The 72089-nt window shown below is 43.0% G+C and overlaps 3 non-coding genes and 1 pseudogene across 3 annotated transcripts; 2 read left to right on the top strand and 2 right to left on the bottom strand.

Moving 5' to 3' along the window:
• The first annotated feature begins 32116 nt into the window (after nucleotides 1-32116).
• LOC126007450 (U6 spliceosomal RNA) lies at nucleotides 32117-32220 on the top strand. Its single transcript, XR_007495022.1, has one exon. It is a non-coding gene; the product is annotated as a U6 spliceosomal RNA (small nuclear RNA).
• Nucleotides 32221-44401: 12181 nt separating this feature from the next.
• Nucleotides 44402-44580, bottom strand: LOC126008156 (uncharacterized; annotated as a pseudogene).
• A 23150-nt stretch (nucleotides 44581-67730) lies between these two features.
• On the bottom strand, nucleotides 67731-67835 carry LOC126008426 (U6 spliceosomal RNA). The gene has a single exon (XR_007495758.1). It is a non-coding gene; the product is annotated as a U6 spliceosomal RNA (small nuclear RNA).
• A 1677-nt stretch (nucleotides 67836-69512) lies between these two features.
• LOC126007413 (U6 spliceosomal RNA) lies at nucleotides 69513-69620 on the top strand. The gene has a single exon (XR_007494988.1). It is a non-coding gene; the product is annotated as a U6 spliceosomal RNA (small nuclear RNA).
• Nucleotides 69621-72089: the final 2469 nt, after the last annotated feature.

Here is a 72089-nt window from a genome sequence, read left to right as displayed (position 1 = left end):
ACCCCTATTCTCATATTCCATATGAGAATAAAAATGAGTGGGTAGAGACCCATGAGATAGCATAGGGGTTAGGGTTCTTGCCTTGCATCCTGCTGACTCTGATTCTCTCCCCAACACCAAATATGGTCCTTTGAATAGAGAGCCAGGAATAAGCTCTACTGGCTATGGCCTCTCTACCCTCCCCCAGAAGAATAGGCGGGTAACAATGCTTGAAGATAGTGACTGGTTTTCCTTAGGATGAATAGGGCCTTTTACAAGCTTCTTTGTAATCTCTGGTGTTAGGCATGGATTTCACTATCTCTGAGTCAATGACTCTGTCAGGGGAGTTCTTTTTAAAGAACAGGCCATATCCCTAATCTCTACTCACCAATGCCAACAACATCCTTCTCTCAGCACATGTCACTATGGGGGCCACTAAAAGTATTTCCAGAGACAGCTATGGGAATAGTATAACCTCTAGTGAGATCCAGTCTAGAAATGGGCTGGGGAAGGATTGTGTCATAGACACTGGACTGGAGAGACAGGACAGAGGTGAAACTCTTGTTTTACATGTGACTGATTCTGGTTTGATCTCAAGCACCATGTGGTCCCCTGAACTTCACTTGGAGCAACCCTAAAAACTACCGGCTTTGACCCCAAACCCTTCTTCCCAATTTCTCCGCACACTCCCTATCCCCAAAGTCAAGAAAACTGGGACATGATCATAGAAAAAGATGGATCCTCACAACCCTACAGCCTGTCAGAAGAGGTCTTCTTGATCTTCAAAGCAAGCACCCACACACTTCACTCATCACATGCTTTATTAACAAGTAATCATATCAGTAGTTAACCCCTAACTCAGCCACAGTCACAGGGTGGGATCAGCAGAATGCCAAACTTGTCCCAATACCCAGGAGAGTGGGAAGGGAGAGACATGAAGCTTACAGAGCCAGAGCCAAGCTATAGGCCTGGTTCCTTTGTTTTAGGTTATGAGGTCATACCTGATGGTACTTGAGGCCTACTCTGTTCTGTGTTCAGGGGTACACTCACAGAGGATCCTGTAATTCTGGGAATAACCCAGACCCCCTGTAAGCAAAGATATTGCTTAGCCCTTTGAGTTTTCTCCACACCTAGTGGTTCCTGGACTCATCTGGTTTTTTGTTTTTTAAATTTAAATCCAATAATTACCATTTTATTTAATTATTTTTCTACCTTTATTTAAACACCATGTTTTTTTTAAAGAAAATGCATCATGGGGCCGGAGAGATAGCATGGAGGTAAGGCGTTTGCCTCTCATGCAAAAGGTTATCGGTTCGAATCCCGGCGTCCCATATGGTCCCCCGTGCTCGCCAGGAGTGACTTCTGAGCATGGAGCCAGGAGTAACTCCTGAGCACTGCCGGGTGAGACCCAAAAACCAAAAAAAAAAAAAAAAAGAAAATGCATCACGTAGTTGACATAATTGATCATAATACATAAATACATACATACATACATATATATATATATATATGGTCACACCTGGTGGCACTCAGGAATTACTCTGGCTCTGCACTTAGAAATCACTCTTGGCAGGCTCGGGGGACCATATGAGATCCTTGGAATTGAACTGAGGTCATGTTGGCTTCATGCAAGGCAAATACCCTACTGCTGTGCTATCACTCCAGCCCTAGATCATAATACATTTGTTTTAAGATAAGTGAAAGTGGAGCTGGAGAGATAGCATGGAGATAGGTCGTTTGCCTTGCATGCAGAAGGATGGTGGTTTGAATCCTGGCGTCCCATATGATCCCCCAAGCCTACCAAGAGCAATTTCTGAGCATAGGGCCAGGAGGAACCCTGAGCACTGCTAGGTGTGACCCCCCTCAAAAAAACAGATAAGTGAAAGCAAAGTTACAAAAAAAAAAGTAAAATGAAGAGAAGGAAAGGAAGGAAGAAAGATAGAATAAAGAAAAAAAGAATAAAGAAAAAGAGTACAGTAGCAAGCACAATTGTGAATGTTATTGCATCTCCAAAGAAGTCATTAACACAAAAGTAGAAGGTTTCATAAACTCTTATAAGCTGTCCATTGTGTTAAGTTGGAGGTATTCCTTTGGGTGTGACAGCATGAAACAAATGAAGTTTCCCAAAAATTCAAAGCACTATTACTGATACTACCGCTCAGCTGCTCAGCTGGCAGGCCTCCTCTCCTCCCGAGCTTTCTGCTGGGCAGATGTAGCCATTTATAATCTTTCACAGCTCAGGTTACATCTCATTCAAGAAAAGCTCGAGTCTATGAAGCTGGCTGAGTTTGTACATGATGACTGTGTTTGTGGTCATGGTTACAGATGCCAGGCTTCCTGGAAGAAGGAAGATACAGGGGAGATGGTACTGCACTTGCTCCCAAAAGGCCTAGTGATGTCAGCCCAAAAACCATCGTACCTGAAGTGTGGTCAGATCGGTGGAGGGAATCACAGTGCTTGGAATTCCTGGACAACTCCATTTTGCTTAATATTGTTATCCTCGGAGGAACACACTGATTTTGACACTAATGTGTATCTGAAGCCACCTAACGTTCAGAAACAAATGAAACAACAGACTAGTCAACTAGCAACAAACACTTACTATACCTCACCTTAATGACCTCATTGGAGATACATAATTTTCACAAATTTTCTTGTCTCTGAACTCTTATTTCTCTTCTTTCTTTTTTTCTTTCATTCTTTTATTTTTTTAAATAATTTTGCTCCCACTTACCTTGAAACAAATGTATTATGATCAATTATGTTAAATATGTGATACATGCTCTTTAAATAAAGTAAATTTAAAAAATTGAAGGGCCAGAGAGATAGTACACTGGGTAGGATGCTTGCCTTGCACATGCATAACTTAGGTTCAACCCCTGGAACCTGATATGGTCCCTTGAGGACATCAGGACTGATCCCTGAGCACAGAGCCAGGAGTAATCCCTAAGTATCATCAGGTATGGATCAAAATAAATTAAAAAAGAAAATTGAGGTAGACACACATCTTTCTGTACTCAGGGCTTACTCCTTACTCAGAGGTTACATGTGGTGTTATAGATCAAACTGGGTTGGCCACCAATCCCTGTAGTATCTGTTCAGCTTCACTCCCTTATCTAAAACATCTGACATGCTCACATGATCAGCTGTGCCCAGAAGACTTCAGAGACCTCACTCAGTGCCATTTCACTGTTCAATCGCTAGAACTGACCCCACCACCCTCTTATCAGGATAGCTCCAATTTATTTTATAGACAATTTACTCCTTTCTCTTTTTGGTCCAGAACATTAAAACCATTCTTTTCCATTTTATTTAAACACCATGATTACAAAGTTGTTCATAATTCAGTCTTCCAATATACAACACCTTTTACCCATCAGAACATTTTTTATACAGCTCATTCTCTTCCCAGAATTTGCTACAAGTTTTCTGATCAACCATTTCCCTTCATTGACACAAAATAGAATCTTTCCTCCTAAATAACTCAAACACACAATAAAAAATTCCCCAAGACTGTGCTAAGTGGCGCTCTCTCTGGAAGCCAATAAACAGATGGGAATATATTGAGCTGAGAAGCTTCTGCACCTCAAAGGAAATATTATGTTTGCCAGGGGTCTCTGAGGTGTTCACATCCCATAAGCAGTGCTCAGACTTCCTGTCCTGGTGTTCAAACATCTGTCTTATTTTATTTTGAGGACACACCTGGCTGTACTTAGGTTTACTCCTGGCTCTGCAGGAATCATTCCTGGTGAATTAAGGGAACTATATAGTGTGTCAGGGATAGAACCTAGGTGTTCTGCATTCAAGACAAATGCACAGCCCTCTGTATTATCTCTCAGACATCTCTTTTAGTTATAGTGCTTGCTGGCAGACATGGCCCTTTTATCACACACAGCTGGCTATGCTGCTGTGAAAAATCACAGCTAAATCCGAACTCCAGATAGTAGTCAGGCACAAACATCGAGCTGGGATTGACCTCAGCCCCAGTAGGAACATCAGGGATAGAACTGTGGCCCTATGCATCCTCATGATAGGCAGGGACTCTGAAGTCAGCTCCTAGCCTTCAGTTTGTTTTTTTTTGTGATCTGGTTTGGTTTGGGAACCACACTCATTGGGGTGCTCAGGGATCACTCAGTAGTTTTCAGGGCACCTCATATAGTGCTACGAATGTGGGATTGGTGTCTTCATTTTAGCATGCTCTCTCCAGCCCTGGGCCTCCATGGGAGTTTTTAGGGGCCATGCCCAACAGACCCCAACCAGGTGTGGATCAGCATGCTAGAGGCAGCTTCACAGGGGCCACCACCACTAACATTGATGGCACTTAGGGAGTGGCGGCGGCCAGGGAATAAATTTGGGGCCTTGCCATCTCCCTGCTCCTCGAACTTTTCTTTCTTTGGAGGGGGTGTGCTAAGAGCTTACTACTGGCTCTACATTTAGGAATCAATCACTCCTGGCAGGGCTGGGAGGAACATATGTCATGTCAGGGATCAAACCCTGGTCTGCGGCATGTAAGGCAAATGACTAAGCCTCTGTATACTCTCTCTAGCTCCTGCCCAAACTTTTCTTGAATATGAGAACCTGCACATTTTATTTTACTTTGTTTATATTTATTTATTTATTTTTGGTCACACCCGGCAGTGCTCAGGGGTTATTCCTGGCTCTATGCTCAGAAATTGCTACTGGCAGGCTCAGGGGACCATGTGGGATGCCAGGATTTGAACCACTGTCCTTCTGCATGCAAGACAAATGCCCTACCTCCATGCTATTTCTCTGGCCTCCCTATTTTACTTTATTTTTGATTGGGAGAAGCCATTCCAGTTATATTTAAGGGAGCTATCAGTGCCAGAAGTCAAATCTGCATGCAAAGCATATGTTCAAGTCTTTGGATCACCTTCAACCCCAAAGCTGACATTCTACGGAATACAATCAGCAGCTCAGGAAATCAGAATCCTCTCCCCTAGGGTTTGTATTCCTCTTCCTGTTTTGCTTCTTGCTTGACAATTGTGATAACCAAAGCCCTCTGGGCCTAGGACCAAGGTGGTCACAAGCCCCCAGAAAAGCCACTGACAAGTATTTTTCCAGTCTACAACTTCTCAATAGGCAGAGGGTGTTAGCCCAAAGATAAAACCTCAAAATATACCCTCTAAAGGGCAAGACTCTCCCTGTTCTGCTGAAATAGAGGAACTAGGTGGGTCCGGAATGTTCCACCAGATAAGGACCCCTTAACAAAAAGTTGTCAGCAATGAGTTGGGACATGAATCCTAAGGCATGATGTAATTTGTATGCAAATGAAAATGGGCCAATCATGTTTGAGGTGAAGGATGAATTGCTTGTATTAACCAATGAAATGCTTGGATTGTTTTTTTTTTTTTTTTTTTTTTTTTTTTGTGGTTTTTGGGTCACACCCGGCAGTGCTCAGGGGTTATTCCTGGCTCCAGGCTCAGAAATTGCTCCTGGCAGGCACGGGAGGACCATATATGGGACGCCGGGATTCGAACCGATGACCTCCTGCATGAGAGGCAAACGCCTTACCTCCATGCTATCTCTCCGGCCCCAAAATGCTTGGATTGTTGAAGCTTGAAAAGCTCTATATAAACTGCTTGAAGATTTAATTTGGGGTCTTTGTCAAGACTCCACTATGTTGGATGAGACTTGGACCTCGGCTAGTCGAATAAACTCCCTTTTGCACCTTGCATTATTGGAAGTGGTTTTTGACTCTCAGCACCGGTGTGGTTGTCAACTTGAACTCTACACTACCCGAACTAATTACGTTAATTCTGTAACTGACGAGTGCTGAGATCTTCGCTCACATAACTGGTGGCTGAACAGCTATTTCCAGTAGAAACCAGTATTTCCAGACTCTTTGCTGATCACACTCCCTTTCCAATCTTGATTCCTTCTTGTGAAACCCCTGTACTACTGAATTAGTTCCATTAACATGATTTTCAGCTGTGGGCTCCTTGGATTATCCTGGGACCCACATGACAACATATGCTTCACCCCCCTCCACCCCAGTAATGTTGGTGCCAACACTTTTACCTGCAGACTTCACTGAGTGTGCATGTTGGGAAGTGTCATCCATACATGAGCAATTCACAATTCTGCCTTAGCTTTAATTCCTGCTCTGAAGAACTGTGAGACCATGAGAGTGCAACATTCGAACTTTTCTGGGCAGGCAATGCACAGCTCTGTATCTGCTGTGGCTTTCCAAACTCTTTGGGCCCTGTGAGAGCTTTGTATGTCTCTCCTTGGCAGGCTCATTCCACGGCTTTTCTGTGTAAGGTTCTGACTGAGGTTTCTCCCCCTTTTCATATCTTCCTTGCTTGCTGTTATTGCTGCAACTACTTGTCACACATGTCTGGTTGTGGTGTTTGCTGAACTATGGATGTGTGTGTATGTGGGCTATCACATGGTCTGGTTATGTGCACATATGTCTGACCAGGGCGCTTGCTGGCTGTTACCTTCATGGCACTTCTGCTCACTCCAGGTTGCAAATCTTTTATTGTGGCGCTCACACATTGGTAGTAATGCATGCTGGGACTAGAACTTGGGTGCATGCAACTTCTGGAGACAGATGCAGTGCATACACTGTTCTCCAGGCTCCCACTTCTGCCACGATGCTGACACCTTTAGTTGTGGGAATCATTGGGGTCATACCCTGTGTTCACACACACACACACACACACACACACACACACACACACACACACACACCTCTACCAGGCTATATGCTGGAGAGAGCACACTATGTTCTGGGGGTCTCAGAGAGCAGAGTATGTAGGTAGAAGAATTAGAAACTCACAGTCTCTTGGGGGCCGGGCGGTGGCGCTAAAGGTAAGGTGCCTGCCTTGCCTGTGCTAGCCTTGGACGGACCCTGGTTCGATCCCCCGGTGTCCCATATGGTCCCCCAAGCCAGGAGCAACTTCTGAGCACATAGCCAGGAGTAACCCCTGAGCGTTACCGGGTGTGGCCCGAAAACCAAAAACCAAAAAAAAAAAAAAAAAAGAAACTCACAGTCTCAAGCCTATCCATGTTGCATGTTGCCAACCCAAATTCTAGCCTCAGCACCACCGATGGCTCTCCAAGCACCTCCAAGAATAATCCTGGAGCACAGAGTCAGGAGAAATCCCTAAGATGTGACCCTCATTTTTTTAAATAAAATAAAACTGTTGGGGCCAAAGTGTTGGCGCAAGCAGTAAGGTATTAGCCTTGCATGTGCTAACGTAGGACGGACCAGGGTTCAATCCCCCAGCATCCCATATGATCCCCCAAACTAGGAGCTATTTCTGATAACAGATCCAGGAGTAACCCTTGAGCATCACCGGGTGTGGCCCAAAAACCAAAACCAAAACCAAACCAAACAAATTCTTGACAGGGCCAGAGTGATAGTAAAGTGGGAAAGACACCTGCCTTGCATATGGCCAACTGGGGTATCCTTCATACCCTACCTGGTCCTCAGAGCCCCATGGGAGTGATCCCTAAATGAAGAACCAGGAGTAAACCCTGAGCACTACCCGGCATTCCCTCTACTCCCAAATCTCTTGGCCTCAAAACAGGTACTTCTAAACCTTTCCCAACCTCCTACCAAAGTTCTGATTTTTCCAACTATTATCAACTACTTAGCAACTGTGATACTAAACAATACTGCTGATTTATTTTTAACAAATGCCTGAGGGAAAAAAAATAGCTCATGGTGGAAGATCTCCACAGTGGGAAATGAGCACAGTCCTGCATGTGGTGCTTCCGGGGAACTTCCTGACAAATCATGTGAGAATAGTTCTCTCTGGAGAATCAGGTCAGATCTCCAAATCATGCTTCATGTGTTCAGCTGCAGGTTTTCTGACTACTATAGTACAAAGCTCCGGATTTTCAAGGCTGTTTAGAGTTAAAAAGAACTTTAGGTTGCTCTCTCAAGCCCACCTTCACTCTTGAAGATGTATCTTTGCTTGCTTGCTTTTTGCTTTTTTCACTCTGGAGAAGCCCACACAATGCCTGGTGCTAAGGGTTTTGTTTTGAACCACACATCCTGGTTCTTAGGAGGACTATTCCTGGTAGTATTGGGGGGGGGGCTGAGGGGACCCCTCCCCCCCTTTAGGCAAAGCATGAGCTACAGTCCTTTGAGTTATCTCCCCAGACCTAAAACTCCTTGTTCTTACCAAGATCCAGCTCTTTTTCTTGAATAAGTGCTTTTAGGATGTCTTTATTTAGATTTGGTGTGTGACTGTAGGTGGGGTGCTGGGCCGTACTTGAGAGAGCTCAGGAATATTACTAGATCTGTGCTCAGGAGTAAGCCCTAGTGGTGCTCAGGGTACCATTTGCCGTGCCAGAAATCAAATCAAGGTTGACAGAAGTAGCTTCCTCCAAGGTATCTATCTACCCTGTTAGATCATCTCTGCAGCTTGCTGCTTTGAGAATTTTTAAGGTTTTTATATGGGAAAATTTTTCTCTCTCTCTTTTTTTTTTTGGTTTTTTGGGTCACACCTAGCAGTGCTCAGGGGCTGCTCCTGGCTCTATGCTCAGAAACCTCTCCTGGCAGGCTCGGGGGACTATATGGGATGCCGGGATTTGAACCACTGTCCTTCTGCATGCAAGGCAAATACCCTACCTCCATGCTGTCTTTCCGGCCCCCCAAATTTCCCCATTTTTGATGGGGGTAGGGGCAGAGATACTTGATATGGGAGCCAGGACCCCATACCCATGACCCATGCTCTCTGTCACCAAGTCTCTCACATCCTCAACCCTTTCCCAGTGTTCTTGCTACTTTCATTGAAGAGTGGGCATTTCAAAGACTTTCTCCAGAGTCCTGGTTCTCAATAATTCTCCCAGCACCTATCTCTCTTCCTCTTCCGTGAGTAGCCTTAAGTGACCCTGAGATTGTGAGCTATTTGCTCTTGCAAGTCCAGAGACTCATTCCTTCATGTTCACTTCAAGAACACTCGGAAATAGCTCAAACCATGAAGGATATATAGATCTGAAAAACCACTAAGTATCTGAAGGCTGTCACTCTGCAGGAGCATTTTTTGCCCTCCTGCCTTACAATGGTGGCACTGGTAGGCCAAACGTGGGTCATTGACCCCTAAAAGAGTGCTGAATTTTTACTATGCATGTTTAAAAGTGCATAGAGTTGGGGCCAGAGAGATAGCACAGTGTTAGGGCATTTGCCTTGCATGCAGCCTACCCAGGTGGCCTGCCAGGTGTGATTTCTGAGTGCAGAGCCAGGAGTAACTTCTGAGTACAGCCGGGTGTGGTCTGAAAAAAAAATGCATAGAGTCATGCTGAACTTTAAGGGTTTAGTTATAGGTTCTCTGATCAATGAGAATACCCAGGTGAATAAAAAAACCCAAGCTGTGCCACTGAACTTATGGGGCTCATGGCAGATTAACCTCTTTATAAATTCATCATACCACATTGAGATGTTTCTTACTGAAAAAGAGCAGATTGTTCCTAAATCTGAAGAAGTTACACAGAATAAAAAGACATACCAGAAAAGACTGAAGAAGCAAAAACTTATAGCCCAGGAATAAACTAATTATATAATAAATAGAAATCTACACTAAAAAATAAAAAGATTCTCCATAATTCTGGAAGCTGAACTTCTTTCACATCAATTCACCTGATGTTCCTTGTATGTGTTGTTCATCTTGTTGCAGGAGTTAGAGATTCACTTTTAAAGGCAAGATCACAGATCCAGCCCTGAGAGGGGCGAATTATGTCTCTGGAGGAGCCTGCAGTATGTAGAATGCTGCTGGGACTTTCTCTATGAGGGAAGCTGTATTTACTAAAGTGGAAGATTCATCCACACAGCCCTGCGGGCAACATCCATGCTACGAGTTCCCAACTTAAATAGCCGATGTTGGTATGAATTACGTTTATGAAAATGACTTTTCTAAGTGTAAACCTGCATCTAGACTAGTTCTTCTAGATTTCTAGTGGTCCCGAACTATTCTATTAAGTTGATTTTAATATAAAGTTTATGCAATGTTCTTTTTATATTATAATTACGATATGATACTTCAATATTGCACTTTTGACATAAACATTTTGTTTTGTTATTTGAGCCACACCCTCTGGTGCTGAGGGCTTACTCCTGGCTCTGTGCCCAGGAGTCACTCGTGGGAGGTTCAGGGGACCTTATGGAGTGTCTGGGATGCAACCTATGTTGACTATATGCAAAACAAGCACGCTACCTGTTGTACTATCACTCTAACCTGATTATATTAGGGGCCAGGGAATGCTCAGAGGCTACCCCAGGCTTGTTGGGGATGGAGGCTGCATTACTCCTAGAAGTGCTCAGGGAAGCACTCGGCAGTGTGGGATGGATATCGAGTCCCCTGCATGCTGTGACTCATGTTCCCCTAAGTCACACCTGGTGATGCTCAGGCAGGTGTGTGCCAAGGGATCACTCCTGGAAGTGCTGTGGGGAGGTGGCATATGTGGTGCCAGGAATAGAACCGGGAGTTGTATGGCCTCAGGCAAGGTAAATGCCTTAGTCCCTGTACTTTCTGGTTCCTTCTTTGATTTTTCTTAAAGCAATACTTACTCATTATTTCTCACAATTTCAGTTGGTCAAGAGAGACCAGAGAGAACTCAACAGCCCGGAGGGATGTTTTGCATGCAGGAGGCCTGGGTTTGACTCTGGCATCATGTGGTCATCTGAGCAATGCCAGAAGTAATCCTGAACACTGAGCCCTGGGCACACCGGTGTGGCCCCAAACCAAAAATAAAGAAAAACTGGATAATACCCTCCACCCCCATGTCCTATGATTTTTCTTACTCCTGTAACCTTTTGTGCTAAGTGGGGAAGGATCAGGAGTAGGACTGTAGGTGGTCATAGGACATCCTCTTTGTTCACCAAATAGCAGGCAGCTGACCTCCACCAGTCACTTATCACTTAACTACGAGGGGTTGACATTCTCTGTTTAGAGAAGGGAAGGGAGCTGTGAGGGCACCAGTGTCACTCTGCTCACTCCTTGGGCCACTTTTCTCTTTGAACTCAGGTGCTACTACTCACTTCCTCTGGGGGAAATTAGTTGGCATTTATTCTTTTTTTTTTTGGGGGGGGTTGGGTCACACCAGGCAGCGCTCAGGGGTTCCTTCTGGCTCTATGCTCAGAAATCGCCTCCTGGCAGGCTCAGGGGACCATATGGGATGCCGGGATTCAAACCACCATCCTTCTGAATGCAAGGCAAACGCCTTACCTCATGCTATCTCTCCAGCCAGTTGGCATTTATTCTGATGTCAGGCCTTTGGGGCCTTGCTCTGCCTCTATCCATTAACAACGCAGTTGCAGAGCCACCCACCTCCATGAGATGGTCTCACCACATCTCATTCAGTTGCCTCCTGCCTCAAAGTGTGAGATGTTTTCACCCAACAAAATGTAGGTATGGGGCCAGAGAGATAGCACAGCAGTAGGGCATTTGCCTTGCATGCCACCAACCCAGGACTGATGGTGGTTCGATTCCCAGCATCCCATATGGTCCCCTGAGCCTACCAGGAGCAATTTCTGAGTGCAGAGGCAGGTCACACAGGTGTGACCCAAAAAACAAACCAAAAAAATGTAGGCATGTAAGGTTAATGATATCACTACCTAGTGACATTGTAGTGCTTGGACCACCAACCCATACTTAGTGGTGCTGGGAGGAATAGAACCCTGACCCTCCAATGTAAGTTCCACTGTTTCTCTCTCCTCTCTCTCTCTCTCTCTCTCTCTCTCTCTCTCTCTCTCTCTCTCTCTCTCTCCTCTCTCTCTCTCTCTCTCTCTCTCTCCTCTCTCTCTCTCTTCTCTCTCTCTCTCTCTCTCTCTCTCTCTCTCTCTCTCCTCCCACCCTTCCTTTCTCCCTCCCCCCCCCTCCTCTCACACACACACACACAATCATGTTGAAATCTCTCAAACACATCTGGCTAGAGCGCTCACAAGAGGCAGACTTAACTTCTGTTCTTAATCAGCGAGCAACATCCCTGGCTCTGGAGATGAAAGTCTCCACAGATTGAGGCAATATGGGGCCCAGCCCAGCCCTTCCCTCTCCCACGCCTTCCTCTTCCCCACCACCACCTCAGCCGTGAAAACCAATACTGTGGGCCACATGGTGGGAAAGGCTGGGAGCAGAGGGTGCTGTGATCATATTAGCCTTCAGGGGCTGAGCGTATCACCACCACATGGGGGGCCTGGGTGTCCCTGCCCGCATGGCTTCTCTCATGTAGCTCTTTTTAGGGCATACTGCTGGGAGAAAGCAATAGCTGCAGGAGAGATGTTTTCAGACTGGAAGGAGAGCAGAATGTTGAGACTTCAGGCCTCCTTTCCTCTGTGAATGTCTTAGACTCTTCTTCTTGTGTGCTAATCCTGCCTGTCAAAGACACCCCTTCAAACACACTCTTCTTCTAGGACCACACAGTTGAGTCCCAGAGACCCAGGCTCACTTATCCTGGGAGGATTTCAAGTCTTCAAAGCTTACTCAGCTGTCAGTTCACCCTGCAAGACTCTTCCTTCAATGCATGGAGCTTTCCCTCTATCACAGCACTTACTCAACTGTGAAGAGTGGAACTTCTCTCCTCTTAACCAGGGGCTCTGTTGGAACAGACCTTCAGGTCGCAGATAAAGAAGACACAGGAACTGCCTCCACTACTTCGTTTTTAGCCTACCCTGTTCCTTTCAACCATCAGTTGACACCTATCGCTGGTTTTTCTTCATCTCTGCTGACTCTTTCGCTGGACAAGCTCTCTGTGAACATTTGTTGATTAGGGAAAATCATCTTTCCAGTAATGCTAATGAGTTACAATCAAATAGGCAGCTATTGAAACTATGGAGGGCACAGGATGAGCCAAGGGCCATTATGATGTTACTGAAACATATGATATTATTATTAATATTATTATTAGATTTGGGTCATATTTGGAGGTGCTCAAGAGCTATTCCCAGCTCTGTGCTCAGAGAAATCTCTTAGGCTTGGAGAGATTGTACAGTGGGCAGGGAGCTTGCCTTGCACACAGCTGACTGGGTTCAATCCCGAGAATACTATGTGGTCCCTTGAACACCACCAAAAATAATTACTGAGAGCATCACTGGGTGTGGCCACAAGTAAAAAATTAAAAAAGGAAGTGATCCTAAGGGGCCAGAGCAATAGTACAGCTAGTAGGGCCTTTGTCTTGTGCATGGCCAATCTGGGTTCAATTCCTGGGTATCCTTGAGCCCGCCAAGTGTTGTTCCTGAGTGAAGAGCCAGGATTAACCTCTGAGCATTGCCAAGTGTGGCCCAAAGCAAAACAAAAGAGATATTATGGAGAAGAAGTAAAAAAGGAAGAGGTATTTTGGAGATAAACTCAATCATACTTAAAAACAGGGCAGATGAAGGGATGACAGACTCAGTAAGAATTGTATCTAGGTACTGGAGAGATAGAGCAAGACTTAACTTGCCTTGAATGCTGTCAATCCCTAATTACTCATGGGTTGGTCCCATGAGTAAGACCAAGAATTACGAGAGAGAGAATGAGAGAGAGAGAGAGAGAGAGAGAGAGAGAGAGAGAGAGAGAGGAGAGGGAGAGAGGGAGGGAGAGAAGAAGAGAGAAAGAGGGAGGGAGAGAGACAGAGAGAGAGAGGCAGACAGAGAAAGAGAGACAGAGACAGAGTCAGAGACAAAGAGGGGGAGAGGAGAGAGTGATATCTAGAGTGGAACTTGATGAATAATGGTAACCAGGGTTAAGAAATCAAGCCTAGATTCTGAGATTTCCAAAGGTTCTATCTGTGATGCCCTTGAGGGCAGCCAAGGAAGGCAAGCTTAGGATGACAGCTGCTGTGAGGTTTGGGCTGGCGAGTCAAGTGTATGAGTTGTCTTTCATTTGGGGGGCCAGAGACCTTGGCCATAAACTAGGTCATATGGGAGAGAGAAAAGGGCAAGACTGCATCTAGCATCTCAGTGCCCTTCATGTCAATCTTTTTCATGTGTTTGTTTGGGGATAACATCCACAATAGTGCTGAGGATTACTCCTGGCTCTGCTTGTACTCTGGTGTCTCTCAGTACTCAGGAGGCCAAGTGGTGCCAGGGATCAAACCTGGACCTCTTATTTACTAAGCCTTCATTCTAGCTCTTTGAACTCAGTTGTCAATCATTTATTTTAAGTTGAACAGAAATTTATTTTAAGGCTTTGAAGAAAGAGGGTGAGGAAACAGGATGACAGGAGAGATATGTGGCAACCAAGAGAGATGACATCTACAGGGTGAACAGTCAACATGATCTGCCACTACTAACATACAGAAAATAGGATGGAAACCATCTGTTGGCAATGAAGGCATTTTTGGTGATGTGGTGAAAGGACAGAAGGAAGAAGGAAAGGAGACCAGGGAGGCAGTGGCTGTCTGTTCACAATTGTCTGTACCACAATTCAGAGAGGTTTAGTTGCAAAGGGCAGATAAGGAGTTGTCATGCCCAGGGTTGGTATGTGTACTCTGATCTATGGCTGGAAAGGATGGGTATGTCATTCAGAAAGACCTAAATGGGTAACAGCCCTGATAATAACAAAAGGATGAGGAGAGGGGTGCCGAAGATGTGGTGCAAGCAGTAAAGCACTGCCTTGCCTGTGCTAGCCTAGGACAGACCATAGTTTGATTTCCCGGTGTCCCATATCCCATAATCCCCCAAGCTAGGAGCGATTTCTGAGCACATAGCCACGAGTGGCCCTTGAGCATCACTGGGTGTGGCCCAAAAACAAAAACAAAAAAAACAAAACAAAACAAAAAGAACAAGGAGAGGGAAAGGTATGAGAAAAAAAAGCAATTGCTATCTCAGCCTCTTCTATTCTCGGCTAGAGAAGCATGATTTCCTGATGAGGGAAATCAAGTTAGGTAAATGGAATTTTACTTTATTTTTATTTTTTGGGAGGCATACCCAGTGGTACTTGAGGACTACACCTGACAGTACACATGGGACCAGACAGTACTGGGAATCATTTTGGGCTGTCTGGTTTAAATTGTGCCTCTTATAGTACAGAGAGATAGGTATAAGACACTTGCCTTACATGTGGCTTTTCTGAGTTCTCTCCCTGGCACACTCTATGCTCCCCCATGTACTTGCTCAGGAGTGATCCCTGAGCAAAGAGCCAGGAATAAGCCCTGAACACTGAAAGGTGTGGCCTCCAAACCAAAATAGTAATAAAAATTCTAAGAAATAAATGGTGCCTGAGAGAGCAAAAGAATGAATTGGTAAAACCTCATAATATCACCGGGTAAGTTATTCATAAAATGAAATCAATCTAGTTAGGGACAAAGTGAAATCTGTCTCATGCCCACGAGCACACACTGAAGTAAGTGTGCTGTTAATAGAAAGATGAGCAGAAACTAGTCCTTGGTGTCTTGGGTTCCATCTATTAAAAAGTTTCCAGGATGAGTTATAAGATGAAGATTATGTTTGACTTGGAGTGCTGGAGAAGCCCCAGGAATGACTTAAACAACACAAAAGCTTTCATCTGTCATAAATAACATATGCAGTAGCCTGGAGATACTGCAGCTCCTTGTAGTGTTAGGGCAACCAAGACTTCTGTCCTGAGACTCTTATGTGTATGGACTTCATTGCCAAAAACTCATATGACTGTCAGGCACAAGCTCTAACTCTATTGTTCTTATCAGCAGGAACAGGAAATGAGAATGATGTGGCAAAGGATGCAGTCCTATGATCCTTCTGTATGGAAAAGAAGGGTACACTAAGCAGTGTTTAGCGGCTACTCTAGGCATTGCTCCCAGAACCATATATGGTGTTGGGGAACAAATCAAGGTCAATAATATGTAAGCCATACACCTAAACTTTTGTACTATCTCTCTAGCTTAATCTTTTATGGATGTTTCTTGGAAGCTGTGACATGTTTTTTTGGGGGTTTTTTTTTTTTTTTTTTTTTTTTTGGTTTTTGGGTCACACACAGGGGTTACTCCTGGCTCCATGTTCAGAAATCACTCCTGGGAAACTGTTCACCCAATATCCATCAGATAAGGGGCTAATATCCAAAATATACAGGGCACTGACAGAACTTTACAAGAAAAAAAATCTAATCCATCAAAAAATGGGGAGAAGAAATGGACAGATACTTTGATAAAAAAGAAATACAAATGGCCAAAAGGCACATGAAAATAATGCTCCTCATCACTAATCATCAGGGAGATGCAAATCAAAACAACTATGAGGTACCATCTCACACCACAGAGAATGGCACACATCAGAAAGAATGAGAACAAGCAGTGCTGGCGGGGATGTGAAGAGAAAGGAACTCTTATCCACTGCTGGTGGGAATGCCGTCTAGTCCAAACTTCAGGGAAAGCAATATGGAGATTCTTCCAAAAATTAGAAATTGAGCTCCCATTCGACCCAGCTATACCACTCCTAGGGATATACCCTAGGAACACAAGAATACAATACAAAAATGCCTTCCTCACACCTATATTTATTGCAGCACTATTCACAATAGCTAGGCTCTGGAAACAACCACGATGCCCTTCATCAGATGAATGACTAAAGAAACTGTGGTTACATATACACAATGAAATATTATGCAGCCATCAGGAGAGATAAAGTCATGAAGTTTTTCTATACATGAATGTACATGGAATCTATCATGCTGAGTGAAATAAGTCAGAGGGAGAGAGATAGATGCAGAATAGTCTCACTCATCTATGGGGTTTAAGAAAAATAAAAGTCATTTTTGCAACAAATCTCAGAGACAAAGAGAGGAGGCTGGAACTTCCAGCTCATTTCATGAAGCTCACCACAAAGATAGGTGAGTGAAGTTATAGAAATAACTACACTGAGAACTACCATAACCATGTGAATGAATGAGGGAACTGGAAAGCCTGTCTAGAGTACAGGTGGGGGTGGGTGGGATGGAGGGAGATTTGGGACATTGGTGGTGGGAATGTTGCACTGGTGAAGGGGGGTGTTCTTTACATGACTGAAACCTAATCACAATCATATTTGTAATCAAGATGTTTAAATAAATATATAAAAAAATCACTCCTGGCAGGTTCGAGGGGACCATATGGGATGCCGGGATTCGAACCAATGACCTTCTGCATGCAAGGCAAACACTTTACCTCCATGCTATCTCTCCAGCCCCGTGACATGTCATTTCAATGGTTAGAGCCAAGAAGTAGCTGCCTTTATCCTTTTAGACATTTATCAAACACACTGCTTGGAAGTGAGGACTGAATTACTGATGAAGATGGGATGAACAAAAAATGGAAAATTAATAGTTTCTTCCACCTGGGTACAAAAACAGGTGAATGGCATAGAGATGGCTTGGGAAGGGAGATGTGACTCTGTCTGCAGCAGGTAAGAAAGGCTCCATGAAGGGATCAAGCTAGTGAGTAGAGATCAGGTGATATTTTTTGGATGCAAAGTACAAATCACCTTGATTGTTGTTCTATATCCATTCTCTCTTGCCACAGACTGGGGTTTCTTCAGCACATTCAGTGGAGGGTATGAGTGGATAAATATGATGTTTCTGAGCCTTGTCCTAAAAACATCAGGTAGGGGCTGGAGAGCTCTTGCAGGGTTGAAGGCACTTGTCCTGCACATGGCTAACCCCCACAGATCAACTTCTCAGTGGCATGTATGGTCCCCCAGTGCTGCTGAAAGTCATTCCTGTGTAGAGTCAGAAAAAGACCTGAGCACTGTTGGGTGTGACTCCAAATCAAATTAATTAATTAAGGGGCCAGTGAGGTGGCGCTAGAGGTATGGTGTCTGCCTTGCAAGCGCTAGCGTAGGACAGACCGCAGTTCGATCCCCCGGCGTCCCATATGGTTCCCCCAAGCCAGGGGCAATTCCTGAGCGCTTAGCCAGGAGTAACCCCTGAGCATCAAATGGGTGTGGCCCCAAAAACCAAAACAAAACAAAAAAAATTAATTAATTAATTAAAACATCACACACAGGGCCCAGATAGATAGCACAGCAGCGTTTGCTTGCAAGCAGCCAATCCAGGACCAAAGATGCTTGGTTCGAATCCCGGTGTCCCATATGGTCCCCTGTGCCTGCCAGGAGCTATTTCTGAGCAGACATCCAGGAGTAACCCCTGAGCACTGCCGGGTGTGGCCCAAAACCCAAAACAAAACAAAACAAAACAAAACAAAACAAAAATCACACACATTTTCCTGATCTCTTCACTCCAGCAGCTGGAATTCAGGGACAGTGTTGGGAGCAATTCATCTCACAGAGGTGGGCACAGCTTGAGGTGAGGCCTGGGTCATGAGACTATTGTTTCTTTGCATGTCCCTGTAGTGTCCCTAGTATCCCTGCAGTGAGCACTAAGAAATTAAGTCTCTTTTTTGAGCTAGATTTATAGGTCCTTTAATCTAATTAATTTTTTAATTTTTGGGTCACACCCAGCAATACTCAGAGGTCACTTCTCCTGTCTCTGCACTCAGAAGTTATTCTTATCAGTACTTATCAGTATATCATATCAGGTACCAGGAATTAAACCTGAGTTGGATTACCCTACATGCTGTACTAACTCTCTGGTCCCTAGAGGCCTTTTTACATCTTTTCTTCAGTAGTAGCTTAATGTATGTCACGTAATTTATTACTCAGGCAATATTTTTTGGGGGGTGTTTGGACCACACCTGGTGGTGCTCAGGGATTACTCCTGGCTCTGTGCTCAGAAATCACTCCTGACAGGCTCAGGAGACCATATACGATGCTGGGGAACAAACCCAGGGTCGTCCTGGGTTGACTGCATGCAAGACCAAAGCCTTATAGCTGTGCTATGGCTCCAGCCCAACTCAGGCAATCTTAAAGGGGAAAAAAAAAGAGGGAGTTCATTGAAAGAAAAGTGGAAAATCCACTAAGAAGTGGAAAATCCAGCAAATATCAGGAAAGAACTAGAACAGAATTGGACACCAAGTAGAGCCAAAAATGCTTATATTGTCTCTCATCATGCTTTGCTTATACTTGTGCTGAGCCTTTTGATCTCTGCAGTTCAGTTCTCTGATTTAGACAACTCCAGGGCTGTTCCCTAACTTCCCATTATTCTACATTCAGTCACAGATAGAAACTAGCTGGCAATTGCAAACCTACTTTCAAATGCCTCTGAAAGGCAGTCTGATAGTGAGTTCTGATTCATCCTAAAAATAGTCAGAAAAATGAGCAAATTGAGGAACCACAGTCTCTGCTGGCTGCCTGGAGCCCACTCACAAAAGCAAATAACTAAATAAACACAAAGTTTGGGAATATAGCTCTAAGACAGGGAAGGCATCTCAGAAGTATCTGCTCTGCTAAGGAATTCAAGCGATTTTGTGTGGAGTATAAAGTTGAGTACAGAGTCCCTAGTTTCTTTCCTTTTTTTTTTGTTTGGTTTTGGTTTTTGGACCACATCCTGCTGTGCTCAGGGCTTACTCCTGGCTCTGGCACTCAGGGATCATTCTTGGTGGGCTTGGCTAAGACCTTATGGGTTACTGGGAATGGACATGAGTTGGTCATGTGCAAAGCAAAAGCTCTACTTGTTGTACTATCACTCCACCTGCCCCAGATATTTTCCTGCCTGCCTCTCCCAGTGACATGTCTATTCCCCATAGCAAGAATATATCCCTTCTACTTCATCTTGGTACATATTGTTCAGTCTGGAGTCTCTTTGTCCTGCCCCCAGACCTCCTGCCCCCTAACTCCTTCTGCTTCAAGAAGTCAACTCAGTTGACCTTTTGTCATACTAAGTAGAAAACATTTGATTCTAGGTTGCCTCTCATAGAAATCTGATCCATTCATGGTGATCAACTCAAAACTGTCATTGTGGGAACACTTGTCATTTCTACTGAGCAATAACACGTGTCTTGTGAATATAAAATGCACATAGTGACATTCTAGCCACCACAAATTTCTAGGAACTGACATTTTTAAACCACAAAATGCAATTATCATTGGTAGCAATGCTAGAAAGTACAAAATTGAGGGTCTGAAGAGATAGAACAGGAGTTAAGACATCAATCTTGCATGTGGTCACTTTGGTTGACCCTAGATTGATCCTGGACATCACAAATAGTTCCCTGAGCATTATCAAGGGTCACTTCTAAGTAGCCCAGAGGACTGCCAAGTGTGATGCATAACTACCTCAAAACATACAAAATTGATTCATGAATTAAAAATAAAGTGGGGTGGGGCCGGGCGGTGGCGCTAAAGGTAAGGTGCCTGCCTTGCCTGCGCTAACCTTGGACGGACCGCGGTTCGATCCCCCGGTGTCCCATATGGTCCCCCAAGCCAGGAGCAACTTCTGAGCACATAGCCAGGAGTAACCCCTGAGCATTATCGGGTGTGGCCCCCCAAAAAAAAATAAAGTGGGGTGGGTAAAAAAATGGAATGGTTTTTGGGGCCAAAGATGAAGACTCTTGTTTCGTATGTTGCTGACCCATTTTGGTTTTTTTTGAGGGAGAGGGATGTTGTTTGTTTGCTTTAGGGCCACATCCAGCAGTGTTCAGGACTCCTGGCTCTGAGCTCATGAATCACTCCTGGTAAGCTTGGGAAACCAAGCTTGAACCAAGCTTATGGTCCACCATTTTGATTCTCTGGACTGCATATGGCTTTCCTAGCATTGTATCAGTCATGATACAGTGTAGTCCAGCTCTTCATCTTCCCAACAAAGATTTTTTAATTGAAACCAATGTGAATTCACAGTTAAAGTACATAGTGACAATGAATTAGGGCAACTCCCACTACCAGTGTTGACCTCCCTCCACCCCTGTTCTGAGCATGCATCACACACCTCCCCCCCTTAGCCCCTGACTGCTAGTATAACAAGTCCCTTTTGTGTATAGGTTGTTGTAGTTTGGGACTCTTGATTCTATTGTTATTGACTTTGGGTATTTAGGTCTGATCATTTATTTCCATTCATGCTCATGAGACTGCTTTGCCCCTGGTACCATCCTCTTTTATTATTTTTCTCAGTTTGTAGGAAGACTTAGAAATATGAGGCAGAACAAGATAATTCATGTTCTATGGTTCTGTTAAAAAAAAAAAAAAGAAAGCAGGCAGGAGCCCCTGTCTAGAAGCTATAAATAGAAATTAAGAAAAAAGAAAAAAAAGTAAAAGGGTGGGGGCCGGAGAGATAGCATGGAGGTAAGGCGTTTGCCTTTTATGTAGAAGGTCATTGGTTAGAATCCCAGCATCCCATATGGTCCCCCGTGCCTGCCAGGAGCAATTTCTGAGCATGGAGCCAGGAGTTACCCCTGAGCGTTGCCGGGTGTGACCCAAAAATCACAGAAAAATAAAAGGGTGAGAGCTGGTGTTTCAAGTTTTTATTGTTTTGTTTTTGTTTTTTGCATAGTTACAGTAAGTATTGGGGAAATTAGAAAGGAAATTTGCTTGGCCTAAGAGATACAGAGTGCCTCCACCCTTTAAGCATTTGTCATGAAACTAATTATAGGGTTGGGACATATTCATTGTCAAACCCTAGGTCTTTCCTTTTTTCTTTCTTTTTTTTTTTTTGGTTTTTGGCTCACACCTGACAGTGCTCAGGGGTTACTCCTGGGTTTCGAACCATTGTCTCTCTTAGATCTGCTGCATGTAAAGCAAACGCCCTACCCCTGTTGTATCTCTCCGGCCCCTGGGGTCTTTCTTTATGGTGCCAAGAAATGTTCTGCATAGTTGTGGTTGTCAAAGTCAGTCCTCTGTAATTAGAGGTCTTAGTTTTTGCACAGATCCTAGGACGAAGTCTAGGATAGAGTCAAAGATGATTTCTTTATTTTTTTCAATTTTATTTTATTGAAACCATTGTGATTTAAGAAGTCCTTCATAGTTGGATTTCAGACATACAATAAATCAGGGCCAATCTCACCAAAGATGATTTCTGGGGCCAAATAGATAGCACAGCGGTAGAGTGTTTGCCTTGCATGCAGCTGATTCAGGAGGGACGGTGGTTCAAATCCCAGCATCCCTGTGCCTGCCAAAGACTATTTCCGAATGCAGAGCCAGGAGTAAGTGCCACAGGGTGTGACCCCAAAACCACACACACACACACACACACACACACACACACAAAGATGATTTTCTTTCTTTCTTCTCTTTCTTTCTTTCTTTCTCTTTCTTTCTTTCTTTCTTTCTTTCTTCTTTCTTTCTTTCTCTCTTTCTTTCTTTTTTGTTTCTTTCTTTCTTTTTCTTTCTTTCTTTCTTTCTTTCTTTCTTTCTCCTTCTTTCTTTCTTTGTCTGTTTCTTTCTTTCTTTTTCTTTCTTTCTCTCTTTCTTTCTTTTTGTTTCTTTCTTTCTTTTTCTTTCTTTCTTTCTTTCTTTCTTTCTTTCTCCTTGGGGGGGTCGTCACACCCGGCAGTGCTCAGGGGTTACTCCTGGCTGTCTGCTCAGAAATAGCTCCTGGCAGGCACGGGGGACCATATGGGACACCAGGATTCGAACCAACCACCTTTGATACTGGATCGGCTGCTTGCAAGGCAAATGCCGCTGTGCTATCTCTCCGGGCCCTCTTTCTTTTTTTTGGGGGGTGGGGGGGTCACACCTGGCAGCGCTCAGGGGTTATTCCTGGCTCTAGCTCAGAAATCTCTCCTGGCAGGCTCGGGGGACCATATGGATGCCGGGATTCGAACCACTGTCCTTCTGCATGCAAGGCAAGCACCCTACCTCCATGCTATCTTTCCGACCTCACAAAGATGATTTCTAATCGAACTCCTACTTCAGTATATCTGCCTTTCCCAGTCTTCCTTGAACTAGATAAAGCCAGATGAATAGACTGGAATTGGAGAGAAGTAGGGTTACTCTAATAGTTCTTGTTTGAAAGGCTTTTGACCACCACTTTTTGCCTTCCTTTTCCAGGACTGAAGCATGGCTGTTTGTAGCCAGGATCTAAGTAAGGCCTTGACCAGGCAACCAATGGCAATATCCTTTGTGTGTGTGTATTTGGGGGTGGTGGTGGAGGGCCCACACCCAGCAGTGCTCAGAAATCACTCTTGGCAGGTTCAGGGGACCATATGAGATGCCGAATCATCTGTCCTGGGTCAGCCGCATGCAAGGCAAATGCCCTACTACTACTATACTATTATTCTGACCTTGAGCAATATCTTTAGATGACGACAAAAGAAGTGGGAGAAGCAGCCAGAAGCCCAGCCTGCCTAAAGGACTTTGCTCTGGCCCCTTTCATGGGGTCTTGGAGGCTGGTAGATGGCTCTGAGGTCAAGCACTGCCACTGGGGCTAGAGTGATAGCATAGCAGGTAAGGTACTTGCCTTGCATGCAGCTGACCCAGGTTCTAACCCCAGCATCCCATTATGGTCCCCTGCATTCATCAGGAGTAATTATTGAGCCAGAGCCAGGAATAACCCCTGAGTAGTGCTGGGTATGGCCCAAAAACCAAAGTGTGGCCCTTCATTTCATAGCATGTGTGAGACCCCACGGTAGATTCTGGCAGCCGCTGCCTGTGCTAAATCTGATGTCGGCAGCTTTGCTGCCTCTGGTGTGGGTGCAGCAAGGATTTCCCACTCCTCAGTCACCAGGTATGTACAGAGCCACAACTTAAAGTACATGGAGCAATGCAGCCAGGAGCACAATTGCCAGCAAGCACTGTGCAAGTCATTGTGTGACTCTCACCTTATGACACAACAAGCATAAAGTGTGGAGCTTCCAGCGAGCCCCTGGTTGAGTGTGTGAGCACCTCAACCTGAAAGGTAATATCCAGAGAAGCTTCACAAGCAAGAATAACCCCATCATCAGAATATCAACAACGAAGGGAAAGCAGGTGGTGGCTGAGACAGGACAGCAGAGAGGGCACTTGCCTTGCCCATCCAAGTTTGACCCCTGGCACCCTATAATGATATCCTGAGCCACACCAGTAGTGATCCTTGAGCACTTTCAGGTGAATCGCCTCAAACCCTCAAACTCTCACTTTCCCCAACAAAGAAAAAAAAAAAACAAAACAAAACAAACAAATAGGAGGGAATAAGTAAGTAAATAAAAAGAAAGAACCAATGCTTTATAATCAATATATAAGGAGAGAGAGAGAGAGAGGGAGGGAGAGAGAGAGAGGGAGGGAGAGAGACAGAGAGAGAGAGAGAGAGAGAGAGAAAGAGAGAGAAGAGAGAGAGAGAGAGAGAGAGAGAGAGAGAGAGAGAGAGAGAAGAGAGAGAGAGAGAGAGAGAGAGAGAGAATGTTTGTGTCCAGGCAAATTATCCACTGCTTTACCTGAACTGACTCATTGGGTCCTAGGAAGGGGAGGTGGTGGTTTTCTGCAGTGCAGAGATGGAACCACTCTTCATGCTTTCTAGTATCTAGCATAGCACCTTATTTAAAAACAACAAAACCCCACAAAGTGTTTAATCAACTTTTGTTGATTGAATCGTGCCTGAATTGGCAGAAACTGGAGCCATCAAAAAAAAAAATTGAGTTGGATCAAATTGGAAGGACGTGGGATGTCCAAGTCAGGAATTTTGCTTGATGGTACCCATATGGGGGTGGGTGGGAAACCGAGTGGTCAGGCCTCTCGGATTCGTGTGAACGAGCGACACCTGCTGGCAAACTGAAACACCGCAGCTGAACTTGGAGGAGAATTTCAGCAAGAAAGCCGTTTCTTGATACAGTGGAGCAAGTCCGTGAGGAGCAAACCAGTGAAATGTCTCCTAAGTTAAAATGGTATCTAGGAAAGGGTTTAAGGCGGGAGTCTTGCATATGGTAAGCCAGGTTTGATTTCCCAGGATCACATATGGTCTTCCCAAGCTCCTCTGGAAAGGAGTGACCTCTGAATGCAAAACTAGGAATAACCCCATAGCTCCACTGGGTGTGGCCCCGAATCCCTCCCCCAAACACAACTAAAAACAAAAGCAACAAGTAAAAAAAGTATAAAGCAAGAAAGCAATGATCATTAGTTTACATGGAAACCCATTTTAGCATTCCTAGGCTCCAAAATAACTTGTCCTATCATATCAAATTTAGAAAGATCTAAAATAGCGCAACAGAATAACATGGGAGTAATAGGATCAACACACAGGCCTTATAAAAGAAATAAAATGACTAGACAATCTAGTTGCACCTAGCAGAATCGCAGGCATCAAATTGTGATGATGGGGTGTGAGGCTGAGCTGCTGGAGGTCAGGGTCCAGAGGTTTAGGGCACTGGGGTGAAGGAGAGAGAGTAAAACTGAGAGTATGTTTTGTCGCAGTTGGAGTCCATCAGGGCATTCTGATATCTGTGGTGATTGATACAGAAGCTGTGACAGCTCAGCTGCACAGCTTTGTCTATTATGACTTTCTTTGAGACACTCAGAATGTCCTGCAGTGGCTGGAATGATAGTACAGAAGTAAGGTGCTTGGTTTGTATGTGGCAACCCAGGCCAGATCTTGGGCACCACATACAGTCCCCCTAAGTATGGCCAGGAGAAAGCCCTCAACATCACCAGGTATGGGCCCCCAAACCAGAAGCCTAGCCTCCCCTTCCAAGAAACTCATACTCGCTATATTCCTGTAAGGTGAATAGTGTCACACACAAGTGCTTATTAATGACATGCAATTATTAGGGATGCTCTTCAGTCTCCAGACATATCTGGGCTGCAGAATAAATCAGGATAATACTCAGAGGCTTACAAATGAAGTTGGAAGCTGCACCACTGGGCAGAGAAGCAGAAAAGTTTGGTGTCACTCTTGCTACTTGAGATTGTTGCTACTTCTCTAGAACTCTGTATAGAAAGAAATGCCAAAAATCTTTCTACTTACCATTGGTTGTAAAAGGGAAAATTCTGGGTCAGAGCAATAGCACAACAGCAGGGCATTTGCCTTGCAAGCGGTTGACCTGGGACAGACCCAGGTTCAGTTTCTGTCATTCCATATGGTTCCCTGAGCCTGCCAAGAGCGATTTCTGAGTGCAAAACCAGGAGTAACCCCTGAGAGCTGCCAGGTGTGGCCTCCTCCCCAAAAGGGAAATTCCTCTTTGGATTTTTTTGGGGGGGGGCATACTTCACAGTACTTGGGGGCTATTCATGCAAATCATGCTTTACAAGTGCACAGGACACTGAGCTCTTTACAGGTTTTTTGTTTGTTTTTGGTTTTTTTTTTTCATCTTTTGCAGGGGAGAGGGCAATGTCAGGGAATGAGGTGTGGCCAAAAATGGCTGTGCAGTGGGGCTCATCCCAGTTATGTGTTCAGGGTTGTGTCAAGTGGTGCTGGGGAAACCAGACAATGTTGGGTATCACACCGAGGTCAGCCATAGGCAGGGCAAGTTGCTTAATTTGTACTGTCTTGCTGGTTCTTTGGACTTTGTTTGGGACCACACATACCTGACAATGCTCAGGGCTTACTTCATGCTCTGTGCTCATGTTTTACTCCTGGAGGTACTCAGGCACTACTCCTGGTTCTGCACTTAGGGATCACTCCTGGCAGTGTTCATGGGATGCCAGGGATAGAACCTGGGTCAGCCACGTACAAGGTAAGGATCCTGCCTGCTGGATTTTTTTAGTTTAGGGAAAAACAGGTACTAATGTTAAATTTTCCGGGGGGTTGAGGAGGGAGGTGGCATAACATAACTTGTAAAAAGTGAAGGATTATTTGTACTCTAAGGTTGTACACATAAGGTTGTGCTTAGGAAAAGGTGAAGAGATGTCACAATTTGAACGATTCTGAGCCAATCCCCATGATGGGTGGTGGCAGGGGAAGAGGGTGCAGTCAGCTTTAAGACTGTTATGCGGAAGTTTCAGATTTGCTTTTGTTTCTTCCAACCTCATCTCTGCCCTTTGATCTGTAGAAGAAACTGTAATGCCTCCTCCTTTCCCCCCTTCCTGTGATTCTTTCCTGGCTGTTTCATTAGTTCATGGTTTTTCTCATTTCCACCCAAGCATCTAGTCACCATGGCAAAATTAAATTATTGGAGCCAACTGTGACTTTGATTTAGGAAAAGAAAAAGGAACCACAGCAAACAAAACAAAGTCCTTATACCATCACCAAAAATTAGCTTTTCCCTCAGACAAGATTTTTGTGGCAGTTCTTCAGCTGGTCCAAGGGAAGACTTTCATCAGACTTCAGTCAGAAGAGATGCTCTCTAATCCTAACACCCAGTTCACTCTCACCCAAATTCCTGGTTTTCCTGCAGTGATCACTGGCCCTTGGCTCTGGTTTTTAGGAGATTTAGGAAAAACAAATGGTGTCTTAGGACTGTGTTTATCTGTCAATATCACATGAGCTTTAAAATTTTATTTTCCTATATTTTTTTTATCAGTTACCTCAAAGCTCTAATACATTTGACTAAGAATTAGAGTGCATGTCACAGTTCATAAGTAGCTAAGGAGGGGGCTGAAATGATCCTATTGCTGGTAGGCATTTATCTTTTTTTTGGGGGGGGGTCACTCCTGGCAGCACTCAGGGGCTACTCCTGGCTCTATGCTCAGAAATTGCCCCAGCATGGGGCCGGAGACATAGCACAGCGGTGTTTGCCTTGCAAGCAACCGATCCAGGACCTAAGGTGGCTGGTTCAAATCCCGGTGTCCCATATAGTCCCCTGTGCCTGCCAGGAGCTATTTCTGAGCAGACAGCCAGGAGTAACTCCTAAGCAATGCCGGGTGTGGCCCAAAAACCGAAAAAAAAAAAAAATCACCCCAGCAGGCTCGGGGGACCTTGTGGATGCCAGGATTCAAACCACCATCCTTCTGCATGCAAGGAAAACGCCTCACCTCCATGCTATCTCTCCGGCCCCAGGGCATTTATCTTGTACACGACAGATCAGGTTCAATCCCAGGCACCCTCTATGGTCTGTGCCACCAGAAATGATCCCTGAGTGCAGAGCCAAGAGTGAGCCCTGAGCATGACTGGGTCTGACCCCAAAACAAGCAAACAAAGAAAAAGTAGCTAAGGGGTTAGAGGAAGAAGAGGTTTACTTGGAGGGAACCTTTGAGGGGAGCTTGGTCACTTCTCACAAGATCATCAGATGGGAAGGCAGGTATCTTTCCATTCCCATGCATCTTTCATCCTCTTTTAAAGTGAAACAAAATAGTTTTTTTTTTCTTTTTTTGTGGTTTTTGGGTCACACTTGGCAGTGCTCAGGGGTTATTCCTGGCTCCAGGCTCAAAAATTGCTCCTGGCACGCACGGGGGACCATATGGGGTGCCGGGATTCGAACCGATGACCTCCTGCATGAAAAGCAAACGCCTTACCTCCATGCTATCTCTTCGGCCCCAACAAAATAGTTTTTATTGAACAAAATTTACTCATAAAAACATGATAGGAGAGAAAGAGGAATATGTGTTCAAAAGAGAACATGGGCTTCTTCTGAGTGGAAAAAAACAGGGAGATACATGTGTAAATGAGAACACATGTTCAAGAAAGGGCAAGCCGGGAGATGGTTTTGTGTCACACTCAGTTTGTACTCATGCCTACTTCCTGCAGTGCTCAAGAGATCATGCAATACCTGGGTTTAAGCCCAGGATCTCATACATGCAAGGCAAGTGCTGATCAATCTTTTTTTTTATTTTAATCTTCTCTGGTATCTTGGAAATGACAAAAGGGCCATTCTCTGAACTGATCTTCAAACTATCTCATGAGGACCAGAGAAATTTTTAAGGAGCTGGTATATAATATATGTTTTATATGCAGAAGGCCCAGGCTTAATCCTTGGGACCACATGGTACTCCAAGCATCACTGGGAGTGAGCACTGGAAGTTGTCACCTCCAAGTCAAAACCAAAACAAACAGAATAAAAAAATATGTGTCAGGGCTGGAGTGGTCCTCAAACTATGGCCCACGGGCCACATATTGAATTTGTATCTGTTTTGTTTCTTCATTGCAAAATAAGATATATGCAGTGTGCATAAGAATTCGTTCATAAGTTTTGTTTTTACTATAGTCAGACCCTCCAATGGTCTGAGGGACAGTGAACTGGCCCCCTGTTTAAAAAGTTTGAGGACCCCTGGCTCTAGTAGGTAGGGTGTTTGTCTTGCACACCGCTGACCTGGGTTTGATCCCTAGCATCCCATAGAGTCCCCTGTGCCTGCCAGGAGTGATTCCTGAGCCCAGAGGCAGGAGTAAACCCTGAGTACATATGTGTATGTATGTGTGAACTTTTCCTGAAACCAGCAACCCTACTCTGAGCATTACTGCTATGGTCCCAGAAAATACACACACACACACACACACACACACACACACACACACACACACACACAGTCTCTTTTGGGAGGATTGGGCCACACCTGGAAGAGCTCAGAAGAATTACTACTGGCTCTGTAGTTCGAAATTACTCTTGGCAGGCTGGACCATATTCGGATGCCTGAGATCGAACCCAGGTCCATCCCAGGTTGGCCATGTACAAGGCAAATGCCCTACCCGCTGTGCTATCATTCCTTTACAGCCTAGATCCCTGTGGCTGTTTTGTGCCCTAGTGCTCAAAGAGCACAAGGTGAGGAGAAATCTGAATAGCTGAAGTCTGGGAATTAGGAGAAGGCGCCTTTAATCAGGGATTCAGAGGAAAGAGCCATGGAATAGAGAGGGCTGTAGCTCTGTCGCTAAATTTGACATTGGGGATTAGGGCTGCAATGGTGATAAAGTTCATGCCTTGAATGCATGAGGTCCAGGTTTAGAGTTTCTGTTTCCTCTTAATGAAGGGAGAGATAGATAGATAGATAGATAGATAGATAGATAGATATAGATAGATAGATAGATAGATAGATAGATATAGATAGAGATTTCATTTGAGTTCAGGAAATTTTTCCTTTAGTAAAGGGCTGAAAGGGGGGTTTATTTAAGCAGTTAGTTAGAACAAAACCAAAAATGAAAAGGGAAATGATTTTCCAGTGACTATGACACACTGAGAAACAGATGAGAATTCTTTCCCAATAATCACAAACGTTCATCCAAATGATCCCTGGGAGAGGGGTGCATGCGAGCATGTGGGGTACAGCCTGGAGGAGCTGGCCACCAAAGAAAGGGAAGGATGTTCCAATAACCAGAGCTGAGGGGGACTTGCAGCAGCTGAACAGGTTTAGAAAGTCAGGTTGATGGTCCAAGGCAGGGCAGAGTTCATAATCAAGGGCCAAGGAGACAGAATATGGGGGAGAGAAAACGTAGAACCAAGGACTATTATTTCCAGATATTGACACAATTCTTAAGATGTATACTTGTTCTCTGTAAAAAACTTGAGGAAGGAATAGGAGCCAGAGGGCCTCACATCCTAGTTTGGTCTTTGCATCTGTGTAGGGTCCTCTGGCACAAAGTAGGGTAACCCATGTACCCAGTAGGGCCCTGAGGAATTGATGAAATCACTGACTTCTGAGAGGTCTTGCTCTCTCTAGGATCATTTGTCCTTGAGGAAGCCAGCAGTAGGAAAAGATGATTCACCTGACAAAAAACTGAGTTCTCTTACCTATAGCTGCCTCTAGAGGAGTGACCATGAGAAGGCAGAACCTCCATTTCTGGTCAGTCTTTGAACTGTAGCTTCATGCCAGCCAGTGCCAGATTTATCCAGCTAGTTCACTCCCAAAGGCCTTACTCATGGAAACTCTGAGGTAATAGTGTTTATCGTTATGCTAAGCCATGAAAGGTTGAGGTTACACAGCAGTAGATACTAAAATAGAACGCTGAAGTCAACCACAGGAGCTTTCCCTCTGCCCACAGAGCTCTCCCTCCCTCTCAGCTCTCATTCACAGTAGATTCAACTCTGAAAGTACCTGAGAAGTCATTTGCCCTCCCCATTCTGATTCTACGGTTGTGGAAACATTTTTAAACCCCTCACAGCTCTGCTCCTTAGCTCACCCCACACACATTGCTATTATCACAAGAGGAATTTCCCCTCCACACCCTCCTCACCACACATGTAGTACCTCAAATCATACTTAATAGCAATTACTTCTGGAATCTGAGAAGCCTTTGATTTTACACACCCTGCTTTTATATTCCTTCCAACCTTGTGCTCTCTGTCTGAGTAGAGTATCTACATCCATAATCAGTTTTTGTGGCAGATATTTATTCATTCATTTACATATTCTTTGACACTGACATAATTTTTTGGGGTCACACCCAGCAGCACTCAGGGGTTACCCCTGGCTCTATGCTCAGAAATTGCTCTTGGCAGGCTCGGGGGACCATATGGGATGCTGGGATTTGAATCACCATCCTTATGCATGCAAGGCAAATGCCTTACCTCCATGCCATCTCTCCAGACCCGACATAATTATTTTTTAATGTTTATATTTTTATTTATTTTTTTTTGATTTTTGTTTTTTTGAGTCACACCCAGAGGCACTCAGGGTTTACTCCTGGCTCTGCACTCACATATTGCTCCTGGGAGCCTGAATGATAGCACAGCAATAAGGTGTTTGCCTTGCATGAGGCCAACACAGGTGGACCCTGGTTTGATTCCCGGTATCCCATATGGTTCCCCGATCCTGCCAGGAATAATTTCTGAGTGCAGAACAAGGAGTAACCCCTGAGCGCTGCCAGGTGGGGCCCCCAACCCTCCCCTCCCAAATCGATTGCTTTGTTTCTTTATATTTAACAAGTGAAGATGGGGATGGAGAGATAGCATGGAGGTAAGGCATTTGCCTTACATGCAGAAGGACAGTGGTTTGAATTCCGGCATCCAATATGGCCCCCTGAGCCTGTCAGGAGCGATTTCTGAGCACAGAGACAGGAGTAAACCCTGAGTGCTGCTGGGTGTGGTCCAAAAACTAAAAACAAAACAAAACAAAAAAACAAAAAAAACCAAATCAAAACAAAACCCAAAAACATAAAACAAAAACAAAATAAACAAGTGAAGAGATCATCTGGTTTTTAAGACCCATCCTTTAAGGGGTGGTTTAAAATACTATAGAGGTTAAGACTCATGCCTTTCTAGAGAAAGACGCAAAATGATCTCACTCATCTATGGGTTTTAAGAAAAATGAAAGACATTCTTGCAATAATTTTCAGAGACAAAAGAGATGAGGGCTGGAAGATGCAGCTCATGACATGAAGCTCACCACAAAGAGTGATGAGTGTTGTTAGAGAAATAACTACATTGAGAACTATCCTAACAATGTGAATGAATGAGGGAAGTAGAAAGCCTCTCTTGAGTGCAGGTGGGGGTGGGGTGGGGAGGAGGGTGATTTGGGACATTGGTGGTGGGAATGTTGCACTGGTGAAGGGGGGTGTTCTTTACATGACTGAAATCATACAACTACAATCATATTTGTAATCACAGTGTTTAAATAAAGATTTAAAAAAAGACTCTTGTGCTCGCTTCGGCAACACACATACTAAAATTGGAACAATACAGAGATTAGCATGGCCCCTGTGCAAGGATGACACTCAAATTCATGAAGCGTTCCATATTTAAAAAAAAAAAGACTCTTGCCTTGCATGCTGCCAACCCTGATTCAACCTCCTATTTTACACATGGTTCCCCAAATACCACATAAGTATGTGAGCACAAAGCCAGGAGTAAGCTTTGAGCACTGCTGGGTGTGCCCCACCTGGAAAAGGAATTTAAAAGAATCTTTATGTATATATGATATGCAATCATATGTATTGCATATGGATGAAGGCACTGGCCTTGCATGCAAAAAATCCCAGTGTGATCCATGACACCACCAATAAGCCCTGAGCACCACTGGTGGGACATACCCTCACCCCAAGAACAGGGGATACAGCTCATATGCGTGAAACACTAGCTTCAATCCCAGTAATTCCCCCCCCACACACACACACTTTCTAAAAATGTCTTTCTATAATCGCTTTTTTTTTTTTTTTTTTTTGGGTTTTGGGTCACATCCAGCAGTGCTCAGGGGTTACTCCTGACTTTATGCTCAGAAATAGCTCTGGCAGGCTCAGGGGGCCATATGGGATGCTGGGATTCGAACCACTGTCCTGCATGCAAGGCAAATGCTCTACCTCCATGCTATCTCTGAGTTCCCTATAAACTCTTCTTTATAGACCAATACATTCTGATATCAGGACAACTGAAAGATAAACAAATACTTTACAATTTTTATTTATTTGGGGTTTTTGGTCATACCCAAAAGGAGGGAAAAGGATCTTTGTAATCCTCTCTGCATGAGCTCTAAATGTACATACAATAGGTGGGAGGATTGAAGATAAGGAACATGCACAAATCACCTGTGCTTGGGGCAGAACCTGTAGTCATCACCTCACACCTGTCATCTCCTCACCCCATAGTGAGAACCATGATTGACATACACAAACAATTGCCTCAGAGGCTTCCCCTCCCTGCATTGAGTTTACAACGGCTCCCAAATACTCTAGTCTCCTTGTCTTGGTGCTTCAGTCCCAGATGCCTAGGAGAGGCTGCATTAATGGGTTTATTTACAGGCGAATGATAATTAAAAAGGGAGAGAGTTTGGGGAGATGGTTCTAAGGGCTGATAGGTGTGTTTCGCATGTGGGAACACCAGGTTAAATCCCTAGCACTTTATGGTTTCCCAGACACCATAGAGCAACAGAACAGTTATGCCATTTTTCTGTAATAAAAGATAAGAATTTAGTTTCAGTATGGGGGAGTAGGGACACACCCAGTGATGCTCAAAACTATTCCCCATTCTGTGTTCTAATGCCATTGGCAAGGTTCAGGGGACTCTATATGGTGCTCAGGATCTGCTGCAACAAGGCAAGTGCTTTAACCCTTATATTATCTCTTTCTATGCTGGTCTCAGTATCTTCCTGCCCATACTCACCTGGTTCTTGATAGGGTAAAGATGATAAATGTCTGTGTGATGAGATGAGAGGCAGGGGTGCTAATTGCTAAATCCATTGGGCTTCTAGAACAGGAGACATGATATTGCAGGAACTGATAGGATAACTGAGAGGTAAAGGAACTAGGGGGTGTTGGGGAGGAAATCTACTAAACCATGCAAGTGTGCAAGACAGAAGGATTGTTCACAATCCCAGCAGATAGGACTGTGTGAGATTTCATCACTCTCTTCAGAACAGTGTTCCATTTATTTTTGTTTAGTTGTGTATGAAGAGGCAGCAGTATGATTGAGGGGTGTGGTGCTGGGGATGGAGCACAGGGCTTTAGGGCTTTAGGCTGGGCTTGTGCTTTTACCATTAGAACTACAAGCCTGCCCCCACTGTTTGTAATTAAAACTTATGAAATGTTTCTCCTGGAAATGTTTTATTTATTATTTTCCAGCCCCAGGTGACCATGGGTAACTGGATACAAGAAAAAACCTGACACAAGGTAGGAGAAACAACCATACCATCATCTCAGAGACCTAAAACAGCAGAAGAGTTTATTCTCCTGTGATGTGGAAGCTGAAAGTCCAGAACCAAGGTGTCAGCAGGATGGGGGCCTTTGTGGGACCCAAAGGAGACTGCCCATGCATCTCTTTTGGTTTCTGAGGGTCGAAATTCCTGGTGTTATTCAGCTTGCTGTGCAGAGAGCCTCTGTTTTCAAATGGCATCCTCCATGCACCTCTGTACTTCTTATGATTTCTTGATAAAGATTCTAGTCACTGCCCTGATATAATAAAACTTCATCTTACGTTTGCAAAGACCCTAGTTTGAAATATGGTTTGAATAAGGTTCTGGGTCTGGGTGGATATGACATTTGGATGCGATACTAATCCAACATGTGAGGTTCAAATATTCTACAATTTAACAGTCAGCAAAGCTAGTGGAATGCCCCCAATAGGTTAGAAATCATCAGGGGGTGTAAAGGCCAGGGAAGAGATCAGGAAAAGGTCTCACACTCAGTTGAAAAGAGATATGAGTAAAGTTTTCTGGAACCTCAACAGAGTTTGGGGATAGTTTTCTTGATCTGTGTGTTTTTGTTGGTTTGGGGGGCCACTCTCAGTGGTATGCCAGGCTTTAACTATGGTCCGCTGTGTACAAAGCCTTACCCCTGTATTGAGTCATTGGCCCCTGTGATGAAGATTTTTAACATCTTCTGTGTTTTAAGAAAACATTGCTAAGAGAAAAGACTGGAAAGCATGGGCAATGAAGCACAATCTTTAAAAAAAATCTTGAATTAAGTTAATGTCAGATACACAGTTACAAAGTTATTCATGATTTTCAGTCATATGCCTTCATCAGTGCACACTTCCCAACACCAGTATCCTCAGTTTCCCTCCCACCCTCCCCTCTGTCTGCCTCTGTGGCAGACGTTTTTCTTCTCTCTCTCTCTCTCTCTCTCCTCTCTCTCTCTCTCTCTCTCTCTCTCTCTCTCTCTCTCTCTCTCTCTCTCCTCTCTCCCTCTCTCTCCTCTCCTCTCTCTCTCTTCCTCCCTCTCTCCTTTCCCTCTCTCTCTCCTCTCTCTTATTTCCTGTTGTGTATGTAAACATTCTATGGGATTATTATGTTACTGACCCTACCCTGATCGGTGATTGTGCCCTACCCTAGGGTGTGACCTGGCATTCTGCCCCCACCCTAGGGTGGTACCTGATTCTGCTTCCACCATTGGGTGGTATCTGATCCCACCATTAGGTGGTACTGATTCTGAGGGATAAAAACAAGGGTCTGTGGAAGGCGAGGGGCTTTTGGCTGGAACTGATGCTGAGGCTTTGGACTTCAGTCTTGTCCACCGAATAAAGCTAATATTTCCACAAGCCTGACTGTCTGCGAGCTGTTTACCTGCCACTTCACCTCAGAACCGCTGGCTGAACAGGGTGACAGACGCGTTCTCCGAGCTGGAGGGGAAAGACCTCATCCTCCATCCCTCCATCAGTCAACCTCTTCAGGAGCTGACTTGGAACAATTTCCTTCCATTTTTTCCTTTTGTTTCCTTCCTCCTCATTTCTTCCCTTTTAGACACTGTGGTTTGCATTATTTTTACTAAAGGGTTATATCCTCATTTCCAACTATCATTGCCAATGTGGTCTCTTTTCTGCCCTAACTGTACTTCCCCACTCTTCGTTGCAAGCTTCCTTCCATGGACTAACTCTCCTGGCCTTCGCCTCTATTATCTTTACAATACTACCTGTTTTTTAGGGTTTTTTAGTTACAGCAGGTGGTGCTCAGGGGTTACACCTGACTCTGAGCTTAGGAATCATTTCTGGAGGGCTCAGGGGACCATATGAGATTCAGGCGTGCAAAGCAAATGCCCTATCCACACTATCACACTGGCCTCACTATCTTTTTAGTTTTTTTTATATCCCACAAATGTGTACTATGATTCTATGTCTATTCCTCTCCCTCTGACACATTTCACTCAGCATGATACTCTCCATATCCATCCATGTTTAAGTACATTTCATGACTTCATTTTTCCTAACAGCTGCATGGTATTCCAGGTGTAGATGTGTCACAATTTCTTTATTCACTCACCTGATCTTGGGCACTTGGTTTGTTTCTGGCTGTTGTGAATACAGTTGTGATAAACATAGGAGTGAAACACAAACTTCATGGGAACTGGAGGACTGGGTCATACCTAACTTAGGCAAGAACATGTGCAATTACTATTACACAACTTAATCAATTGTCTTAAAAGAGATGAGAGTACAGGAGTTAAGGTGCTTTCCTTGCATGCAGCCTACCTGAATTCGATCCCAGGCTCTCTATGGTCTCTGAGCATTGCTCAGGAGCTAGAAGTAGCTTCCAACTATCACTGGGTGTGAGCCAGAATCCTTCACCCACATAACCCCAAGAAGAATTCTCAAAGATATAGAAAATGCTGGCATTTTAACATGAAACCAATAAAAGCTAAGATTCACAGATGTACCCATAGCTTTAGCTCACCTATGTAGTAAAAAGAATATAGACCGGTCTACCTGGGAGATGAAATTAGAAACAGAGAACTTCCACTTTTAATTGTATTAGCTGGAATCCCACCTCTACCCTCCCCCATTATTACATAGTACTTTTTCACGTACTGTTTCCCCAATTGTTGACATTTTACATTTGTCACAACTCATGAATCATACATTTATATAATTGTCGTTGTTATTATTATTATTATTAATAAAAGCATATTATTTAGTGCTGTGGACCCTTTATCCTGATGAGATAAAAAGTTCCTAAGCATAACCTTAGTGAGTTCATTTTCCCACTGAGAGTCAAGCGGGAGCACGAAGAGGCGAATATGGAATAATGGATTATGAAATATGAAATAAATGAGACCACACAGAATGCATGGGGACTTGCGTCTAGAAAGACGAAGACAAATTTATTTTTTGAGCTGGGTAACTTTTAAAGGTTGAGCTTTGGAATTTGGGGTGTAATTTTTGAGATCAAAGAAGGTGGGAGATGGTTAGGGAAACAATGAAAGACCATGGCTAAAATTTGCATATTAAAGAACCGATACTGAAGTTGAAAGGCAGTTTTGTTGTGGGTTTGCTTTGTTTTGGGTAAGCAGGAGAAAACAGGTAATTTTTAGGGAAGTGGGAAGAGAGAGAAATGTTTTAGAGTTTTGGGGAAAACTGAAAATTGCTTTATGAGCAAAACTTATGAGCTAAGTTTTGGAAAAAACATGATCTTGGCGCCAAGGTAGCAGAGATCACAGAGGGCTGGTCAGTGGGAGACTTTTGGCGGGATTTGTACTGTGCTTCTTTGTTAGAAAGAATTACTAAGGCCTGATTTCTAATAATGGTCAAAAATAAAGAGAGAGATAGTTACAGCCACGTTTTAGAATTATGGTCAAACAATCCACGCAAAGGGTCAACTGATTTGACTGCTCTAAGCGGGCCTTTTTGGCAAATAATTCTTTTTCAGGAGTGCAACACTTTTCTGATGTGTGCCCTTCCTGAGTGGGGTGTAACAATTAAGTGCGATTTTTATGCAAATGCTTTTTACTAGATTTATTGTTTTATTATTTTGAAATGTGACCCCTTGTTTGAGTCACACCTGGCTGTGTTAGAGGTTTACTCTTGGCTCCATGTTCAGAGATCATTTCTGGTAGGACTTAGGGGACCTTAGAGGGTGACAAGAGGTTAAACCAAGCTATATAATTCTTTCAATAAAATATACAATTAAATATATTTTGAAATAAAATTTATACTGAAAACACAATGGCATTTTACTCTAATTGTGGATGGGGTTGTTTATATTTTTCTTTGTAATTTTCCACTGAAAACATAAAATAGCTTTTATAAGGGCCAGAGAAATAGTATAATTGCAAAACACAAAATGATAGTACAGGGGCTGGAGCGATAGCACAGCAGGTAGGGCATTTGCCTTGCACACAGCTGACCTGGATTCAATTCCTGGCATCCTATATGGTCCTCTGAGCCCTCCAGGAGTGATTCCTGAGCTCAGAGTCAGATGTAACCACTGAGTACAATTTTGTGTAACCAAAAAAAAAAAAAAAAGTACAAAGGTAAGATAACGCTTGCCTTTCATGCAGAGGACCCTGGCTTGGTCCCTGGGCCCCACCAAGAGTGATTCTTGAATGCAGAGCCAGAAGTAAGCCCTGAGTACAGATGGGTGTGACCCCCTTCAAAAACAGTTTTTAGGGACCAGAGTGACAGTTCAGCTGGTAGGGCATTTGTCTTGCACGATATTGATCTCTAACATCCCATATGGTCCCCTATCATGAGTGATCCCTGAATGCAGAGCCAGCAGTAAGTTCTAAACACCTGCCAGACGTGGCCCAAAAACAACAACAAAAATATTTTTGTACTTAGAAAAAAGAATGAACATATCCAAGACCTGTGTAAATACCTGAGAAGAATTTCCTGGGGCAGGTGAGGGTCTGGGGGAGTTAGGGACTGGTGCAGGCTCAGAAAATGTCAAGGTGATGAGGAACACAGCAGTCCTGCTGTATGCTGGGAGCATACAGGATTACAGAGGCAGGACAGATAGTAACAGCAACAAGGAGAATGAGGACCTCCAGGGCTGGGGAGACAGCACTAATGAGAACGCAGAGATGCTTTCCAGAAGGAAGGGGGACCAAAAATGTAAGCAAGCCTGGAGCTGAGATTAGTTCCAGCCAAATAAGTCAGTCAGGGTTCAGAGGGTGCCGGCTGCGGGTGAAGCTCAGGCACCTCTTTGTCTCTGAATCTAGCAACATGATGCTTTATATAAATACTGACTTTTTAGGGAAGTCAGAGAGGAGACTATCTCTCTCCGCTACAGGGTTCAAAAAAAAAAAAAAAAAAAAAAAGAAGTTTATTGATTTTTAAGCAGGCTGTTTCTAACCAGGGCCTATTTTAGATCTAATAAGGCTGGTTTGCCTTTTTGTTTTTTAATTGGATGTAGAGAAGGGATTTTGATGTCAATTCATGAGTAAAGCCTTTTCAATGGCTATGAAAGATGCTGCATTGAAACTGAGATTATACATTACACATCCAACTCGTCCCACAAGGGCCTTGCCTTGCACGCATCTGACTTTGAGTTGACCCCCAATATGTCCCCCCTACCCCAGCCCTGCCAGCATTGATCCCTGAGCACATGGCCAGGAGTAAGTCCTGAACACAGCCAGGTGATGCTGCCAAACAAAAACAAACAAAAAGAACTAAACTCCAAATCAAGGGGCCAGAGAGATAGCATGGAGGTGGTGCGTTTGGAATCCCGGCATCTCATATGGTCCCCCGAGCCTGCCAGAGCGATTTCTGAGTGTAGAGCCAGGAGAACCTCTGAGCGCTGCCGGGTGTGACCCCAAAAAAACCAAACCAAAACAAAAAACAAACATAACCCCCCCCCCCAAATCAAGTGTTCTTTAAGGTCTTCTCAAAGTTCTCACTTACCCAAGAGGCTTTATTCTCTGCTTTCAAAGTGAAAAGTTTCAGTTATTTTAATTATGACATCTCTTACGTTACATGATATCATTTGTTTATGGTTCTGGTCATCCACTGCAGACTATTAATATTTAGAAAAGAGTGACTAATGTATTCTCATTTTGTATTTTTTAAACTTTATTTAAAAGTTTAATTAATTAATTGGTTGTTGGGCCACACCCAGTGGTGCTCAGGGGTTACAACTCCTGGCTCTGCACTCAGAAGTTGCCCCTGGCAGGCTAGGGAACAAAATGGCATGCCAGGAATCAAACAGGGCCCTTCCTGGGTTGGTCACATGTAAGGCAAAATGCCTTACTGCTGTGCTATCTCTTTGGCCCCTCATTTTGTACTATTTTCTCTTTTAAAGTATTTCAGTGACTGGACCAGAGAGATAGCTCAGTGGGCTGAGTGCATGATTTTTATATAGGAAGCCTGGGTTCCATTCTTGACACTGCAGGACAGCCCTACAAGGTGTGCTGCCCTCCCCTGAAGAAATAAACTATCCAACTAGTTCAGAAACTAAACTATGATAGGCATTCAAATAAACATTTCCCTGAAAAATAGATGGGTTTATTCTGGATGTCTGGACATTCTGGAGGCACCTTCATATGTATACATCGTCTTTTCTTGATTGGCTGCATTTGTGAGGTATCCTTGTTGAGCACCATGTATGCTTAAGTTCTATGCTAGGATGTAGTGGAAGTCTCATCCTCCATCTCAGGGATATTGGGAAACATGAACCAGCAACACAGCAATTAATCCACACAGGTTGAAGAGAATAAAACAGGTTCAGGAAACTTCCACCACAAGCTTTCCCACTAGATGACCAAAGATACTAGTAGGCAGGACAGTTGTGGAACCAAAACTCAAGCAACTTCTCTCCGTGACCTGAGGTATTTACTGGGAAGAGAAGGAACAGACAGGGTTTGGGGACCAATCCAGAAGTATTTCCAGTCAATGTTTAAAGCACAAGCAAAGAAGAATTATCCTGAATAGAGTGAAAACTGGTTCAGTTTCATTTTAAACAGGGAGCCAGTTCACTGTCCCTCAGACCATTGGAGGGCTGGGACGATAGTAAAAAACAAAACTATGAACAAATTCCTATGCACACTGCTTATTATTTGAAGTGAAGAAACAAAACGGGAACAAATACAATATGTGGCCCGTGGGCCATAGTTTAAAGACCACTGGAACACTAGAATATAGGAGGGTTTTAAGAGAACTTTCAGGGGGAGTAGTACCGGGTAATAACTTGATTTACATGCAGCTGACCCTGGTTCAAACTCTTGCCACCACTTTTTTCTCTAAAGACTGCCAGGAGTGATCTCTGAGCACCTCTGTATATGCTCCCAATATCAATCAATCAAAATTTACAGAGTTGGGGCCGGAGAGATAGCATGGAGGTAAGGTGTTTGCCTTTCATGCAGAAGATCCTTGTTCAAATCCTGGCATCCATATATGGTCCCCCGAGCCTGCCAGGAGCGATTTCTGAGCATAGAGGCAGGAGTAACTCCTGAGCATGGCCAAGTGTGACCCCCCCCCAAAATTTACAGTGTAAATCTTGGGAATCTCTTAATCTCTAAAGATATTTATAGGATATTGATATTGGATGAGAACAAGGTGAGAACTTACAAGTATAGGGGCACAAACCACAGGCCATGAGGCAATTCAGTGAGGGGCTGAGAAGTAGAACTGTGGTGCTGCAGTGGCCATGGAGATGCACGATTTAAACACAAGAGAAGCCATGACCAAACAGGAGACATGAGGAAAATGTGCAGTGCCATGAGCAACTCAGGTCTGAGCACAGAGGAGGGGTCTGAGAGGATCTCAGACTCGGTTTTGCCATTAGCCTGGGACTTCTTAGGGAAGAAGGCCTGGGTGCTGTTATAGACCTCTCTTGACTGACTATATGGGTCAGGTGGGAGCAGGCAGATCTGAAAACAGAGCTGGGAGGAACCCAGACACACAGTGGTAGGAGGCTTGGGCAGCAGCATCTGGGGAGGAAAAGGGCATGGATGAATTGAGAAGTTCAGAGTGATTTGGGTGATTTGGCCACAAAGAAAGAGCTCCAGGAAGTCATGAGTGTTCTAGAAGGATGTGTTCCCATTCACTGACCTTTGTTTGTTCTTCTCTCAGAAGAGGTTGCTGCTCCAGAAAGTGCTCAGAGGTCTCATTGCTGAGGACAGGAGAGGGCAACAGGAAGGAAGGAGGAGGAGATGCTAGGAAGGAGTGAGAAGCGCAGTGTGGGACCTGGGAAAGGCACATGGAAACTACCTGCTGCTTCCTGCAGGTCCATATCCTCTGGCAAGGGCTTGAACTCAGAACCCTGATTTTATGTGGAAGACCTCACACTCACCTGTATCTTGCATTGGTTATTAGATATAAAGAGGCTAGGTGGGGGGGTGCAGAGATTAGCACAGGGTTGAAGGTCTTACTTTGTACATGACTGACTAACACTGCTTATGGTCTACAAAACACTGTCAGGAATAATCCTTGACATAAAGCCAGGAGTATTTTTTTTTTTTTTTTTTTTTAGTTTTTGGGTCACACCTGGCAGCATCTGGGTTACTCCTGGCTCTACGCTCAGAATTCGCTCCTGGCCTGCTCAGGGGACTATAATGGATGCCAGGATTTGAACCACCGACCTTCTGCATGCAAGGCAAATGCCTTACCTCCATGCTATCTCTCCAGCCCGCAGGAGTATATCTTGAGCACAACTAAGTGTGCTAAAAATCTAAAACCCAGCAAACAAAATATATGAGACAGCTTTGGTTGCAAGAAATTAAGACTCACTGGGATCTTCTCAAATAGGTGGAGGTGATGGAGGGTATCATTGTAGACGATTGTGTATAGAGAGATCTGGATCTGGGTTTGGGAGGAAGCTTCTCTTCTTCTAATAGATACAACAGGGAATCATTTAAGAAAAGGAGTACAAGCCTCATCCTGGAAGCAAACTTATGGTTGACTCCTTTGTCATTAATTCATCAAGTCAACTTTGTTTTGCTTTTTGAGCCACACAAGCAGTGCCTGGGGTTTATTCCTGGTGGTGTGTTCAAGGGATCATAATTAGTGCCAAGGATTGGCCAGGGTCAGCTTCCTGCAGTGCTAGCACCTCACTTCTGTACTGACTCTCTAAACCCAAGTCGACTTTGAGCAACAACACTGGGCCAGATCTGCTGTGTACTGATATTAGATATAGAGCCAGTGGTAGTATATTTTTCTTTTCTTTGTTGTTGTTTGTTTTGTTTTGGGTCACACCTGGCAGTGCTCAGAGGTTACTTTTGGCTCTGTGCTCAGAAATAACCCCTGGCAGATACAGGGGACCATATGGGTTGGGGATTGAACCACTGTCCTTCTGCATGCAAGGCAAACACCCTACCTACCTCTCCGGCTCAGTGGTGGTATATTTTCAAGATAAAAAACTGTACCCTACATAGAAAATTACTGACAGTACTTGCAGTAATACTGTCTATATATGATTCACTAACAGAATGCTTGAACAAACAGGGTGTTAAGAGGGGATCAACACTGCAATCACCTACAGGCTAGAAAACATACACCCCTAGAGAGACTTTCCAGGCCACGAAAAAAAAAAAGTGGGATGGAGAGAACCAAATTCTGATTCTAAGGGATGCATACATTCAAATTACCCAATAAAATTTAGGCACACAGGATGTCTGGACATTTTCATAATACTCAGTCAATGAGGAACAGCAAGAGAAAATTGTGTTCTAGAGAATATAATGCCTATTCTGGTCACTTAGGGTGTACTGCTGGTCTGTCACCCAATCTTCCTAGACAGAAATGAATAATTAAAATTTATATTAAATTCTGTTGATGTTAATGTCAATTTTTGCTGATATTCAAGTCTTTATATCTGTGCAATTTTAGACCAAAATGAGAGAAATACTCTCACTTGGGAGCATCCTCCCTCAACTCTCTAGGTCTCTGCCTTTCTTATTTTTGTTTCTCGGTTACTGGGAAGTTTTCTACTCCTAAAGAAGTCAAAGTTCTTCATCTGCAAGTCGACTGAAACCCAATGCAAAGTCTCTTAAGGTAAAAGCTATTAGTAATAGTTTGGAGCTAAATAACTCATAAAAGGCAGGAGTGGGCAAGGTGGGGAGAGCAGGGGAGAAATAGCTAGTCTCACTTGGCTGAACAGATCTAGTGCACCAGAGAGCAGGCCATAGCTACATAGCTACAACAGGGGCCAGAGAGGTTGCACAGTGGTAGGGCATTTGTCTTGCACACAGGCACACAGGCCAAACCGAGGTTTGAATTCTGGTATTCCATATGGTCCCTCGAGCCTGCCTGGAGTGATTTCTGAGTGTAGAGCCAAGAGTAGGTGGAGGGAGCTGCTGACTCTGCCCTAGGATCTTGGGCATCTGTGTCTGAACTGGCTTAGAGAGAAAAATTGAGTGTTGCACATTCAACGCCAAGGACATTCCAGACTGAGAAGACATTGTGACCAAGGGCAGGGAGACTTGAGAGGGAATGGAGTGAAGCTGAGGCTTGGGTGTTTGTGGAGCACACAGAGAGGCCACTGGCCAGGTCACCAGAGGCTGCTGTTCTTTCCTGAAGGAGCAAATGGCATCTCCACAGGTGTGACCTGACACACTATATTTTAGGAGGATAACCAGGCTGGCAAGAAAGGGGAGGGCATGATGAAGATACCACCATGGCAAAGCTGTAAGTATTTTGATCTGGAGTTGAGCTGACAGGTCTAGTGTTAGGAAGGAAGGAAAGTGTGGCAGAGAGTTGGCTGCAGGAGAAAACAGGTTCCACCCTCACAGTGTGCTGAACCCCAGAGACATTCGTGTAGTTGGTGTCATCTTTTTTATTTTTTTTCTTCTTTAGGTGCACCATTCCTGCAATACCAGGTGATGCGTGAAATGGACGGAGCAAGCTCCAATTCCAGTTCCTAGTGCCAAAAATTCATTCAATATATTGTCGTCGGATAGACGTATCAGATATTAAAACTGATAAGAACAGATGCTACACTTGATCTTAGCCAAAAGGTCGAGAAGCGATTAGTTGGTGTCATTTAGTCTCACAAAAGAATGAATGGAATCTCCTGGGTAGCTGGCAAGAGGCACATGAGGCTTATGAGGAGTAGAGTGGGTCCAGGATGGAATTCTAGATTGTTTGTTTGTTTTCCCCTAAGTCTGAGGCAGGGCCCTGGTGCAACCGCCACACCTGTGTACCAAGAGGCACTCTCCTCCTCAATCACCTCCCCATTGTCTTCTAGATGTTCCTGAAACACACTTTGACCTTGAGAAAGTGCCAGAAAGGACTCTGGGAGCTCTCTAGAAGGCAGCTAGAGCTTGGCTATCCAGAGGACAAATCAGGGTAGATCCTGAAGTCAGGGGTATGTGTAAAATCATCCAGGAGAGCCCAGGAGAGGGGCCCAAGGAGCAAGGCCCCATGGGACAGGGGGCTTGAGTTTCAACATACATATTGGGCCATGTGCCCCAAACTAAGTTCCTCAGAGCTGCCTTAGCTCTATTCCTGTTTCCTATTCCACAGCTTTCAGTGAGATCACTGCCTTGAGTTTTGGGGCTCAGGCAGGAAAATTCTTAGAACCTCCATGAATATGAGATTCTGGATGATTTGAATTCAAGCCTTCTATTTGGAGAAAAAAATAGTCAATGTACAGACTGCAGAGATATTTTGGGGCTTGACTTTGATCTTGGTGTAGGAACATTTTAGAAGATAAAAACAGGAACAAAGTCTTAAAAACCTGCTAGGTTTTTTGTGTTTGTTTGTATGTTTGTTTTGTTTTGTTTTGGGGACACATCTGGCAATGTTCCAGGCTTACTCCTGGCTATGTGCAGGAATCACTCCTGGTGGTACTTTGGAGACTATGTATATGTGGTGCCCTGAATCAAACCCAGGTTAGCTGCATAAAAAGCTAATAATGCCTTGCCCATGTACTCTTTCCAGTCCCAACATATGCTGTTCTTTGGCCAGGAGAGGAGCTGGGTGGATGTAAGTTGGCCTCAATACTCAGCTTTAAAAGCAAAATCCTGCTCCTCTCGCTATTTAAGCATTCTTTTTTTTTTTTTTTTTTGGGTTTTTGGTTTTTGGGCACACCCTGCGGTGCTCAGGGGTTACTCCTGGCTGTCTGCTCAGAAATAGCTCCTGCAGGCACGGGGGACCATATGGGACACCGGATTCGAACCAACCACCTTAGGTCCTGGATCAGCTGCTTGCAAGGCAAACACCGCTGTGCTATCTCTCCAGGCCCGCAGGCAGCATTCTAGTCCTGGGAACAGCTTCTTTCCCTCCTCTTGCATGAATGTTGAACCTCTAAAATTCTAAACCCTGCTGCAAACTTGACCTCTCTAAAGAAATGAGCAAGGAGGGCCCGGAGAGATAGCACAGTGGCGTTTGCCTTGCAAGCAGCCGATCAGGACCAAAGGTGGTTGGTTCGAATCCCGGTGTCCCATATGGTCCCCGTGCCTGCCAGGAGCGATTTCTGAGCAGACAGCAGGAGTAACCCCTGAGCACCGCCAGGTGTGACCCAAAAACCAAAAAAAAAAAAAAAAAAAAAAAAGAAATGAGCAAGGAAAAGTAATCAACCACAATTTGTTATGTGATGTTGTCACAAGGAGAACCTTATTAGAATTCTCTCCTGGATAAACACAAATTAACTTTCTTTTTTCTTTTTCTTTCCTTTTTTTTTTTTGGGGAGGAGGTTCCTTCCCAGGACCAGCATAGTCTCCGAAGCACTGCCAGGGGTGAGCCTGAGCTCAGAGTTGGGAATATCCCCAGTAACACTGGGTGTGGCAAACAAACAAACACAAACTATTTATAAATGACAGAATTCTAAATGATAATCATGGTAGATGCTGATGCAGGAATCAGGTAATCGTGGAAGAGAGGCAATAGAAGATGGGCAGTGTGTCTGGGGGAATCTGGGAGGTCTCATTTTGACCATCTTATTTTGACAATTCTATTTTGGCAACTTATTTCCCTGAGCTATTTTCTGGGCTAAATTTGAAACAATTCTATATACATGTATTTTTTTTTTAATGTTTTCTGGCTTTTATAACTTTCCTTTCGGGTATTCCCACGCCCTGTGTGAGGACATGGGCAGAGGTAATGCTTTAAAAACTGCCTCTGGGGGCCGGAGAGATAGCACAGCAGTGTTTGTCTTGCAAGCAGCCGATGCAGGGCCCAAGGCGGTTGGTTCAAATCCCAGTGTCCGGTATGGTTCCCCCCCCCTCCCCCCCTGCCAGGAGCTATTTCTGAGCAGATAGCCAGGAGTAACCCCTGAGCACAGCTGGGTGTGGCCCAAAAACCAAACCAAATCAAACCAAACCAAAACAAAACAAAAACAAAAAAAACAACCAAAAAAAAAAACCAAAACAAAACTGCCTCTGGTCATAAGGTTTTCTGTCTAAGGTTAGGTACTTAGGCTATTCTGAGAAGGGACTTGCCTAAGGAGAAAGGAAAAAGCAAAGAGAAAACAAAGGAAGACATACAGAGAAAAACTTGGCCTTGTGCTTAGATGGAATCCTGGTTTTCTAGTTTCATTTTGCTTGTTTTGTTTTATTTGGGGTGAAGGTGGGGTTGGACCATACCCAGTGGTGCTCAAGGGCTACTTCTGGCTTTGGATTCAAAGGGTCACTTTAACAATGCTTTAGGGGCCTGGCGGTGGCGCTAGAGGTAAGGTGCCTGCCTTGCCTGCGCTAGCCTAGGACGGACCGCGGTTCAATTCCCCGGCGTCCCATATGGTCCCCCAAGCCAGGATCAACTTCTGAGCTCATAGCCAGGAGTAACCCTGAGCGACACGGGTGTGCCCAAAAACTAAAAACCAAAACAAAAAAAAATACAAAAAACAAAACAATGCTTTAGGGACCATATACTGTATTGGTGTGTTAAAGTAAGTCACTTTAATCCCTGTACTATCTTTCTAGCTCCTTGTTAATTCTGAAGTCAATAATTGGACCTTTAGTGCCAACCAATACTTTTTGAATGAGAAGGGGCTCACTATAGATTCCTCTCCCACCCCCACACCCTCATGAAAGGCATTTCTGGGAGATTTGAGACTGCACTGAGTCTTCCAGCCAAGAAGGTTGGGCCCTGAGTGAGTGATCTCAGCATCAGATGAGGCATAAAAGGAAAATTCTGTTTGGCCAAAATCTCCCATCTGATGTGTACTGGTAATTATATTCTGAGTCTTCCAGTTGAAACTTGCTGTTTATGAAATCCAACTTACTCTTTTTTCCTTTGTCATGGCTACCAAGAATTACAGAGGTATTTTTCAGATGCAAATATCGGGAAGCTTTCTGCCTCCAAATTTTCCCGAGATAAAAGGCCAACATCTGGCCACAGCTGACTGCAAGTTTGATCATTCTGCTTCATTTCCTATAACAAGGGCAGGCATGAAACTGCCCTTGCAAAGCGAGCTCAGACAGGCCAGCAGGGCCTGGGGCTGGTTGCATAGGGAAATTTCCATCTGATGAAGGTCTTGCTCCAAAATTATTTTTACACAAGAAAAATGGGGGCAAGGCCAGAAAGATGGCTTAGAGGGCTGGAGCCCATGCTCTGGGATGGAAATCCTGGATCTGATCTCTGACACTGTATGGTTCCTAGAAACTGCACCAGGAGTATCTTCATAATTTTGGGGGTGCTTCTCCCCCCACCCAGAATAAAGCATGCAGTCTAAACTTTATGTGGTAAATAACATGTGTACTTAAAGAGGTATTTTTTCTTTTTTTCTTTTTGGTTTTTGGGCCATACCCGGGAACGCTCAGGGGTTACTCCTGGCTATGCGCTCAGAAATTGCTCCTGCTTGAAGGACCATATGGGATGCTGGGGGATCAAATCGAGGTCTGTCCTAGGTTAGCACATAGCAAGGCAAAACACCTACCGCTTGCGCCACTGCTTTGGCCCCAAGAGAAGTAATATTGATTATGAAGTTTAATCACATTACTAGCTACCACTTTCTAGCCTTCACCATGCTCCAACCTTTTCTACTCACTGCTTTACACCCTCTCAAAGTCAAATTTGATCATCAGTCTCAACAGTTCTCTGGGTAGACACATCTATTTTTCTTCATGCTATTTTATTTTCCACTTATCAATCATCAGGCACACACATGCTTTTCGTGAACACATTTCTTTGAGCAAAAGGCAGCAAGGGATGAAGGCAGCCCAGCCAGTTTTGGAATGATCTGCTAAAGTGTGATTAACTGCTCAGTTCTAGAGAATCAGAGGTTTACCAGAGGGAAAACAACAGCCATTCTTGTTTGATGATTCTGTTAATATTTACATAGGGAAAACAGTGGTACTTTATATGAGTGCTTAAAAACAAAGATCTCGCTGGCTTTATGGAATGATTCATGAGTTGGGCAGCTTCCCATCTAACGAACAGAAAACAGCTCTGAATAGTCTTATATGGTGGAAATTTTTCCTACATAAAGGGGGCCAGAAAAGGACATTTCTGTGAAGAGAGGACATATCAGACAACATGCCAAACAAGCACTTCAAGCCAGCTATCTTCCAAGCCAAATGCTACCTATTTGTTTCTCTCTCTCTCTCTCTCTCTCTCTCTCTCTCTCTCTCTCTCTCTCTCTCTCTCTCTCTCTCTCTCTCTCTCTCTCTCCTGATTACTGGAAATAAATGCTGCTCTGAACCCTGATGTAGAAATAATACTCACGGAGCAGGAGTGATAGATAGCACAGCGGTAGGGCATTTGTCTTGGACACGGCCATCCTGGGACAGACTACAGTTCAATCCCTGGCATCCCATATAATCCCCCGAGCCTGCCGGGAATGATTTCTGAGTACAGAGCCAGGAATAACCCCTGAGTGCAGCCAGGTGTGCCCAAAAACAAAAGAAAGAAAGAAAGAAAGAAGAAAGAGAAAGAAAAGAAAAGAAGAAAAGAAGAAAGAAAGAAAGAAAGAAAGAAAGAAAGAAAGAAAGAAGAAAGAAAGAAAAGAAAGAAAGAAAGAAAGAAGAAAGAAAGAAAGAAAGAAAGAAAGAAAGAAAGAAAAAAAGAAAGAAAGAAAGAAAAAAGAAAGAAAGAAAGAAGAAGAAAGAAGAAGAAGAAAAAAAAGAAAGAAAAAAAAGAAGAAAGAAGGAAGGAAGGAAAGAAAGAAAAATAAAAAAGGAAATAAATAAATAACTACTCACACCCCTATTTAAAATTCTTTGGGGGTATCTAAGTACCTAGGATCGAAAAATTTTGTTTGGGGTGGGTGGGGAGGTGGTCCACACCCAATGGGCTCAGAGTTTCCTCCTGGCTCTGCACTCAGAAATTACTCCTGGCAGACTGAAGGAACCATATGGGATGCAGGGTTTGGACCCAGGTTGGCTTCGTGCAAGGGAAATGCCCTAAATGCCCTACCCTCTGTGCTATCTTTCTAGCCCCTAGGAGTGAACTTTTTTTTGGGCCAAGTGGTAAGTCAACAGTTTCTCCATAGTGGCTGCATCATTTATTTCTTAGTAGCAAAAAACAAATTTCCATTTCTCTATAGCCTTGCTAATACATATCTTTTTTTTGTAACCATCCTAGTAGGTGTGAAGTGGTGAATTATGGCTAAGATTTCCATTTCCATAATGACAAATGGCATCAAGAATGTTTAGTTTTTTGTGCATTTGTCTATTTTCTTTTGGTTTTTGGGACACACCAGCGTTGCTCAGGGGTTACTCCTGGCTATCTGCTCAGAAATAGCTCCTGGCAGGTACGGGGAACCATATGGGACACCGGGATTCAAACCAACCATCTTTGGTGCTTGCAAGGCAAACACCGCTGTGCTATCTCTCCGGGCCCATTTTTCTATTTTCTTCAGAGAAATGTCTATTAAAATTAATTAACAACTTTAATTTAAGTAAAGTAAAATGCTTGATTAAGAGAAATTTACTCAGAGAAATATAGAAATATGAGTGGGGAGAGAGATTCATGTTCAAGAGAGGACTTATGTTTCTAGAGAAGGGAAAAAGCTCAGAGTACAAATTTCAGGTTGAAATGCAGGTTAAGCTTCAAGGGGTCGGGTATGTATTTTTTTTGTTGTTAAGTTGCAGAATTTATTTATATAATCTGAATATTAAATCTTTATCAGATGTATATATTGCCAGTTTTTGTTTGCATGGTTTTAGTTTGGGGGCCACACCCAGTGGTGTTCAGGGGTTAATTCTGGCTCTACACTTGGGAATTACTCCTGGCGATGCTTATAGGACCATGTGAGGTACTGGGATTTGAATCCAGCTTAGCTGTGTATAAGGCAAAGGCCTACCCTTTTTACTATTGCTCTAGCCCTATTTCTAAAATTTCTAAATATTTTCTTCTGAAACATTTTTTAAATTTATTTTATTTCCTTTTTTTTTTGTCATGATACTATCCTTCTGTTAGGGTCCGAGTTGACACCCTTGATGGCTCTAAGAGTCGAAGACCCACTTCCAATAATGTTTTATTTTGTTTGCTTTTTTTTTTTTTTTTTTGTCACACCCAGCAGTGCTCAGGGGTTCCTCCTGATTCTATGCTCAGAAATCACTCCTGGGAGGCTCGGGGACTATATGGGATGCTGGGATTCGAACCACCGTCCTTCTGCAAGCAAGGCAAAAGCCCTGCCTCCATGCTATCTTTCCGGCCCCCACTTCCAATAATGTATGGTGCAAAGGAAATTTATTCTGCTAGCCAAGGTCCAAGTCTTATCCAACTAAGGGAGTCTTGACAAGGACTCTGAGTCAAATCTTCAAACAGTAATATATAAATCACAAGCATTAACAGAACAATCATTTCACTGTATAGATGTCTTAATTAGTCACTAATTTTTTTGGCTCAACTTTGGTTGTCTAGGGATACTCTGATTCAAACCTTGGTTGTCGAAGGATACTCTGATTTGGAACTCTGGCTGTGAAGGGATACTCTGATTCAAACTTTTGTTGCCTGGTAGCCTTTTCAGATAGAACATTCCGAGCTCACCTCAACCCCTAGTTCCTCATGTACCAACTTTGGTTTTATTTCTGAGTTAACTCTTACTTACTTTGACTTATCTAAATTTTTTTTTTTTTTTGGTTTTTGGGTTATATCTGGCAGCACTCAGGGGTTACTCCTGTCTCTATGCTCAGAAATTGCTCCTGGCAGGCTCAGGAAACCATATGAGATGCCGGGATTTGAACCACCGACCTTCTACATGTAAGGTAAACGCCTTACCTCCATGCTATCTCTCCGGCTCCTTACCTAAACTTTTAACCTGTCTCAAGAACTACTTCACTGGGTAAGTGATTGAATCCAGGTCGCTTTGGTTCTTACATTTCAATGCATAAGTTTTTAATTTTGATGAATTCTAATTATTCTTTACCTTGACTTTTGCTGATATATATATATATATATATATATATACATACATACATATTGTTGTATATGAAAATATTTCCATAAGATTATTCTTTGCCTGTTGTCCCACCTTGACCTTCCAGGTGGGGTCGCTGTTGAGAGCCAAATAGTTTGGGAGCGAGGTGTTCAGGGTCTTTTGCCAGAGTTGGCTGGCTGAGTTGGCAAGGTGTGTTTTGGAGCTAGCAGCAGGCTGACAAAGGACTCTCTTCGCCCAACCTTTTACCTCTTAACCCTCCTGTCTGTGTGGATTATTTCCTGCGGATAAATATTACCAAGATCTCCCCCCAAAAGGGGACAAGGAGATGGGAATCAATTTCTCATTCTGAGAGCTCTTTGCGGATACACAACCAACAAAGGAGTAAACGGGACCTAACAAATGGGGCAACAACATGTATATATAAATTGTCAAATCCAATGTTAGAAAGAGTTCTCCATTTTCTTCTATGAGTTTTATAGTTTTTTTTTTTTTTTAATATTATTGTTTGGGAGCCAGAAGGATAATACAGGACTTAAGGCAAGCCTTGCATGTGGTGGCTTTAATAGGATCCTTAGCACTGCATTACCCCAAACACTACCAATAGTGGTATCTGATAACAGAGCCAGGCGTAAGACCTGAATACTGCTGGGTTTGGTCCACACTACCCCTTCCTCCAGAGTACTGTTTTGGTTCCTGGGTTATGCTACCAGTACTAAAGGGCTACACTCAGCTTGGTGCTTGGGAAATCATGTGGTGCTGGGAATCAAACTTGGGCCTCATAAGCATTTGTTCCAGCCCTTTGAATGCCTTCTCCAGCCCCTATCAGTTTTGTTATATTTAGGCCTTATTCTGTGTATTTTTCTCCCCACCATCTACCCACTAAGACAAGATAAACCAACTAGGTCATGCTTGTGCTCTCTCCCCCTTTTTACCAATACTTGCCTTTTAGGCTGTGTGTAGAGGTTATTCCTGACTCTACTCAGAAGTGACCCCCAGGAGTGATCAGTCCTGGGCTCTAAGTAGTGTCGGCTGCATGCAAGACAAGTGTTTTATCTTCTTTATTGTTTTTCTGGGCTTCATCCCTAAATCTTGTCCATTTTGTCTTCTGGTACTGCTTTCATTTGTCCACTTGTCTACATCTTTATTGCTGTATCACAAAGCTTCATGTTCTAACAAAGCTGCTTCTTCAATTTCCTTAATTATGGCTGGTTCCCACTTTCTAGGCTGGAGGCTATCCCTACAGAAGTAGTGGATTTCTCAGTATATTGGGCTTACCATGTGTAACTTCAACCGGAAGTCAAGGCACCAAAATACAGAGACCAATTTTCCTAGGAATGTGCGTTATCTTGTGTTGCTTGAGATTCAAAATTTTTTTCCAGATCGAACAGAGAAACAGTCGATCAGCAGGCAGGTATCCCAAACAATACACTGAGCTTTGCAAGTAGTGATCCCTGAGTACTGAGCCAGGAGTAAGTCCTGAATATAGCTGGGTATAGCCCAAAAACAAAGAAAAAAATCTGCAAGAAATGGAAATCCCATTTCCTAGTGACTGACATAAGGAAAATGGAGATCTCATCTCACAGGACTCAAGTCAGGCAGATTAAGCCGTAGGCAGGTCAGTTAAACTTGCTGTGTCTTGTGGCATCTACATCTTTTTCATCTTGCTGTTCTGTGCTATTCCTCAAAGTGGCAAGTACCATCAGGAAAAAAAGCAGCATATCTCCCTATGCACATGCAGTGGGAGCAAAAAAATCTTCCCAACTATCAGTTCTTGGCTTCACTGTATCAAGAAAATTAAGCCAACCAAGTGGCATGTACAACTTTGAGTCAAAGTCAGGCAAATTCTGGTTGCCACAGACTGAATAAGGATCACCTATGGAGTGAGCACATTTGAATAAAATTTAAGGGTCTGTTAAGGAAGAGGGGGAGACAGGCATGCCCACAGCCTAAAATGTTTTTTTTTTTTTTAATTCAAGGCTTATAAAATACCTCTCAAATATTGCAAAACGAAGTTCATTTACCAGAATATTAGGTGGGGCCTGAGAAATAGTACAGTGGGTAAGGTACTTGTATGCGGCTGACCTAGGTTCAAACCCTGTCACCCACAGGGACAAATCTTTTATTTATTTATTTATTTATTTATTTATTTATTTATTTATTTATTTATTTATTTATTTATTTATTTTTTTGGTTTTTGGGTCACACCCGGCAGTGCTCAGGGGTTACTCCTGGCTGTCTGCTCAGAAATAGCTCTTGGCAGGCACGGGGGACCATATGGGACACCGGGATTCGAACCAACCACCTTTGGTCCTGGATCGGCTGCTTGCAAGGCAAACGCCGCTGTGCCATCTCTCCGGGCCCAGGGACAAATCTTGGCACTGCTTGGTCCCCAGAATACAAATCCCTGAGCAACAACAGATGTAGCCACAAAACAAACAAAAAACCTTTTTAATAAATCAAACTGACTGAGTGACTGGAAAAGGCTAGAGTGAATGATTTGCACATGGGAACCCTAGGTCTGATCCCTGGCACTGACTGGTTATCCAGCATCATCAGGATTACATCCCAAAAGTCACCAGATATAGCCTCTAAACATAAAATAAAAATGTTATGTGAGATGTTGACAAACATCACCATGTTTGCACCCGGCCAGCTCCATAGATTTACTCTTTTCTCAAAAGAAACCAAGCTGTGAAAAATCATGGGTAAACTGACTATGCAGCTGAAAAGAGTCAAGCTTCTGTCCTGTTGAAGTCACACCTGCTGCATCCATCACCCATAATTACCACTCTGCCCTGCCTCACCACTTCTCTATGATTCTCTGCAGAGACACCAATCTGACCAAACTTCAGGTATGCTGGCATTTGGGCTGATGTCACCAGGGCTTTTTTGGTATGAGTTCAGGCATACTCCTTTCATATCTTCCTTCTTGCAGGGCCTGGCAGTTAAGAACATGCCGTACAAAAGCTTCAGTATCAGTAATAATGCACTGAATTCCTTAACAACAGGAACCAATTTAGATGCCAATGTATAGCTGAGGTCACTTATGTACTAAAACAAACGAAATAACAGAATATACAGCAAAAACAAGAGCTTACGAAAATGTCTGCCATTGTGTTACTTTACTGGAGACAATGATTTTCACAAATTTGTTTGCCATTATACTTAAAAATATTTTTCTTGGGGCCGGAGAGATAGCATAGCAGTAGGGTGTCTGCCTTAGATGCAGAAGGACGGTGGTTCGAATCCCGGCATCCCATATGGTTCCCTGTGCCTGCCAGGAGTGATTTCTGAGCGTAGAGCAAGGAGTAACCCCTGAGCCCTGCCGGGTGTGACCCAAAAACCAAAAAAAAATTTTTTTTCTTCTCTTCATTTCTTAAATTTTTTCTTTGTACTTTTTAAAATAACTTTCACATTTAAATGGAAGTAAATGTATTTCATAATAAACTTATTGGATAAAATGATTTTCAAAAATTTGCTTGTCACTCTTTTCTTCCTTTTTTATTTCTATTAAGAAATTTTTTATTTATTTATTTTTTGGCCATACCTGGTGATGCTCAGGGGTTACTCCTGGCTATGCACTCAGAAATCGCTCCTAGATTTGAGGACCATATGGGATGCCAGGGGATCGAACTGTGGTCCGTCCTAGGCTAGCGTGTGCAAGGCAGACGCCTTAGCGCTGCACCATTGTTCTGGCCCCTTATTTCTATTTTTGATAACTTAGCTCTTATCTGGAAATGTATTATGGTCACTATGCCAACTATGTAATGCATTTTTTTAAAATAAAGTAAAAAAATATATATTAAGTGAGGTTCACTAACTATAGGGAAAACAGAATGGTAGTCTTCACAGGGATTCTAAGCTTTTCATTAGCTATAGCACTTTTCTACAATTGTGCTCAATGTTTATGAGTAAAAAGGATACTAATTTTAGTTTCAGTATGACTTGACAAACCTAATACTATTTTTTCAGCTAAGAGGCTCTGACAGTGTCTGTCCTCTGTGAAAAATAATGCGATGCCTGATGGTCTAGGCTCAACCCATTACCAAATCTAGTAAGTGATCAAGTGCTGGTGGCTCATGATTTCTCCCACTAATTAATTGACTTGTATACTTTCCAAATTTCATTCATTTGCTTCCAAACTCATTTATACAAGAAGTATTTTGGAATTCAATTCAATACTGCCCCCAAATTAATAGGAGTGTAAAGAGATTTGAGTAGAAAAGTTGCTTGGAAAAGACCTGATAATAGGTTTGTTGGTCATGTATGGTACCTGCTAGTGCACAACCTCAGGTCATGTCCTTGGATAAAGAACCCTAAGCACTAGGAAGGATCCTAGGTACAAACAAATATGTATATAATACCTTTCTTATTAATTTTATTGGGGTACAAACAGATATGTATATGATAATACAAATTCATTTTCTCAATTTATTGAGGGGAATTGCATCACAACCAGTGGTACTCAGGAACTACTTCTGGTTCTGTGCTTGGGGACTTGTTCCTGGCAGTACTTGGGGGTCTTGTGGTACTGGGGTTCCCACCAGGGTCTGCCATATAGAAGGTAAGAGTTGTAAGCCCTATATTTTCTCACCATTAATAGCTTTTAAAATAAGACATGGAATATTGGGTATTCCTTCAAATGGTGGAACTTCATGGACGGATCTCTCTATGTGGGACATAAAGATATACAGCAAGGTAGCAACAAGGATCCAAAGGCAACACAATGGGGAAACTGACATACACAGCTCAACTGAGCTAAGCTGGGGTGAGGTGAGAGTGATGAGGTCCTTTGGGGAGGGAGACAGGTATACTAGTGATGCATGTGGTGTTGGTATAATGTCTATGAGAAACTATAATTAATAGTATTCTAGGCCAAAAACTTTTTTTAAATATGAAAAGTTTTTTTTTTTGTGGTGTTTTGGCCACACCTGGTGATGCTCAGCAGTTACTCCTGGCTATGTGCTCAGAAATTGCTCCTGGCTTGGGGGACCCATGTTGGGATGCCAGGGATCGAACACAGGTTAGCCGCATGCAAGGCAAATGCCTTACTGCTGCGCTAACACTGTGACCCCTGAAAAATCTTCTTAATTAGGCTTGTTCCTTGAAGCCCAAGTTTTCCCCTAAACACCTGCCCATCTCTATGTCTCTTTGCTTGCTCTTTCAACCTTCGTGTTCTCTTGTACACATATTCCTTTTTTCCTCCTCACATCTAAGTAAGTCCTCACTCAAAATCTATTTTACTTCAGGGGCTGGAGCAATATAACAGCAGGGCAGAATGTTTATCTTGCATGTAGCTGTCCCCAGGCTTGATTCTAAACTTCCCATATGGTCCCCCCAAGCCTGCCAGGAGTCTTTTTTGAGTGCAGAGCCAAGAGTAACCCATGAGCTCTGCTAGGTGTGGCCCAAAAAACAAAAACAAAAATCTTACTTCACTAACAAAATAATAATAAAACTTTAAAAAAAATTTAAAAAGTAAGGTAGAACTTTGTGGCCATCCTCTTACATGTGAATGAATTTGGTAACGAGTTTTCTAATCAACTTAACACAGTGGTAGCTATGGTGCACAACTCTGGAGACTAGATCTTTCCTTGATAGAGATGAAGATTTGTGTGTGTGTAGCTACCAGTGATCAGTCATGAGCAGCAGCCAGTCCTCCTGGACATGCATTCTCTAGCCCATTCTCAATGACTGCAGCTCTAACTGCGGAAGTGAACCCTCACCAAAGAACATTAATTCACATATATCGAGTTTGGGGTGAGCAGGCTATGATGGGATCAATGAACCAGGGTCCCACACATGTAGGTATATGCTCTGCACCAGAATGATCTCCCCCAACCATCAGATACTTGTTGACTTTTGTGTTCCAACTACTTTTATTTTACTAAAAGGAAAACAGAAGTTTTTTCTTAAAAAAAAAAAATGCAGATGGATTTCAATTTCAATTGGGTTTGTCGTAATTTTTACAAATCCACCAAAGAAATATTTAAACATACTACACTTGGTATAGCTAATACACAAAAAAATCTGAAGGAGCACTTTTGGGAGAGTTTATGGCAAAGTAGAAAACTGATTTAGTACACTCACAAAAGTCCTATTATCCACATTTAATTGAATTTAGTATATGATAAAATATAAATACATAACAATCTGCCATTTCTGATCATGGATAGTCTTTTATGTAACTAAAATTTGGGTCCAACATTCTATAAATAGAATAACCACACCTGTAAATTATCAAGAAAGTGTGCAGATATAAAAGAAAACACATTTTATATAAATTATAGAGGACAGTGACAATTACTTTTCTAATTAAATTTTTATAAAATAAAGTCAAAATGTATTATTCTGTGAACTGCTAAGAGTGCATAAATACTGCAGTCCTTTCAAAAGATAGTGGTCACTTGTGAATGTTATCTTTTCATATATTTTTTTTAGTTCTTAACTGGAGTAGAGCTTCCTTTTCATAGTCTTCTTCAGGTGGTGGTAGTTTGGTAAGATTTTCATGAGGAAGTCCAGCTGTAGTGTCCTGGGGCTGAAAAGATAAAATGATTAAGAATTGATCTGTGGGGGTCGGAGAGATAGCACAGGGGTAGCACATTTGACTTGTATGCAGCTGACCCAAGTGGATGGTGTTTGAAACCTGGCACCTCCATACGGTCCTGAGCCAGCCAGCCAGGAGCGATTTTTGAGTGCATAGCCAGGAGTAAACCCCGGAGTGCCGCCAGGTGTAACCCAAAAACAAAACAAACAAACAAAAAAATTGATCTGTGGGGCCAGTGGAATAGCATAGCCAGTAGGTGTTTGCCTTGCATGTGCCTGACCAAGGCTGGATCCCAGCATCCCATATGATCCTTCTCCTGCCAGGAGTAATTTCTGAATGCAGAGCTAGGAGTATACCCTGAGTGCTGCCAAGTGTGGCCTCCAAAACCTAAATAAACAAACAAATAAATTTCATCTGTTCAAATGCCTGATTTTATTTCTCAAGTGATATATCAAGTGAATTTTGGGGTCACACACCTGGTATTCATTGGTTACTCCTGGCTTGGTGTTCAGAAGAACCGACTGAATTTAGAAATTTACCCTTTCTAAGCTCCATTTTATCACTGAGATAGCTCTGAGCTACCTCGATGAACCTACTCTATTACTTTTTTTTTTTATATTGAGGCATTATGACTTAGTTATTTTGTGACTAAGTTTTCAGGTGTACAATTTTTCCAACACCAATTCCATTACCTAGAGTTCAATCCATCCACTAATCCCCCAGTTTCCCTCCTGTCCCCCAGTCTGTCTCCATGGCAGGTACCTATCTTTTTATTTATTTATTTATTTTTGGTTTTTGAGCCACATCCGATGACGCTCAGGGGATTACGCCTGGCTATGCGCACAGAAATAGCTCCTGGCTTGGGGGACTATATGGGGACACTGATCCAACCGTGGTCCATTCTAAGTTAGCAAGTAGCAAGGCAAACGCCTACTGCTTGCACCACCGATCTGGCCCAGCCTTTTCTTTTTCTTTTATGCAGTGTGGTTTACAATACCATTACTGATAGGGTTTCATGCCTAGTACTTTACCTCTCCAGCCAACCCCCCTCAAAGAGTTGATGGCTTCACCAGTGTCCTAGTGGCTCTTATCCTTGTCTTGTTCCTCCCCTTTACCCCAGAAGCAAGCAGCTCCTACTGAAGATCAATTCTTGTGTTATTTCTATTGCCTTTGTGGATCTTTTATTCCCCTACTATCTTTCTTATTTCACTTATGAGATCATTTTGTATTTGTGCCTCTTCCTCTAACTTCACTCAGCATGATATTTTTCAGATCCATCCATAATGGCAGCAAATTGCATGATTTCACCTTTACCTTTGGCAGAGTAGTATTCCATGGTGTAGAGTGTACCATAGTTTCTTTATTCACTCGTCTGTATTGGGCACTTGAGTTGTTTCTAGATTCTGGCTATTGTGGAATAGGCTTGATGATACAGGCAGGCAAATATCTTTTCCTGCACTGTTGTTATTGGATTATTGTTATAATCCAAAAAGTGAGATTTCTGGATCATATGAAAGGTCAATACCTATTTTTTTGAGGAGTGTCATATGGGTATTAACCTAACTCTATTCTTAACTTTTTTTTTTTTTTTTGGTTTTTGGGTCACATCGGACCCGGCAGCGCTCGGGGGTTACTCCTGGCTCTCCACTCAGAAATAGCTCCTGGCAGGCTCAGGGGATCATATGGGATGCCTGGATTTCGAACCACCTTCTTCTGCATGAAAGGCAAGTGCCTTACCTCCAATGCTATCTCTTTGTCCCCTTAACCTGCGTTTTTTAAGAGGGGGACTACAATGTAGCCCCAGGAATAGAGCTAAACATACAGTGCATGTTTATTTTTAAGCTATGTGAGTAGTTGATAAAACCAAGTTAGTTGTTTAATTTACAAACACTGATTATTTCAGAGTGAATTAGGAGTCTGGCTTTGTTTATTTAGAAGTTTGTATTTTTTATTTATTTGTGCACACCCTGCTATGCACAGGAGTAACTCAGTGTCTCTACACTCAGGCAGACTTGGGAGACTGTCTGGAGTGCCAGGGATCGAACCCAGGTCAGCTGCATACAAAGCAAATGGCCCTACTCACTCTGGCCCTTGAATTAGAAGTTTGTAAGGCTTGGTTTTAAACAATTTTTAATAATAATAATAATAATAATAATAATACCTCTAGATTTTCATCACAATTAATTTGTCACTCCCACATCCCTACACACAAGTATATGCCTCCTTCTCTGAGTCATCTCCCTGTCACCATCTGTCCCCAACTCTTTAAAGGGAGCTTCAGTACCTGTGGTCGCTCAGTCTGCACCCGACGAAGGCAGTCCTGCACCATAGATCACTGTAATTCTCAAGGGATGACTTCAAAGGTATTCCAGGTTACAGCAGGCTCCAATGATGCAGCCCACTTGTTAATATTACGTTTCTGCCTACATAAGCTGTAGCACAAGGCATAACAGAAAGAGCAGCAATTTAAGGCTTCAGAGAAGGTCTCATTCCACCATCCTGGGCCCTGTGGATGCCTAATGGACCTCCACCATGACAGATAATAGCTGAAAGACTGTGGGCCACAGGCCATTTTGGAGGGTTGGGAGGTATCTGGAACCAGAGGAAAGTAAGCACTTAGCTCTTCTTGGGAGTGATAGTGTTTATGTTCAAGATGAAATGGGATTTTAATCTGGGTAAGAGATATACAAAACAAAGAATACCATGACTCCAGTGGTAGGCCTAACAAAACCAAGAGCAATCTTGGGCAAGGGATCTTGTGCCCATGGAAAGCAGTGGCATGGTTCAAGAGCTAAATTCCGAAGCAAACCTTCCTCCTGAGGCCATGGACACAGAATCCATGTGCTGTGGTACCCCTCAGGGATTTTAAATTTATTGAAAAGTTAAATAAAGTGTAGATTTTTTTAAGCCAGTAAAGGGATTGAGCCAGAGTGACAGTACAGTGGGTAAGGTGCATACTAGGAGTAACCCCAAGCATTGCTGGAAGTGGCCCAAAAAACAATTCAAAACAAACACAAAACCAACCAAGTAACCAAAAGTTGCAATAATTATGAGGTGGAATACAGTTCCTGGTATTTCCTTTGTTCCTGATAGGTTAAAGGGCCCTAGAATGAAAGGAAGTGCACTACAACGTAAATATGGACTTCTTTTTAGTTATCATCAGCCAATAGTTTTGTAGCGAAAATCTTCACCTGAATTTTATTGGTTTAATTAAATCGACTTAAATATGGATGGTTATTTTTCTTAATATATTAACCACACTACTAGATTAGGCCTCTTCAAAGATAATAAGTCTCACAGTGTTTAGCCTAATCCCAACACCACCTTCCTTTCAAGTACAGTACTTTATCAGAATTTGTACTCAGGTTGTTTCCCAGAATGCAAAGCAAGAAAAAAAGAAGAGATCATTTTTACAATAAAAATCTAAACATGGACCAGAGTAATAGTACAGTGGACAGGGCATGTGCTTTTATTGAGACCAACCCAGGTTTGATCCTTGGCATTCCATCTGAACCCCTGAGCCTGCCAGGAGAGATCCCTGAGTAGAGAGCCAAGAGTCTTCCCCAAGCACTACTAGGTATGGCCTCAAAACAAAATAAAACAAAAACAAAACAATCCAAGGCATGGTTTACCTTTTGATTTCAATGACATTATTAGTCTCCATTTTCATGGCTTTGGGAATCTGTGAGCTAGTTAAGCAAATATTTAAAGTATGTTTGTGTCCCCTCCACCCCCATTTCTTTACTAGGCCCGCTTTCTGCAGAGGACAGAGGCGTGGGGCAGGGAGTGAGACACACTGGTTCTAACTGTAACTCCTTATTCAGGGAGCCTCAAAGTAAAGTTTTACTTTTTCAGTTGTTTCCATGGTGGGTTGCGCCAACTGGCTCCAGCCCCCAAAACCAACACTTTTTAAAGAAAATTCCAAAACTAGGGTTCAGGGAGGTGGCTCAGTATTAAAGTATGTGTCTCACATGTATGAGAAATTTTGGTTTTATACCCCCCCAAGAAAGCCCCCCAAATTGGTAGTGATTTCATATATTTTCATGTAAACATATAATTCCCTTAATATAACAAAATAGAGGTGTATAAAAATCAAACTATTAACTTTTCAACCCAGCTGATTTGGTTCACTTAAATTTGCAAGCATTATTCCATGCCATTATGATCTCTAAATGATTGCTTAATGGTCCTAATGGTCCATTTTAGGCTTATAGCTGAATGTACTTAACTACTTTGCTATTATTGAACATTTAGATCCCCCCTCCCCCCGTACTAGGTATTTTCTTTTTTTTTTTTTTTTTTTTTTTTTTGGTTTTTGGGGCCACACCCGGTGACGCTCAGGGGTTACTCCTGGCTATGCGCTCAGAAGTCGCTCCTGGCTTGGGGGACCATATGGGATGCCGGGGGATCGAACCGCGGTCCGTCTCCTAGGCTAGCGCAGGTAAGGCAGGCACCTTACCTCGAGCGCCACCGCCCGGCCCCCATAGGTATTTTCTTTTATAAAATAATGTTTTGTGTGTCAGAGAAATAGTGAAATACGTGATTTGCCTGGTACTACGTGGTTCCCAAGTAGTGAACCCTGAGCACAAAACATCATTGGGCTTGGCTCCAAAATTAAAAAAAGAAAAAAAATTACAGGTACCATGAAAAAATACTTACTGTTTTTTAAAGATTACACAAAGTAAAAAAACTAAAGAGGGGCCAAAGCGGTGGCACAAGCGGTAGGCCTTTTGCCTTGCATGTGCTAACTTAGGATGGACTGCAGTTCAATTCTCTGGTGTCCTATATGGTTCCCTAAGGTAGCATCGATTTCTGAGCACATAGCCATGAGTAACCTGTGGGTGTCACCAGGTGTGGCCACAAAACAAAACAAAACAAAAAAAAAAAAACTAGAAAAGTCTGGGAAGTGAACTGAAGGCCCTTGTTTTCAAAGCACGAGCTCAGCCCACTGAGCCATCTCTCTGGCCCTATTGCTGTTTCACACCTACAGTCACTGTTATTTGTCAGTATGTTGGAAGCAGCAGCAAGAGAGATAAGATGGGAGTTCAAAATGCTGAGTTGATGCTGGTTATCTGTGTGTATCTGTCTAGAATAGTTTACTTCCTTTAAGAGAGATAAGAGTGAAGCTCTGGAGTTGATGCAATGGTGCCCTGAGCATGGTGAAGAGTGACTTCCCCCATCCCCAAGTATCACCAGACATATTTCCAAACCTGCAAAGATACCCCCCCTCCAGAAAACAGCCAAAAATTTCATATACTGAAAGAAGATAACTACTTTTGATTACTGAAACTAAATCTTTTCAAAGAACTAAATATTCTTATTCTCCAAATTTTATAACATGTACATAACAAATATACTTAATAAATTATGACCCTTTTTATGAAAATTTGGATTCTGAGACAACTGGAAATGATTTATCTAAAAGTCACCGTAAAGGATACAACAGCCAACTTCAAACACATTATTGGTGCCAATGATCATAGGTTTGGGGATCTGGGTCTTCAGTGTCAGGGGTAATATTATCAGGATAACTGTCCAAAAAGGGGATAAATTACCAAAAAAGTTAAAAAATGTAGTAAACAATGCTCCTATTTTAGAATTTAAGTTTATTTTCTCAAATATCAAGCTTAAAATGTAATTTTTTTCCTTTTTGCTTGTTGGTCACACCTGGTGAAGCTCATTGTTTAATCCTGGCTCTACACTCCGGGCTCACTCCTGGTAGAGCACAGGGACTGTACGGGTTGCCAGGGTTCGAACCTTGTAAGTTGCATGCAAGACAAGGCATCTTACCCACTCACTGTACTATGAATTGGCCCCTGCAAAATATATTTTTGTTGTTTTATTTTTTGTTTGTGTAACACCGGCAGCACTCAGGGGTTACTCCTGGCTCTGTGCTCAGGAATTGCTCCTGGGGGTTGGAGCCATAGCACAGCAGTAGGGTGTTTGCCTTGCACATGGCTGACCCAGGACGAACCATGGCTTCGATCCCTGGCATCCCATATGGTCCCCAAGAGCCAGGATTGATTTCCAAGTGCAATAGCCAGGAGTAACCCCTGAGCGTCACCGGGTGTAGCCCAAAAAACCAAAAAAAAAAAAAAAAAAAAAAAAAAAAATCTCTCCTGGCAGGCTTGGGGGACCATATGGGATGTCAGGGATTGGGGGTTGAACCTAGGTGTGTTCTGGGTCACTGCATGCAAGGCAAATGCCCTACCAATGTGCTATCTCTCTGGGCCTACTATTTCTTTTTACTTTTTTGTTTTGGGGATACATCCCAGTGACCAATTGGGTTATTCTTGGCTATGCGCTCAGAAATTGCTCCTGCTTGGGGGACCATATGGGACGCTGGGGGATCGAACCGTAGTCTGTCCTAGGTCAGTGAGAGCAAGGCAAATGCCCTACTGCTGCACCATTGCTCTGGCCCTGTGGCCAGCTAATTATTTTTTTTTTTCTTTCACATGTATTTTATTTTAAAAAATATTTTTTAATATCTTTATTTAAACACCATGATTACAAATATGATTGTAGTTGGGTTTCAGTCATGTAAAGAACAGCCCCCTTCACTCAGTGTAACATTCCCATCACCAATGTTCCAAATCTCCCTAATACCCCAACCCCGCTAATTATTTCTTAATTCAAGCAAATTACTTTGATGCTAAGAAGACATGATTTTGTTTTAAAAAAAGAAAAGCTACTTTTATGATTAAAAAAGGAAAAGAAAAAAGAGATAGTGAAATACAAAGATGCATGTAGAAACACAGTTTTCCTTAAGCTTTTCTTTAAGTTTACTTCATGTCCAGAGGATATCTCTAGGACAGAGATAAAAGAAAGAAGGCTAGAATTTTTGGCTTGTTAAAGTGGAATCAAACTCATGTCCACCTTGAAAAAATTTTCCACTCTTAACAATGATTCAAGATTGGGAAACGGGCGAGTGGGTGTTAGAATGTTTTATATATGAAATCCTACCACTAATAGTATTGTAAAAGAGATCTAAAATTAAATTACGACCTAAAAAACAAGGTTGTGAAACATAGTTTTCACATAAAGTTATTATCTTACGTTGCTAGGTAGTTAGATAAAATATTTGGAACGTAAAATGTTTTTTTTGGTTTAAGAGATCATGCCATTTAAAACTCTGACAGCTGAGGTGTTGCAGACTATAGCTGCTATTAACAGATTCACATGAAAGGTGCCCAAAAATATGATCTAAAAGAAAATTAAAAAAAAACAAGCAGCTAAATATAGCAAGAATCTCCCAAAATCCTACATAAATATTAAGGATACATCAATCTCTTTATCAATTAAATATGTTCCCAAGAACTATCTTACTTAGTCTAGGCACTGCTGTTATAAATTAAGTTTTAGCTGACTATTCTGCCAAGATCTTATCTAAAAAGCCTTACAAATGCTTATAAAAAATTTCATAAGTATTACAGTCTAGTTCACCATGCACAAGTTCTAATGTTTTATTATTCCTTTATAATCCTTAAAGATTAGTAATTTGGGGCTGGAGCAATACTACAGCACAGCAGGTTGGATACTTGTCAACCAGGGTTCAATCCCTAGCATCCCATAGATAGTTCAGTTTCACCAAATCAAATGTAACCCCCTACTTATAAAATTAGGAATTTCCTCTAGAACCCCAAAATGTAATTTTACAAGTGAAAATATATTGTGAAAATATATTGTAAAAATATGTGTAATATGTTGTGATAATAATATATAAGATTAATATGTAATAAAGTATATTGTGAAATATATATAGTGCTACATTCATGTGTCTGGACATAAAATAATAAGATCATCAAAACCAAGAAACCCAACTAAATGACTCTCTGGAATGAAGAGGTCCAAAAAGCACTGGGACATGAAAGGAAATATCTGCCAGAAGACTAGACAAGGCAATGATATAAGGGAGATTATCAGGCTATGTCAAAGACTCAATAGCCATCAACAAGTTAGCTCACCATGACATATTTATTCATCTGTCTTCACTTTTAACTAATTACTGGAAAATTCTGGAAAGTGATGGTCTGACTCTAGAGTGCACATTCCAAATGCAAGTCATTAAAGGTTCCGACAGCTAAATGACTAAGAACATTTTTTGGGCATGCAGTTACAAAGGTACCTGTCCGAATCTCACCCACTCCATTTATGATAAGTGCCTGCTCTTTCGATTAGGTTTACCTTCACCAATCACTATTGGCCCAGCTTCCCGCAATAATCCGTGCTTTTGGGTGGATCACAGTCCTGGGTCCTGGGGAAAGTATGATAAAAAGAAATGATGGGAGAGGCTATGGGAGGTGACTAAAGGTAGCCAGGGCTGCTGGGAGATACATTTTCTAAGTTGTGACAGGCATCACTCTAGGCCCTTGAAGATAATGCTATCTCCCTGTTATCACTGGTGTTAGAGTCAAATCTCAAGACAAAGTGATTGGAGACAACACAGGCTTAGGACTCAGACAGGTGCTTACCTTCTATTCTTAAACCTCTTATCTCAGCAGTAAAATGGAGGGTAGTGCTGAGTTGCCTAAGGATTTAGGTGAGGGACTGGAAAGACAGCATAGTGCTAGGGTGTTTGCCTTGCATGCAGCCAAACTGGAAGGGACCTGGTTCAATTCCCGACATTCCATATGGACCCCCATCCTGGCAAGGGCCATTTATGAATGCAAAGCCAGAAGCACTGCTGGGTGTGGCCCCAAAAACTAAACAATCAAGTAATCAATAAAAAGTTAAAAAAAAAAAAGGATTAGGTGAGACAATATGGGGCCAGCGAGGTAGCACTAGAGGTAAGGTGTCTGCCTTGCAAGGGCTAGCCAAGGAAAAGATGGCAACCAGATCCCCCGGCATCCCATATGGTCCCCCCAAGCCAGGAGCAATTTCTGAGCGCTTAGCTAGGAGTAACCCCTGAGCATCAAATGGGTGGTGGCCTGAAAAAAAAAACAAAAAACAAAAACAAAACAAAAAAAAAGGTGAGACAATATTTGTAGACAAAGCATTCAAGCACATAGCTGACAACAATGATAAATTCCCCTCCTTCCTTTCTCTCATCAAGGGTTTTCTTCTCTTAGTGAGCCACAAAACCCTTTAGGCAATGTACCACAGGATTGATTAGTCTTTTTAAATTGTGATTAAGAGGAGATATGGGGTGGAGGAAAGTGGGACACTGGTGAAGGGATTGTTGTTTGAACACTGTATACTTGGAACCCAATCATGAATAACTTTACAAATCATAGTGATTAAATCTTATTTCTTTATTTAATTTTATTTTTTGGCGATTAAATTTTAAAAACAATTTTTTTTGGCAGTTTACGGAAAAATATGGAATGCTTCACGAATGTGTGTCATCCTTGCGCTGGGGCCATGCTAATCTTCTCTGTATCGTTCCAATTTTAGTATATGTGCTGCCGAAGCAAGCACTAAAAACAATTTTTAAATAAGCAATATGGAGGGACCGGAGCAATAGCACAGTGGTAAGGCATTTGCCTTGCATGAGGCCAACACAGGACAGATGGTGGTTTAAAATCCTGGCATCCCATATGGTCCCTGTGCCTGCCAGGGCTGACTTCTGAGTGCAGAGCCAGAAGTAACCCCTAAGCACCACCATGTGTGGCCCCAAAACCAAACAAAAAACAAAAACAAAAGCAAAAACAAAAAACAAGAAGCAATATGGGTGGAATGGGAGTCAGAAAAGATGAAAACCAATCTTAGTTTTATTACTCTTTCACTATCCCTGGAGCTTGGGGAGGAGAAGGCCCAGTGGGCGGCAAGCATGTGATTTGCTTGTCGGAGATTCAGGTTCAATCCCCAGCACATGATCTCCCACTACCACCAGATAAGAACATATCTGTCATTTGATTCAAGTCTGATTTTGGCCAGTTAAAAAGGTTGGAAAAAATTCAAGGGTGGCCCTGGCATGGAAGAAGCCAAAAGTTTTTATTGGAGTTCTGGGACTCTGATACAGGGAGATGCGAGACAAAGGTTCCATAATCAAATGAAGGGGGCTCGCAGTGTCCCTGATCTCTGCTCCAGGGGGAGAGGGGGACTGCATTACCCAGAGGGAAAGAAACATTTGCTCTGGAATGTGACCACACTCTCCCCCACAGCTCATGGGTCTATCTATAGTTGAGGACACAGGCCCTTCTCTGTCTCTCCATTCAAAATATTCCAGTCCCAGCATCAAGGCTGCTTCCATTGATAAATAAGGGTCTGGCAGGACTCAAGAAAATGAGAATCTATGAAATTTAGCTCAACTGCACACAGGTTCTGAGCAGGGATGCAGCTCAGCACTAAATCCTTGCATGTGTGAGGTCCTGATCTGATGCCTGGAACTGAAAAAAAACAAAAACAAAAACAAAAACAAAAAACCAAACAAAAACCTGGGAACTTCATCATGACCTGACACTATGAGCTAACAGAAGAGATCATAGTAAGCAAAAGAAATCCTGGTCTAAAAAGGGAAGAGACCTACTCAAGTATCTCAGAATATTAGAAAATTTGTGTTTCTATATGTGATTTAAAAAGCTACTATGTTTTGGGCATTCAGTGTTCCAGCCCCAATCCTAATACAAGTATCAACTTCCCTCCATCAATGTGCCCAGGTTCCTTCCCATAAACCTCCACCCACCAAGCCTGTCATCTTGACAGAAACCTTTTTAAGTCTGGATGAGGGAGGATGAGGGAATGTGATGGTTTTAAGAAGGCATCAACCTTGGCCCCAGACTATTGGGAGAACAAAAGTCATGGTATTTTTAAGGCAGTAAAAACAAAGATTCCTTTAAAAAGGAAAAGTGGACCCAGAGATCATCGGTGTTCCCAGAGGGGAAAGAGGGAAGCACAAAACTCCCAGAAAGAAAGAAGAACTAAAGGGCACCCAAGGACAGAAATTCTGATGCCCAGTGGACTATCCAGAGCCACTGAATATTCTGCTTCGTTGCAAGCTACAATTCTGACAAGCATTCTACAGAGTCAACCCGAGAGCAGAGAAAGACAAAGCTGCCGCTGGAAACTGTGTTTCTTCCAAAGCTCCTCTAAAGTGTGACTCTGAAAACAATCTATATTTTCACCTTCATAACTTATAAAAAAATACATGTCTCTGTGCTCACTTCAGCAGCACATATACTAAAATTGGAATGATTCAGAGAAGATTAGTATGGCTCCTTGTGCAAGGATGACACGCAAATTCGTGAAGCGTTCCATATATTTTTTTTAAAAACAAACAAACAAACAAACAAACAAAAAAATAGATGTCTATGAAGAAAATAAAAATGGACCCCGGGGTATGACAGTAGTTTTGAGTGCCTGCCTGGCAACCTTCCAAGCATATGGCCATGAGCTCAAGTCCTGGGTGTGTTACATGTGCTGGACCTGATACTGCAACTGCTCTTTGAATGTGGCAGCCCTGCTGCTGTCTGTGAGCTCCAGCCAAATCAATATAAAACACACATACACAGCCCAAGATAAAGAAAAGTATTTGAAAATAATAACTATTTGTCAGGGCTGGAGAGAGAGAGAGGAGAGAGAGAGGGAGGGAGGGAGGGGGGAAGAGAGAGGGAGGGAGGGGGAAGAGAGAGAGAGAGAGAGGGAGGGGGAAGAGAGAGAGAGGGAGGGGGGAAGAGAGAGAGAGGGAGGGGGAAGAGAGAGGGAGAGAGAGAGAGAGAGAGAGAGAGAGAGAGAGAGAGAGAGAGAGAGAGAGAGAGAGAGAGAGAGAGAGAGGAGAGCTCAGAGGACTGAACACATGCTTTAAGTATGAAGGGTCTCGGTTTGATCCCCAATGACACATGTCCCTTGAGCATCACCATGAACAATGTCCCGGTACAGAGTAAGGAGCAGCTCTGAAGAACCACCAGGTATAGCGCTAACCACCAAACAACCAAAATATGAGCTCTTTTAATCCTACGCTTTCTTGTTATAGCATTAGTTATCATTATTAATAATTAATGGGATACCATTATTAATAAATAACAGGAAATTTTGGGCCACAGAGCTCAGCACATGCTTTGTATTCAGGAGGTTTAGATTCCCATCAATCGTGTTGTCCAGGAATGGCCCTGAGCACTGAGCCAGGAATGGCTCCTGAGCACACCAGGTGTGGCCTGAAACAAAGGAAACAAATTAGAGGCCTGAAATTAGAGGTGCTGGCAGTGGGTTAGGGAGATGGTGATTTAGACACTACCACCCTGCCACCTGGTGGTAGCATGCCCAAACTACAGCTCCTGGTGGTTGAGAACAGAAGCAACAATGGTTAAACTATGAGGTGCCAGCGGGGACAATATATGGAAGAATGTCCCAATCTTTTCCATGGCCATCTGAGGCAGAGCCCAGAAGTGCCCATACTTAGGCTCTCTAATTCTATCAAAAGCTGCTGGCTCTGGAGAAAAAAAATGGAAGCATACTAAATCTTTGGCTATTGCAGTGATGACTTTATAACTGATACAGTAAGTTTCACAAATATAATTGCTAATGAATTTTCTCCCCTTCCAATTTTTCTTAGTTCTCTGTTCACTTTCTTAATAACTTTGCTTTCTGTCATCCCAAAACAAATATATTATAATCAGTTATGTCAACAATGATACATTTTCTTTAAAGAAATAATTTAAATTAAAAAAAAACAACAACTGCTGGTTTGATGGGCTTGAGGGGCAGCTGACAATACAGCCAGGGGCAGTGGATTCTGGACAAATGGTTCAGGCCAGCAACCTCCAGAGTAGGGCCGCAGCAAGGCCCAGAGGCCCCAGCATTGCTAGCATGTTCTGCATGCACAAAGCACTTTTACCTAAATGGGTTTGAATTCAAACCAAGTTTTAGGGTCTAAGGTTAAAATGCTTTAAAAATAAGAATCTGTCACCATGGGAAGTGTTTTTTTTTTTTTTTTTTTTATTTAACGAAACCTGTTGTGAACCTTCTTGGAGCTTTTTCTGGCAGGGCAATTTGTATATTTTCTTACTAAATGTGCTGAAACCCTATTTGGCTTATCTCCTTGTTTGGATAAATGTGTCGGGTTAGAACTGTTTTACTAGCTGATGAATTATTTTTCTAAATGCTTGGCTGGGCTTGATGCCACACAGCCAGAAAGACATTCCTCGCATTGAATTTTCTTTCCCCTCATTTGGTAAAGGACATTTTCCCTGTCTATCTCTGCCATGGAAAGCAGTCTTTGTGTACATTGTCACATTGTCATTACATAGTTCAAAATAGCTGCCTGCCAGCTCTGTTGAAAATTAAAATAATTATTTTGACCTCTACGCAGAAATATCAGTCAGAACTGCTTAGTGTTTGGTGGACTTCTCAAATCAAAGTCACGGTTCTGCCTTGTTGGAAACCATTTTCACAAGAAAAGGAAACATTTGGTTGCTATTAAAAACCCTAAGGGAGAAGAGGACAAAGTAGCACATGGAATAAAATGTCTTTTTTTAATCACAAAACTTCCCACTTGCAGAGTTCCACCTATGCATTACAGGGTCCCATGCAAGCCCCCTCCTAATCCCCAGAGACCACCTTCAGTCATCAGTGGAACTCCAAGATTGGGCTTCCAGGCTCTTTTCTAAAACATCCCTAAATTTCTCAAGACATGTTAAGAGTTAACAAGGAGTTATCATAGCACAGAAAATAAACAAGGTCACCTGCTAAGCTAAAAAAACTGACTAAAAATGATTCCTACTTGGCATATTCTAA

This window comes from Suncus etruscus, chromosome 4 (genome assembly GCF_024139225.1).
Source record: "Suncus etruscus isolate mSunEtr1 chromosome 4, mSunEtr1.pri.cur, whole genome shotgun sequence".
In the NCBI taxonomy this organism is placed as follows: Eukaryota; Metazoa; Chordata; class Mammalia; order Eulipotyphla; family Soricidae; genus Suncus; species Suncus etruscus.
Note: the sequence above shows the minus strand (reverse complement) of the source record. Positions and strands in the feature narration are given on the sequence as shown.